The sequence below is a fragment of the Pyrus communis genome, chromosome 4 (genome assembly GCF_041283825.1).
Source record: "Pyrus communis isolate YQ-2024b chromosome 4, ASM4128382v1, whole genome shotgun sequence".
Classification (NCBI taxonomy): domain Eukaryota; kingdom Viridiplantae; phylum Streptophyta; class Magnoliopsida; order Rosales; family Rosaceae; genus Pyrus; species Pyrus communis.
Window position 1 is genome coordinate 22,337,022 of NC_142568.1, and position 60,948 is coordinate 22,397,969.

At 37.3% G+C, this 60,948-nt stretch overlaps 6 protein-coding genes, 1 non-coding gene and 3 pseudogenes across 8 annotated transcripts; 7 read left to right on the top strand and 3 right to left on the bottom strand.

Moving 5' to 3' along the window:
- Positions 1-1,778: 1,778 nt before the first annotated feature.
- On the top strand, positions 1,779-5,123 carry LOC137723469 (protein transport protein SEC23 G). Its single transcript, XM_068462664.2, has 2 exons — positions 1,779-2,550; positions 3,308-5,123. Exons 1-2 carry the CDS (start codon positions 1,861-1,863, stop codon positions 4,964-4,966), a joined length of 2,349 nt encoding a protein of 782 aa, XP_068318765.1. The 5' UTR covers positions 1,779-1,860; the 3' UTR covers positions 4,967-5,123.
- Positions 5,124-13,153: 8,030 nt separating this feature from the next.
- On the bottom strand, positions 13,154-14,959 carry LOC137722173 (putative LRR receptor-like serine/threonine-protein kinase RKF3 pseudogene; annotated as a pseudogene).
- A 6,315-nt stretch (positions 14,960-21,274) lies between these two features.
- On the top strand, positions 21,275-21,578 carry LOC148697645 (signal recognition particle RNA). The gene has a single exon (XR_015961971.1).
- A 224-nt stretch (positions 21,579-21,802) lies between these two features.
- On the top strand, positions 21,803-26,143 carry LOC137723029 (receptor-like cytosolic serine/threonine-protein kinase RBK2). The gene is made up of 9 exons (XM_068462183.2): positions 21,803-22,333; positions 23,005-23,111; positions 23,190-23,558; positions 23,690-23,941; positions 24,031-24,188; positions 25,000-25,079; positions 25,162-25,297; positions 25,393-25,542; positions 25,715-26,143. The coding sequence occupies exons 1-9, from the start codon at positions 22,296-22,298 to the stop codon at positions 25,883-25,885; spliced, it is 1,461 nt and encodes a 486-aa protein (XP_068318284.1). The 5' UTR covers positions 21,803-22,295; the 3' UTR covers positions 25,886-26,143.
- An 821-nt stretch (positions 26,144-26,964) lies between these two features.
- Positions 26,965-27,723, bottom strand: LOC137722174 (secreted RxLR effector protein 161 pseudogene; annotated as a pseudogene).
- Positions 27,724-30,088: 2,365 nt separating this feature from the next.
- On the top strand, positions 30,089-30,601 carry LOC137722175 (peroxidase 9). The gene is made up of 2 exons (XM_068461141.1): positions 30,089-30,102; positions 30,292-30,601. The coding sequence occupies exons 1-2, from the start codon at positions 30,089-30,091 to the stop codon at positions 30,599-30,601; spliced, it is 324 nt and encodes a 107-aa protein (XP_068317242.1).
- Positions 30,602-33,420: 2,819 nt separating this feature from the next.
- LOC137723376 (autophagy-related protein 18h) lies at positions 33,421-40,049 on the top strand. Its single transcript, XM_068462566.2, has 9 exons — positions 33,421-33,957; positions 35,011-35,463; positions 35,786-36,226; positions 36,500-36,745; positions 36,839-37,627; positions 37,712-37,887; positions 38,195-38,331; positions 38,424-38,939; positions 39,669-40,049. The coding sequence occupies exons 1-9, from the start codon at positions 33,763-33,765 to the stop codon at positions 39,671-39,673; spliced, it is 2,958 nt and encodes a 985-aa protein (XP_068318667.1). The 5' UTR covers positions 33,421-33,762; the 3' UTR covers positions 39,674-40,049.
- A 5,434-nt stretch (positions 40,050-45,483) lies between these two features.
- LOC137722305 (histidine-containing phosphotransfer protein 1) lies at positions 45,484-47,460 on the top strand. Of its 2 annotated transcripts, XM_068461271.2 has the most exons (6): positions 45,487-45,725; positions 45,881-46,011; positions 46,154-46,222; positions 46,765-46,836; positions 46,948-47,020; positions 47,121-47,460. In XM_068461271.2, the coding sequence occupies exons 1-6, from the start codon at positions 45,633-45,635 to the stop codon at positions 47,163-47,165; spliced, it is 483 nt and encodes a 160-aa protein (XP_068317372.1). In that variant the 5' UTR covers positions 45,487-45,632; the 3' UTR covers positions 47,166-47,460. The 2 variants fall into 2 exon arrangements, with proteins under 2 accessions (XP_068317373.1, XP_068317372.1); XM_068461272.2 differs by lacking the exon at positions 46,154-46,222 and having other exon boundaries at positions 45,484-45,725.
- A 1,805-nt stretch (positions 47,461-49,265) lies between these two features.
- On the bottom strand, positions 49,266-55,800 carry LOC137722176 (nucleoside hydrolase 3-like; annotated as a pseudogene).
- Positions 55,801-58,429, top strand: LOC137722178 (uncharacterized). The gene has a single exon (XM_068461142.2). The coding sequence runs from the start codon at positions 56,394-56,396 to the stop codon at positions 58,239-58,241; it is 1,848 nt and encodes a 615-aa protein (XP_068317243.1). The 5' UTR covers positions 55,801-56,393; the 3' UTR covers positions 58,242-58,429.
- Positions 58,430-60,948: the final 2,519 nt, after the last annotated feature.

The following is a 60,948-nucleotide window of genomic DNA, read 5'->3' on the forward strand; positions in this document are numbered from 1 at the left end:
GTTACCTAATTTGACCAGAAAATTAACTCACTAGCTAGCTGTTTGAAAGAATGCAATCCTAGCTACATCAAAAGCTTGGTAGAATTACAACTTATATTGAACTGTTTCACTTTTAAAAAGTCAATAACTATCGGGCTATGCATGTGGTTAGGTTAAAATAATATCAATGTGATTAGTAGTGACTGCTGGCCTGACTTTGAAATCTTGACACTAGCTAGAACTTACTTATCTTCCAAGAGTTTCGCACCATCAACATTCATCATTGAAGATTTTATAGGTCATTTATCTCTAGCTTGAGGTAACAAAAGTGATTTCCGTTCTGATTCTATACAGTTTAATAAAACAACTTTAAAGAGAAATCAGATTTGGCCTCCTCCTCAACCCAACTCTTCCTCAAGTCAATTACTCCAATCTCGGTTACAGATTAGTAAACATGCCATTAACGTATTATATATTGCTAATCTTTAGGATTTAGAACTATCATTTTGAACATTTGGGAGATGCTTCTCTCCTTCGTTTGCTAATCACCAACAGGGTTTAATACAAAGAAAATTGTGATAAGTAGTCTCATGGATAGGAGGAGCTACAGTACAACCTTGAATTGCAAAGTTTGCTGACATTCAGAATATGCTTCAGTCTGCAATGCTGCAATGTGCAATCAATTCACATATGAAAATGGATTAACAATGTCGCAATGCAGGTGCACCGTTCATCTTTTTTCTAAAATCCGATTCATTGATGTTTGTATTTTTTCTAGTGTTTGCCTCCGTCTCTGGTACCAACTTTGCAACAAACAGAATGGTTACAATCCATTAGGAAATTAAAAGCGTATGAGACGATCCAAGAACCTAACCAGCTAACCAGTGTTATTAGGCTACCGGCTGACCCCTTCATGTTTATGAGAAATATCTGAAAAAATTAGGCTAAATTAGTTAGAAATGCGGTATATCAAAATGTACGTGACTGAACTGAATTTCGAACATTTCTATCAATTGTCGAGGTCATGCATGTTAAGTATAACCTACCTCTGACATTATAACCCAAGCAATGCCTCCCATGCTCAACGAGAACGATCCAGTAAATACCTGATCGTAGGTTTCACATAGGTTGAGAGATACTGTTAGTCGCTATTGTCTATTGGCATATATCAGAAAGAAAAACAAGTCTTGAGATTCAAGTTATGTCGGATTTACCAAAACGCCGACAAGTGCCACAATGGGAGTAATCTGCTTTCACTGTTGAAGGTTCCACACATGGTAGACTTCATTCTTTCAAGACAATTTACAAAAGATAATAAGAAACTGAAAGTGGATTAGATTTTGTTCAAAGGGAAACCTGCAACGAGAATGACAACCCGACGAGGAGGCAACCTAAGCATGTTCCTGCTGAAGGTACCTGTAAGAGATAAGAAGTACAAGACATCAGCATTGGATTTTCATCATTCCCGGAAGAAGAAAGCACTTTAAGTGTTTTTCCAAAATTCACTTGCGTTTTATAAATAATTGGTTTTAAAAAACATTTAATCAAATGCGTTTTCAGTCATTTTAAAAACACTTTCAAATAAACTTTTAGAAATTAAAAACGGTGCGTGGAAATCGCTTCCCAAGTGATACGCTGTTATTTTCAAAATCACTATAAAGTTTATAAACCCTCAAAATGCAGTTATCCTTCTGTTCCACTCCCCACTCTGTACTCCATGTAATGTCTGTATGTAGTCCTTTTATCGTCACGTGACAAGCACGTGATACTTTGAACGAAACACTCTCTATCTCTGCGCCTCGTCTCTTCACACCCACGGCTAATTCAAGCCGATGAAACAGAAAGACTCAAACTTTACCGAACACTGATCGAACCTCCGCCATGGATTTCGTGGAACTGGAGGCGATCGAGGGCCTCCGATGGTCCTGGAATTCATGGCCGCCGTCAAAATCCGAGAGCGCCGCCCTCGTCATCCCTCTCAGCATCATGTGCACTCCGCTGATGCAGCAGGCCGAGCTCCCGATACTCCCCTACGACCCCGTCACATGCCTCCGATGTGGCGCCGTTTTGAACCCCTACGCCCGCGTCGAATACCCTTCTCGCATCTGGTTCTGCTCCTTCTGCCACCACAAGAACTCCTTCCCTCACTCTTACTCCAACATCGGCGACACCAACCTCCCAGCCGAGCTTTTCCCGACTTACAGCGCCGTTGAGTACGCCAAAACCGCCCACGGAATTCCCAGTTCCGGCTCGAATTCCCTGAATTGGGCAAATGGTTTGTCGTCATCGTCGTCCTTGTCGTCTATGGATTCGTCGTCGGCGGCCTCGGTGTCGGATGGGGATTCGAGAGGGGTGAGGCCGGCGTTCGTGTTCGTTGTAGACGCTTGCACGCCTGTGGACGAGCTTGGGGTTCTGAAAAATGAGCTCTTGCTTGTTGTGGAAAAGCTTCCGGAGACTGCTTTGGTGGGTCTGGTCACGTTTGATTCGATGGTTCGGGTTCATGATCTCGGGTTTTCCGAGTGCTCGAGGGCCGTGGTGTTTCACGGCGAAAGGGAGCTGTCATTGCTTCAGGTAGCTGGTTTTCTTCATTGTTTGCCATAATTTTTGGTGTGTTGAAGTGAAAGATGTTGCCTTTTTCGTGTTTTTTACTTATTAGCAACTATTTTTTATATCAATGAGTTTCTTTGGGTAGTTTAGGAGAAGTTTAACCATTTGAAGTTTAAATTTTTGCGTGTCGAAGTATGTGTTACATTTTTCGTGTTTATAAATTGGCTTTCTTGGTTATGAAGTAGAATTGTGTTATATTTTTTTTGTAAATTTACAATCTTTGAGTTTAAATTTGCTGTATTTTGGTGTGTTGAAGTAGGAAAGTGTAACATTTTTCATGTTTTTACTTATTAGTAAATTCTTGGTTATGAACGAGTTGCTTTAGGAAGTTTAGAAGACAATCAATTTGGAGTTTATATTTTGAAGCAGTCCATTTGAATTTGATAGTCTGAACTCTGAAGTAGTAGTTTTATGACTTCATCCATTTTGATATTTGAAGAAATCTCAGTGCTTTTCGGGTCTTCTAGACACTAGAAATGCTCTCCCCCTTTAAGTATTAGCCTCTTAGTTTGCTCAGAGGTTGAAAGCAAGCAAGTATACTAACTCAGGTCCAGATTTTTCGTTGCCGATTGATCTGTATAACTTTTGCGCTTCTCATTCCTTAGAGAATGTTCCGTACGTTGATTCGAATTTCTGAGTTTTCTCAGTGAATGCATTTAAATTTTAACTCATCCTGTACCGGAATTTAATGCTTTACATTTTTTTTTTTTTTAACTTATAGATCCAACGATTTCTGGGCATTAAGCGAACAAAGCATCAGCAACTCGGAAAGATGTCAGTTAATCAAAAGCAGGGCTTTTTGCTACCTGTTTCTGAATGTGAGTTCAACATCACAACTGCAATTGAAGAGATCCATTGTTCACTTCAAGTCAAGTCCGGTCATCGCCCGCGAAGGTGTACAGGAGCAGCAATAGTAGCTGCACTTGGACTTCTGGAAGGATGTTCAGGGAGCACGGGTTCCAGGATCATGGTATTCACATCTGGACCTGCAACTTTGGGCCCAGGAATAATCGTCGATTCAGATCTTAGCAAGTCCATCAGAACTCACCGAGACCTCATCAGTGGTCATACCCCTTACTATAGTAGATCTTCCAGCTTTTATAGGCAAGTGTCGCAGAGGTTAAGTGATGCATCTATTGTTCTCGATATGTTTGCTTGTTCTCTTGATCAAACTGGAACTGCAGAGCTGAAGGTCCCTGTTGAGAAGTCAGGTGGTTTCATGTTGCTAGGTGAGTCATTTGCTTCAAATCAATTCAGAAAATGTCTGAGCCACATTTTTACTCGTGATGAAGGGGGATATTTGAAGATGTATTTTGATGCAACTATTGAGATAGTGACCACTAAAGATATTAAAATCTGTGGAGCCCTAGGTCCTTGTGTATCTCTTCGTGAAGTCAACGATTTAGTGAGTAGCAGTGAGATTGGGGAGGGTGGTACCTATATGTGGAAGTTGGGTACAATCACCAATAAAACATGCATTGCTTTTTTATTCCAACTGAATGATGAGCAGAAAGTTCAACCTGGGTCGGCATTTTTGATACAGTTCATAACACGATACCGTCATGGGAACATGAGAATCCGGAAAAGGGTAACAACTGCAGCAAGAAGATGGGTTGGAGGCCGTTCACCAGAAATTGCTGCTGGGTTTGATCAAGAGGCAGCAGCTTCAGTGATGGCCAGGCTTGCTATTCACCGAGCTGAGAATTGTTTCGCTCGAGATGTTATCAGATGGCTGGATGACACATTGATCCGCTTTGCTTCCAAGTTTGGAGACTATGCAGAGGAAGATCCAACTTCCTTCCGCTTGTCATCCAACTTCTCCCTCTTTCCTCAGTTCATGTATTACTTGAGGAGGTCGCAGTTTATTGATGTCTTCAACAGTAGTCCTGATGAGACTGCTTTCTTCCGGCTGATGCTGAATCGCGAGGGGGTGGTGGGTTCTCTTATCATGATCCAACCCACGCTTTTCCAATACTCCTTTGATGGTCCACCCGTTCCAGTCCTCCTAGATGTCCGCTCCATCTCTCCAGATGTTATCTTGCTCTTTGACTCATATTTTCACGTGGTTATTCATTACGGGTCCAAAGTTTCTCAGTGGAGGAAGCTTGGGTATGACAAGGACCCAAACCATGAGAATTTGAGGAAACTGTTGGAAGCCCCGGAAATTGATGCAGAGCAGTTGATGGCTGACCGAGTTCCTGCACCAAAGTTTATTAAATGTGACCAGCATGGTAGCCAGGCAAGGTTTCTTCTTGCAAAGTTGAATCCATCTGTTACTCAGAATTCAACATACACCGACGGCTCAGATATTATTTTCACTGATGATCTGAGCTTGCAAGTATTTTTAGATCACTTGCAGGTCCTTGCAGTGCAAGGCTGATGAAGAGGGGCACAGTATATAGATTTTCGATTTTCTGTCGTCATACAAAAGGAAGTTTTGTGTATAGTTTTGAAGAGAAAAAGGCGTACTTTTGATAACGAGTCATATTTTTTTTCGAGTATCTGTTATCAATACATGATCGACATTATCGACAAAATGGCACGTTCAAATGACTAGAAATTCTACTGATATTTAAACGAAATGGGCAATTGATGCTTGTATTTCTTCTAGGGTTCTCTCCTTGGTCTCCGGCACCAGCTTTGAGTAGAATAAAAACGTTCCTGAAATCGTTTGAACGTTTAAGAATACCGAAAGGGCAGGGAAGAGAGGAAGGATGCCGAGCTCGGATCCGTCATAAAATTGGAGGTGTATGTTATTACCCAAGGGCAAGACCGGTACACCAAACTTAACAGACTTCTGGCCGAACCTCTAGTGTTTACTGAGAATATCTGAAAAGAAACTCATCGAATCTTCGTTATAAAAATCGATTTTCTGTCGAGTTTCGGATAATAAATCGGTAGAGACATACCTCTGACATAATAACCCATGATAGTCCTGACATTGCGATCAAGTATGTTGAATCATAACCCTGAATGCAGCACCAATCAGTTCAAATACTACTCAAATAACTTCTTACAAGCATAACGAAAGGGGATGGAAGATGTGATCCGCCATATTGTACCAGCATGACGATGAGCAACTGGAGTAAGTTTCTTCCACAGGCCAAGGTCCGGCCATAACGAAAAAATGTACTTCAAAGCACGACCGTCTATTTTCACAGCAAACAGCAAATCAAACAAGAGAAGTATCAAAGTTTTGCTGGGGAGAAACCCGAATACAAAAATGCCAAGCCCACAAGAAACAAACTGTAGCACATTCCGGCAGCAGAAACCTGCAAACATTTCACAACTTTGTTGCGGACTTGTTGATATTCAACATCGAAAAGTTGGATTGTTTGCCGTTCTCACCATTCCAAGTGGTCGTCGTCCACATTTGTCTGTCAAGAAAACACACAATGCAACAGTATTATGTTTATTATGTTTATCACGTCCAGATTTATTATGTTTATTATGTTTATATTTATGTTTATTATCTAATCCAACACAATAATCCAAGAAGATGCATATTCAGCATTTTTGTGTTACTTCCAAAAGAGAAAAGATCCATGTTTCTATGTACGTATTAAATTTCTTAATTATTATCTCATTTTTCTTTTAATTTGAGAAGGATTACAATCCGTAGACTTAAATTTCTTAACTTGTTTGGCTATTTGCTTTACCTATATAATGTAATATTACAAGGATTCTTGTAAGTACTTGAGTGCAGCAGTAAAACATAACCATCTTATGCATTAGTCCCCTAAATTTCTAACTCAAAAGACATGGACAAGTCCTCGTCAAAACTGGATTTTTTGGTTGTACTCATGGTTATTGCATCTGGTAAAATATTATAACTCATGATCCTCTCATTATTTATTTGGGAATGCATACATTTGTTAAAAAAATAAATTACAAATAAATAAACTGTTTGGCATGCAGGTCTGGAGCTATGTGCTGAAGCAAGGAACGTACAGGATCCTTACCGCAAATCAAATCAAGTCTGCTTAAATTGGTGACAAATGTGCAGAACTACTTGCCGGTGCTTGAATAGGCAGTGTTTTTGCTTCGAATCCGAGTCCGAGCCGCTGATCCCAATTTCTTTAATTCTGGCGAGGAACTGAAAGTTCGGACGACATGTGTTGTCTTCTAATTCTTTCGCCGGATTCAAGACTTGATTTTTAATCCACTTTGTGAAGACAACAATGATTGTCTTCGAGGATTTCATAGACCATAAGAGACGCCTAGCCGTATGTCATGGTTGAAGAAAGTTAAGGTTACAGTATAAAATCAATTGACAATATAGATAATAGTTCATCCTCTTATAAGCCTTGCATTGTTTGGTCTCTCATCGATGTGAGACTTTTGTCTTCACATTCTCACACGCTCCCTCACATTTGCTTTTAGCGTTTACTCTATACTAGATGACTTTCTCCTTTCCAATAATAGAATATCGATTTTTGCTTCGAAGACCTAGTTAGACCATCTTCAATCACACTCTCTATTTTATAACAAAGTGTTAGCTAAAACTATCAAAAAGTGAGCTCTTTAAAAAGTTGTTACTTCAACCCTACTCCCGACTTTGAGAGAGTTATAATGACTACGAGTCAATAATTAGTCAATGTGTTAAATAATTACTTATTTAAAATAAAATTAAAATGTTAGCATTAATTATAGATAGTCACTACAGAATCTCCCTTCTCCCTTTCCATCCATTACATTGAGGAACTTCTCGATAAATTCCTGTCATATAGATGAGATAAATACAGAGCATGACTGGAGTTGCCTTTTTTTTTTTTTTAGAAATATGCCCATTGGGGATACTCTTACTTGTTGTAGGTACGAAGAAATATAACTATATACACAAAATATAACATGATAGGAGTGATAAATTATAAGCATCTTTTGTTATAAAAAATAGATTTTTTAGTCAAAATGGTTTCTAAGATTAATATAAATTATCTGACATACCCATTCGGGGTGTGTCATTATCACTTTGGTCATTCGTGAAAAATTTTATGAAATAAGGACCGAAAAGAAAAAAAAAATACCCTCAATTTAACAAACAATGAGCCAAAATGATTCAATAAAAATGGAGACTATTTTGTCATTTTATCCGTATTTAATTTTCAAGGATGGATCAAAATGATTAATGATGGACAAACTCAAAGACCACTTTTATCAATTTCAAATCTTATTGACCAAAGTAAGAAATTATAAAGCATCTTTTTATTACAAAAAATAAAAATTACGTCAAAAATATATATGGAAATCAATTGAATGCATAAATCAAATGAGGGATATTGTGAGTAATGAGCATGACAAGTGTGTACTATATAAGTCAATTTGTCCGGAACCAGATTCTCTCTGGATCCTAATAATTTGAGTTCAACGATCATTTGATCCAAACTATTGAAATTTGATCCAATAGCTACAATTATTATAACTTTTAGAGGGGCTCCCTGTTTGTAGCTGTTGGATTAAATTTCAACCGTCCGAATCATTTGACCCTGTTTGGGCCCAAAATACTATTGTTGGGCCGAGCAGCAGGATGTGCTCGGCCCAAGGTGATGACAAATACTATGGGCCGAATAATAAATCCCGGGCCAGCTGGCAGGATCGGCCAAATCCTATTCTAAGTAGTCCGGATAAATAGAAAAGGTCGAGGAAGTCCTGGTGCGACCAGGATTCTCGACCGGCAAGGAATGGAGTCCCGAAAAGAAGGAAAATTCAGAATCCCAGTAGGAGTAGGTTTGTTCGAGTTAGAGGCGAAATGGGACAAGGACTCCCAATCCAAATCAGAATTGGTTTCAAGGAATGGGGCACTATAAATACAAGAAATCATGCGACAGAAAAGGCCCTTCAAAAAAATCAGCATACAATTACCCTGCGCAAAACCTCTCAAACACCTTGAGATTTTTCCTTTTCTTTTCCTGCCGACACACCTTCAGTTTGGATAAACAGCACTGTGGAAGCACCCGGCGAGCATCTTCAGTTTGGATAAACAGCACTGCTGCCGCAGAATCAGCTGACCGAGAAGCACCTTCAGTTTGGATAAACAGCACTGCGTCGAGGTCGACCGGTTATCTATCTAAGTCTCGGCCGAGAAGGGTTTTCGAACCTTTGTTGGCAGAGGTCACCTTGCTAGCCTTTTCGGCATAGTCAGGTGTTACGAATTGCATTGCTCGGCGTACTGGACGCCGAATTATTTTATGATTGGATACTCGCAAGTAGGTTTCAGGGTTCGGCATTCCGACGGCCGAACTACGTTTACCATCAAGACATACATCACGTTTGAGTACCTGTGCCCATATAGTTTGGTCTCGATTCGACGTGCTTATACTCTTACGAACATAATCACAGTGACCGAATCGGGCTCCGACGATTTGTGAACTCCGCAGAATTAGTAGCCTTGTCTTCAGGCTGTAGAACCCAGAGACCGAGAGTGTTCCTTCCTCGGTCGCAATCGCAAGATAGAGAAGTCAACGACGCGCTCAAAGCGACATCAACAAATTTTACTCCTCGGCCAAGCTCGGCCGACGAGTTGGCACGCCCCGCATTCGACCGAAGGACGTAGTTAGCTTACTAGTTACTCAGCCAGCGCGCCACGTAGGTTTTGTAATTTTTAGAGTCAACAGACCCTTAGGCTCAGATTATTAGAATCCAGAAGGAATCCGGTTCCGATTTGTCCCCCTACGTTGCATCCTAATTAGCATTTCCCCAAAAAAATAGAGAATAACAAGTGTTTACTATAAAAGCTGAGACGGACAAGACATTGTTCATGCACCTTTATCTGTATTGATGCATGCTTCACCGTATAAATATACGCTACAGGGTTTAGGGTTCCAAGTGCTTCAGTGCAGCAGCTGCAAACACCACAGCTATCTTTAGACATTCCTGCTACCTAATTGCAAAGTCAAAAAGATATGCACAGGTCTTCACCCAAAATACCTTTTTTGGTGATTGTGCTCATGGTTATGGCATCTGGTAAATTATTATTTTTCTTGAAAATTTTATTATGCTTTAGAGTATAATTTTATACTATGAAGTTATTGGCCGTTAGATTTTGATCATTGCATCTTTGACTAAGCATTTAACAGTCGAAAACCCTATAGCATATATAAGATACCATGCACGAATGACAAAGCCTACTAGATAATGCCTACTATTTAATTTGTAACAGCACCGTAAATATTCTATTTGTTAGCAGTAAATAAATTGTTGGCAGGTCTGCAGCAATATGCTGAAGCAAAGAAGTTCTTACCCTATTGCAATAATGATCATGACTGCATGCTTATTTGCCCTAAATGCAAATCATGCCAGTGCACACCGGAGAAGCAGTGTCGCTGCGTCCATCCCAGCTCTAATAAGCCAATTCTTTTTGGGGTTTAGGCTAGAACTGAAATTTCAGACACTTGTTGCTTTAGTTCAATAAAATTGTTAACCCTTGTCAATAAAACTGTTGTTATTTGTTGCCCTAACCATGGTCAAGATTTGACCCTTTCTCTTATTAATTCGCTTAGAATCTATACTTCTAAAACAACAATTAAAACTGAAGGCTTTTGAAGCATTTCTCTAAGTCGTTTTGTTTATAAATATATTTATATTAAGACGATGTGGGCTTGGGCTGAATTATACAATGGGAAGTATGTCCCTAATCATTTGAGAAACACACATAAAAGGGGTCTCTTAAACACTACCTTATAGATTACCTATTGAATATGTATATAAACATTATCCATGGACTCACCAATAAGATCTCATTGGTAATCTAATCTTGCTCCATGATTATATTATGGGCTGATCCATGTATTACCTTAACCAATACACTAATCTTGATTGCTTTTAAGGCATACATCCAACACTAACTTCATACAATTAACTATCAAAATACAAAAAAAATTATTATATAGTCAATATTGGAATCGGGATAACTATTTTTAGCTAAAATGTGAAAAGGATATGAAAGGAAAGAAAATTCCTTTAGTATTAACAAAAAGGGGTAGTATATCCATTATATGAGAAATAAACTAATAAAGTACATACTCTAAATTCTAGAGTATGGTTCTTCATACTCCATATATATATATATATATATATGTAGTAAAAGATTTGAAACTCTAGAAAAAACATTTTGAGAATTGTGTTTTATAGTAGGGTTAGAGGAAGTTTGTACATCAAATTGATGTTTTGAAGTAAGGTTGTAGATGCCCTTATGGCCAATAAATGAAAAATTAAAATGCTCATTTCAAGACGCTTTGCATCCCCCATTGGATGGAGATGCTCTTAGGATTGGTACTTTCTACTTACTTGACAACCAAATTTTAGCGATATTTGTTCTTTCTTACCACTACGTGTGAGAAGATAGTTAAGTTACAAAATTATCACTTTCTTAATATAAATAATATCGTTTATTTAAAATTAAAAAAAAAAGCTACAAAAATAGTCTGAGAATCAAACCTTTATGTTTAGTTTGATTCAATTAATCCTTCATCACCTTTCCATTTTATTTTGCTTCTAGTTTTTATTGTATACTAGATAACTTTCTCCTTTCCAATAATAAAATATCGATTTTTGCTTCAAAAAAGAAGTGTTTTTTTAGTATCATACTTAGTTAGAGCATTTACGTGCATGACACATAACTCATTTTGAAGGAAGTTTTAACGGAGTTGACCAAAGAACCGTAGCTACACGTTTTGATGAGTTAAGGGACCAATGGTCATGGATTTTTAGTTGAGGGACCATTACTCCAATTGAGTTAAAGTTGAGGGACCATTGCTACATTTTCCTCTAATTTTTTTTTAAACAAACGATATTATATGCACTAAATGAGAGGGGATTAGCTTAGCCTCACAATCGGTTAGCAATAATGTGGTTCAAATTTGCCGTTGGCGAGAATCGAACCTAAAATTTCTCACTTACAAGTGAAGAAAAATATCATTAGACCGTAATCCTAATTATTTATTTAAAATAAAATTAAAATGTTAGCATTAATTATGGTTATAGGAGCTCCTTTCTCCCTCCATCCATATATTTAGAAACTTCTAGGTACATTCCTATCTTAGGATGTAAAAGAGAGCATGATTAGAGTTTTTATTTATTCATATAAATCTACCCACCGGAGAGGCCTTACTTGTTGTATGTATGAGGTAATAATACTATATACACAATACATAACATGATAGTATAGTGAGAAATTATAAGCATTTTTAATTATAAAAAATAAAAATTACATGAAAAATATATATGGAAATCAATTGAATGCATAAATCAAATGAGGGATATTGTGATAAATGAGCATGACAAGTGTTTACTATATAAGTCGATTTGTCCCCCTACGTTGCATCCTAATTAGCATTTCCCTAAAAAAACGTAATTAAAGAGAATGACAAGTGTTTACTATAAAAGTTGAGTCGGAAAAGACATTGTTCATGCATCTTTGTCTGTATTGATGCATGCTTCACCGTATAAATATACGCTACAGGGTTTAGGGTTCCAAGTACTTCAGTGCAGCAGCAAACACCACAGCTATCTTTAGACACTCCGACTACCTAATTGCAAAGTCAAAAAGATATGGACAAGTCTTCATCCAAAATGGCTTTTTTGGTGATTGTGCTCATGGTTATGGCTTCTGGTAAAATATTACTTTTTAAAAATTTTATTCTGCTTCGGAATATATTTTTTATACTATAAAATTATTCCTCGTTATTGGTCATTGCATGTTTGGCTGAGCACCTTACAGTCGAAAACCTCATAGGGTATGTAAGATACCGTGCACAAATGACAAAACCTACTAGATAATCCCTAGTATTTAATTTGGAACAGTACTGTAAATATTCTATTTGTTAACAGTAAATAAATTGTTTTTTTGTTGGCAGGTCTGCAGCAATATGCTGAGGCAAAGACGTTCTTACCCTATTGCAATAATGATCATGACTGCATGCTTATGTGCCCCAAATGCAAATCATGCCAGTGCACACCGGAGAAGCAGTGTCGCTGCGTCCACCCCAGCTCTAATAAGCCAATTCTTTTTGGGGTTTAGGCTATTTCAGACACATGTTGCTCTTGTTCAATAAAATTGTTAACCCTTATCAGTAAAACTGTTGTTGTTTGTTGCCCTAACCATGGTCAAGATTTGACCCCTTCTCATATTAATTTGTTTAGAATCTATTATTCTAAAACAAAAATTAAAACTGAAGGCTTTTGTAACATTTCTCTAAGTTGTTTTTGTTTATAAATAATTTGATTTGAACTTGTATTTAACAAGAATCCATAATAATTTGATTTGAACTTGTCTTTGACAAGAATCGGATCTAAAACATGTCACTTACAAGAAAGAAGTCATTAAACTGTTGTACTAAGTAGCGAAATATTTCTCTAAGTAAAAAGCATCTAATTCATGAATAAATTAAACAATTTCTTACTCACCGTCATAATGGTAAACCAGTATCTCAAGCCAATCACGTACTACTACAATACCATTCTGGTTGAGGAAGTCCTATTACAAAAGGATGTATAAAATAAAATGTACATTCTTGGTCAGCCGGGTTTGACTTGTAAACACACACTATTGAAGCTCATTCATATTATGCTACAAGAGCAATGGACGATCAGGGATGGTTGGAATTGGGATATCATTTTCCAGAATTTTTACAATGTGGTCCATTGATGGCCTAGCATATGCAACTGGATGAGAAGCAAGCACAGCAACCAAAGCATACTTCTCCATTAGTTCCGGCGGGCCTAATTCGGGCATGCATTCATCAATGACATCCAAAACTCTGCCTTCCCTGACTTGTGACCACGCCCAATCTGACAACAACAAAGGCCTATTCTCGTCGTTGAATTCTATAACTGCTTTCTTCCCACTCAAAAGCTCAAGCAGTACAACCCCGAAACTATACACATCGATCTTTTGAGATATTTGGCCATACAAAGCATACTCAGGAGCAACATAACCTAGTGTGCCGGAGACCCTAGTGCTCACATGTGTCTGCCCCTCTGGTGTGAACTTTGCAAGGCCAAAATCTGCCAGTTTCGCTTCAAATGCTTCATCTAAAAGCACGTTGCTCGCTTTGATGTCACGATGAATGATAGCAGGCTGTACGCCGTGGTGTAAATAAGCCAACCCACGAGCCACTCCAAGCGCAATCTTTTGGCGAATTGACCAGCTAAGCTTCTTGAATTTCGGTTGGAACAGATGGTCATAGAGACTTCCATTTCGCACCAATTCACAAGCTAGAATTCTCTGGTGGCCTCCTTTATACACGGTCGCAATACAATAGCCTCTCAAGGACACAAGATTCACATGCCTTACGCTTGCGATCACCTCCACTTCGTGTGCGAAAACTTGGTCTCCGGCTGCAGAGCAGTTCTTGAACCTTTTCAATGCAACTTCAGAGCCATCTTGCAACATCCCCTTGTAAACATTCCCATATCCTCCCATACCAATTATGTTCTCCCTTGCGAAATTCCTCGTAGCCTTTTGTATTTCCTCGAAGCTGAACTTTATTGAAGTACTAATTCGACCACTAATTTCCATCTCCCCAGTCGAAACTTCTTCAATTTGAGCCAAATTTTCCTTCTTCTTCCTCTTCCATTTCTTGTTCCATATCCAAAGAAACCAAACCACAACCAATGCCCCGATAAATCCATAAAAAGAACCCACCATGATCCCCCACATCACCGGCTTGGGATCTCCGGACTTTTTATTAGATGGTGAGAAATCAAGCAGAAACAAACACTTGGCAGTCCCCATATCTGTTGGTCCAAACCTGTTGGAAAATGCCGCAGCATATATAAACGGGTAGCCATTGCAATCAGAAACATTGCCATCATTTGTGACTCTGAAATAAGATGTGCGAACTCTTGACAAGCGATCCACGCAGGAATTACAACCAGAATTCTTCTTCAAAGACTGATCACAAGAGCCCTTCATTTGTTGCAACTCCTCCCCTGAAACCAAGGTTTCGAAATCAGACTTCGTTGTGATGTTCTTACAAGTTTGTGACATGAAATTGGTCTTCATGCCACATTTGGACTTAATATCAAACCTGGGAATGAATTGATCGACTAGATTCACATACGAATCCCAGCAGGCATCCAGGACATCTGGAGACAATGAAAACAATCCGGTGGTTCGAAGATAGTCTGATCGAAGGAGACGGATTCCTTGTAGCACGTACTGGCACTTGGTCGCAATATCTAGCAAGGGCAATGGAAGATCGTTTTGGGTGATGAGTTTTTGCATAAGGCCGATGTTCAATGGGCATGGAGCATTAGCTGCACTACCCAATTTTCTATGGAAATTTTCATGGGAAATTGCTTTAGAAGTGGTCAGGGGTAAGGCCAATCCAAGAAGGAGGAGAAGAAATTGAGCGATCAATAGGGTTTTCATTGAGATTTGCAGACTGCAGCATAAATTTTGATTTTTTTTGGAATGGAATGGGAAGTCTGACTTCGTTCTTTGGGAGCTCACAAATGCTTTGAAGCCTTGAAGGTGGAATGGAAGTTTGGCAGTTATTGTTGGAGGGAAGCAATTTAAATTGATTTGGGGATGTGTAAGTTAGGAACTGAAAGAGTGGAGTTGAAAGATCTCGATATTAGTAAGAGTGAAGTTGAAACTTTTCTTTTTCTCTGTCTTAGCCGATGTGGAATATTTTAACAAATACCACTCATTTAAGAGCTAACCGGGAATATTTAGAACTTCATTGTTCTAGAAAGTAAGACTTAGTCTAACAGGCAAGGCAAACAAATAAATGAATATTTGGGAGAAGAGACCTGGTACTGCTAGGCCTTAGGTTTATCCTAATGTTTCTTGGTTGGATTAGTGATGTTCTATTCTAATTAGCATATTCAGTTGTCCTAATACAAAGGAATCAATACTTTTGCTATCAAACCTAACAAAATATGCTGTGTATTTTTGAAATCTCTTCCATCTGTTGAAAAATATGTTTATGGATATAATTAAGGAGCTTAAATCCAAAGCTAACGACACACATATATTAATCCGGAAGAAATAAGAAATTATGAAAGACCATGTCAGCGTTTGAAAGTATTATTTTAGCATAATTACATTCTTTGTTCAATTAAGTTTCTATTTGACATCTCTCCTCGCGGCTAGAGAAAAACAAGAGAATAAAAAATAAAAATAAAAAACTAGCTACCGACCTTTACTTTTTGTGTTCTAGTCAGCGACAATCTTTCTTTATCTTTTTTTTTCTTCTCTTTGTTTATAGTTGTAGTCACTCTCTCACTCTGCTAAGGAGAGCCTTCAGTTTGTGGTTGTGGTCGTTCTCTCACTTTGTCGATGAGAGATTTTGTGATTGTAGCCATGGTCGTGGTTGTTCAATCTCGTTCAAATCTGAGGTGGTGGTGTTTGTGGCTTGTGCACTCGACAAAGGACAATGAGAAGGAAACTTGACGTTTGTCGGAAGGAACTCATAGCAAGATTTCTCTGCTAACAATTGCAAAATCATTGATTGGTGTGGTCTTTTCTTCATGTAGCCTCTACGTTAGTTCTCGGGCTTGCAATGTTTTGGTCCTTGTGACTACTGGGGTTTAGGACTAAGGTCCTCCATGATGGAAGAATCATTTTGTATGTTGAGTGTTTGTAATTGTAGGTTGTGATAATTTTTTTTTATTTGTTCAAACTTTTTGAGTTGTTCGAAGAGGCATATGCCTGTCATATGTATATTTTCTACTATTTTAATGAAATTTTTTTTTCAAAACAAAGTTTTCATTTGACATGACCAAGTCAATACACATGTATTACACCACCAAAATGTGAGTGTAACCAACAAAATGTGGGGTATAAAAATTGGCCACCATTGCTCCATATTGTGACCCAAAACGCACGATTTAATTTGTACTTTTGTTACCAAGTATTGACAATAAGGTTAGGGACATACTGATCAAAAAAAGAATTTTAAGGAACAAATAAGAAATGGGAGTTCTAATGGAATTACTCAAAAAATTATTTTTCTACATTGTAACAAGTTTAAGAACTGATACTCACAAATTTTTAGTTAAAAAATCAATCAATACTCGATTTTTCTCTAAAGTGGTGAAGAACTCAAAATCCACATGCCCATTTAGAAAAAAAGACAAAGGTTTGATTTGATCCCCATTTGGAGCCATGGATAATGGAACGCGTCAGTCTCTTAATTACTTTGGTCCTGTCCAAAATCTTGTTTTAAATCCTAAACCGTAAAGATCTCACCCCATATACTCCACAGTTTTCCTCATATCTTGGCCCAACTTTTATCAATCATATTCGTTTTAATTTGTGGTCTAAAATAGTTAAGAGTGGAAAAATAGGAAAATAGGAAACTAGGAAAATTTGTACTCATTTCTTTCTTTTTTCATAAAAGGGAGACAACCGATGGCATTTGCACCCACCTCTTGGAGTGCACCACCTTATCCACTCCACCTCTTGTGATTACTGTATTTTACCGTACAAACAATTCAAATTATTAATTTACATAATGAAAATACATTAATCGTAAATTTATGGACAAATTGGTTATGGAATGAATGTAAGTATTGTCCACAAAAAAAAAAAAAAAATGTGTACGCATACAAATGGTATTGTGATAGTATCATGTGTAAATAAATCACATATTATTATGAAATTCTTGGATAAACCCTAAATCAATATAAGATTCTGTCACCAAATCCAATATAAATCACTTCTTACATCTACCAAACTTTGATTCGTAGAACTAATCTCAGAGAAGGGAGTTCCAAAACTCCAACTAGAAAGGACTCTATCAACGCGTTTAATTAATTCATTTACTGCGACATTATTTTATCGTACAAACGCTATTATTTGACCTACTAATTCATTTTGCTCATTCAGATGCCAAAACGAATCAAGAAGACTACAAAGTTTACTCATTCAGTGTGAGAATCCGCACTAATGTTTTCACTATCACCTTCCTGCACTCGGCTTCCACCTCTTTCTTTTTTTTAAGCAATGAAATTAAATTCATAAAAAGCCAAACAGCCAAGCAGACAACAGAAACATATAGAAAGTGACGCTACGATACACAACAAGCTCACGGGCGAGACTTGCAGTCTTGAAAATAGCTTGACTACCATTTACGACATGTAGAGAACAACCATTCAAAACTGCTGACAGATGTCCGCATTCTAATGGCTTATAACTGCATATGGTTAAGGAGCTGTAGCTTTAGAGCTAAGCAAGCTCTGTATTTTGTATAAATTGATCTCTCTCTCTCTCTCTCATTTTCTTGTAAGTTTGGTCACTTTCTCAGAAGATTATACGAGTTTCATTTTTCTTTAAAACTTCAGTTCTTATATTTTCTGCAAACTCCTTCGCATCTCATTTTCTTTTCTATCTAAGACAACAGAAATAAAAGGTGAAGTAAAGTTCACAAGGAGAGAAAAAGAAAAGGCAATGAAGATCAGCCGAGACGATGGCTGGTACCATTGCTTCTGCTGGTGAATCACCAAATCCAAATCGAAGAAGGGTGAAGAAGAAAAAGAAGCTTCACAAAAAAGCAGCAGTATCGGATGAAGGAGCAAAGCAGGAAAGGTGGTGCATGTGGTTCTTATCGATGTCGCTGTACTCATCCTCGTATTCGCGTACCAACCGCAATGGTGCTCTTAGTCATCCCTAATGGCAATATTTTCGAATCATCTAAAGATACATACAATTACAAAGTAGTCCAAAAATTTGGATTTCGTTATAGTTGGTGTAGTACACATTATTCGCTTTTTGATATACTGTGGTGAAGAATTTGAAGCAATGGACCTCAGGTCAAAACTAGGTCTCAAAAACATGATTAATTCTCTTCAAAACATATATATAGCTTGTTACTTGAAAAGAAGCTGATAATCATGTTCTTGAGACATGAAGTACGTAGGCCTCAATTATTCACCACACTAAATCAAAAGGCATTAAATCATTACGTAAAAGTCGAAAAGTATTGTTGCGTGATGGCTCTTTCTAAACTTTGGAAAAAAAAAAAGTCACTTAATATTGGTATTAAAAAGCTTATGTACTAACCTCTTATTTTACACACACAAACACGCGCGCACTAAAAAAATATATATATACAGAAGAAGAAAGAAAACTTATGTACTAAAGGACGGTGTGGGCTCATCAGCAATCCCCAACCCAAACATACCACTTCCATAAGATTGGAGTCCATTGTTAGGATGCCAATATCTTGGGGAAGTACTACGCCAATCTATCAAAATGTAAAAAGCCCACCTCTTTTATATATAAGCCCACCTTCTTTATATTGCTTCTACATTTCAAATTTGTGATTCAAACTTGAGGACATATGTGACACATTGTCTTTATTATCAAACTTGGCTAGCCTCAAAGCCTATCCCTAAGAAGAAAATACTTGGCTCCTTATGTAAAGAGTGATTTCTTTTTATAGACAAATCATAAGTTGACATGCGTACATAAACTTTTACTTTTGAAGTTTTGGCGAGTTACTATTGTGCGGTTAAAAATGAATAGCTCATGACATTTAAGAAGTTAAGTAGTGCCACTCTAAAATTCATTTGTCATGTTTTCAAATTTACCTTTTTCTTTTCCATATTGTCAATGAGGTTTTCATCACTTCAACTTTTCAACTTTACTCTATAGTACAACATAATTTGCTAGGATTCAATCATGTGTTGCGTTCTCACTTGCAACTGATGCAAGCATAGCTAGTGGTCTTTCACCAAGCGGAAGTACTAGAATCCTCCATATGGATGCGTGTGTAAGAGAGGCTCACGATACCATCTTTACAAAAAAAATAGAGAGATATCGAGAATGAAGGAAAGTATTTTAGATAGAGAAACAAAGAAAGAATATACTCTGTTATTTCATTAACTGAGAAATAAATAGTACAAATACAGTATTTATAGTTTGTAAGTGACTTACAGATTAAGCTATACTTCACTAATTAAACATTCAGCTGACAAATCAAAATTTTTGTCGGAAAAGGACTCATCTGCCGACAAAAAATTTGTTATGTGTATAGTTTGAAAGTCTACATCTCCATGGCCAAAACCATAAATCCATCGTTCATAAAGAACCACGACTCAAGACAATGCACATCAGCCAACCGGCAATATCGGGGTCCATTTCTTAATCTGATTTCACTACTCAAACACCATACCTAACAGATACACACCGACAATTCAAGGCCATGCAATTTTAGCTTCATTTCATTGTCATTAATAAATAATTGAGGTAATAGGAGTGTACACTTTACGTCAACAATGAGAGCAACTTATATTACGTTCATAAAATTGATCACATTACTCTAACGTTTCGAACACAAATTTTTGGTCAACCTGTTAACAATTCAGTTCATTATCGGGTCATTAGTTAATTAAGAATTTGTAAACGAGTCGGGTTGTTATCAAATTATTTTTTAAAAATCCGATAAGATATCGTTTTCCGGATCTAGACATTAGATATCATAATTTTTAGCATGTTCATTAACCCGACATGACTCTTTAACAAATAGAATCATTATTAAGTTACCTGTTAAAAACCTGTCAAAATAACAAATTTTACATGACACGATCTATTAAGATAACGAATATGATACAAACACAAAAGAAACACGACAACACAATTTGCCAGACTTAACCTCAGCGGTAAAGAAAATATTATAAGCTGCATATTGCAAGAGAAGGAACAACATCATATTATATTTCGTGCCGGTCGCGAAGTATTATTTTATTTTATACTATATTATATATAGCATTTTTTTAAAGCACTTTATTGTTTGGCCAATATTATTGACCGTATTGGAGGTTGTATTCGATGGGACAACACAACATTCCTCCACAAATATTATATTATGCCGTTTTGGGGCCTCTCCCTCCCTTACATTGGGGATTCATCTTTTTTTGGTTTCTCAAAAGCCCTTGTGTTGTTCTCTATTAACAATACCATTTATTTATATTATATTATTTACTCCCATTCCCCTTGTGTAATCAAAACTTACATAATTTACAATAGTTTTTGTTCCAAAAAAAAAAAATTTGAATACTTTTTTTGGTGTACTTTTAACAATACCATTTATTTATATTAATTTCTCTAAAAAAATCTAGTTTCTAGGTGTTAAAAAAAAACAAAAAAAGAAATTTCCATTAAACTCATAACTACTTGTTGTTTTTATTTCAAACATGGAAGTAATTTATGTTGAACTCATAACTACTACAGATCATTCTGATTTTATTCAGGATGTCTTTATTTCATATTGTATTGTTTGTTAGTCGTTGACAAAATATCGCTTTCTTGTAAAAAGAAGTGAATACCATTAGAGATATTGCTTGCACTTTCTAATATAAATGCAGCGTATCCAACAATATGTGATTAGGTTTCTCGAAAATAATTACACAAGTTCAATTTAGTTGGTGTAACTTTTGCATTTGTAGCAATGTTATCAATGCATAAAAGTTTATAACTTTGTATTTGTATGGATGGAATACCAAAAAATGTGAATTCATGTATGCACTTAACCATTTCTAATAGGTTTAGCATTTGTTTGTAGATTCTTCCATAAATATGAACCCTCAGAATCAACAAAGTTAATGAATCATTGCCAAAACTATAGACATGATCTCACATATTTAACAACTCCCAAATGTTCAAGGGAAGATCCAAAAAAAGGTTTCCATCCTTTTTGGTCGATTTAATTGATTTATGACCACATATATTTACTCTAAAGTTGAGCTAAGTCACGGTAGCTTGTGACTCAAGTGAGGGCACCAAGGTGGTAGGACAATGGTTTGACTCATCGAGCAGGGTCTGCTGTTGCAACTAACTGAATCGTCCACTCCAAGTTGTGAGTTGGGTCATGTGGCTCGGGCTTAAGCTTAGACCATGTGACACCTAGAGTGGAGGGTAATGCGTCATGCTGGGTTCACATAGCAGCGAAAGCCTCCCGCTCTCAACAGTGGAAGGATTATGGGTCAGTGCACAGTTGGCCTATATTGCCTCATTGGTTGATATCGGTTGAACAACCATATTTTTTAGAAGCCATTTAGTACTACGGTCTAATATTATTCCTCTTCACTTGTAAATGAGAGGTCTTAGATTCAATTCTAGTCAAAGACAAATTTGAATCACATTATTGCTAACCAATTGTGAGGCTAAGCTCATATACTCTTCTTTAGTGTAATAATGTCAATTGTTCACAAAAAAAAAAAAAAAAAACAAAAAAAAAAAAAAAAAAGGCCCCCAAAGTTTTCAACTTTGGCATCTTAATTGTGCAATAGTGGAGATATCTCAAAAACCATAGCCTCCATACTAAAAAACTTTGCGCAAAAATCCAAAAAATGTTTTATTTACACCCACGACCAACGGCCACCCTCTCTCTCTCTCTCTCTCTCTCTCTCTCTCACTTTCATTCAAGGTTGTGAGCAGAAGTCGCTGTCCAAATCTGAACACTTGTCAGTAACCCAGTTCGACCCAGCAGCGACTCTTTCGGACTGATGCAAAAAACACATTGAAACCGAAAACCATAGTGTGTCAAACAGGAGAGAGAGAGAGAGAGAGAGAGAGAGAGAAGGGGACGAGACTCTGTTCAAATGTTTAGCTTCTAGATTCCTTTCTCTATCAATAAAGATAATAACAATCAGATCCTTGTGGCTTAAAATATCAGAAATTTTGGTTTATAAATTTGCAGGGCCTCCTTTGTTGAAGAAAGCAGCACAGCAGTCTCTGTGCATCTGGTGGGAGAGTGTTGATGGCGAATGGTGAAGTGAAAGGACCTTATTCTTCATGGTATGCCTCCTTTCTCCTTCCTGTTCTCTCATTTCGGTTTTTTTCTTTATTTTTATTTTTATGTATTTAAAGCATACGTTTTTTAATGCTTTATATTGAGGTGAACTTCTGGGTTTTGTGGATTTCGTATGCCAATCTGAAAAAAGTTTGGTCTTTTCAGCATCTGAGTTTTTTTTAGAACTTTTTTCTGAGCTTTTCTGTTGATTGTTGTGGTGGGGTTTTTGGGTTTTCAATGCTATATTTGCATATTTGTATGTATATGTGTGTGTATACATCTGGAAATTTTCTGCTTTTTTCTGTGTTTGTTTAGCTAACGGAAGACTTACCGCAAAACTGAGTGGAATGACGTTCTAGAATTCATCCAGCGACCCCACTTAAGGCCTGGTTATTGTTGTCTGTGTTTGTTTGAGTTTGAGAAAATTGGGTGTGGGTTTTTAATGTCTGTGCAAGCAATGACAGTAAATGGTCTAAAGTTTTTACCTTTTTGGCATTTGAGGAAGTTGGTAAATTTTTATTACCTTAGCAGAAAAGTTAAAAGATATATATGGATTTTGTACCTTGTTTCTGAAATTGTGAAATATAATCCGTAAGGGGATTTCTTCGCCCTTTTAGTCCTTCATTTGTTGTGATTTTTATATTTTGCGCCAACATTTTTATTAATTTCTATCCAGGGGAGCTGGAAATGAACCCAAAAAATTATCACTGAAGGTCCCAGATGAGATTTCTGAGGTGAAACAGAGAAAACAGAAAGCACTACTTACTTCTGCTTCTGCCCAAGGTAACTTCCTTTTTGGTTTGCTTATCTGTTTTCGTGTTCCGATTCCTATGTCGTAATGCTCGGGTTTCTTCTTTGTAGATTTGAGGTATATCGACATGGAAAAAGAGAAGGACGATGTCCAAACTCCTAGAGGAGTTTTAGAAGCTTGCATGAGAGGCTTTGAACCCGAGACTAGTTCTTCTGAAAACAGCACGACTGAGTCATCAGTGCAAGGTTCAAGTTCAAGTTCACTTTCTCACTGGCGTAAATTCTTTAAACAATGGGGTAAGAGATCGCTTAAGCGCTTAGTCTCCTTCCCTCCGCTTGGTGTGCCAAAGATATCATCACGAAGAAGGATCGGGTGTGCAAGAGAGAATCCAGCATTGACTAATATATCCAACTTCAAGTCTTCGTTGGTGAACTTTACCATTGCCGAGCTCCAAAAGGCGACTGATGATTTTAACGGTGGTCAGTAACTTCCGCCAGATACTAAGACCTACTATCCAATTCCGATATGTGGACTCATAATCGCAGAATTCACAAACCTTTTTAATATCATTTTGATTATGACATTTTCTCTGTGGGGATGTTTCTTGCAGAAAACACAATTGGAAAGGGTGGTTATTCAGAAGTTTACAAGGGTCGCTTGAAAAGTGGGCAGCTAGTAGCAGTCAAGCGGCTGACGAAAGGAACAGCAGATGAGAAAACAGCAGGCTTTCTATCTGAACTTGGCACTATAGCTCATGTTGATCATCCTAATACTGCAAAGTTGATTGGATGTTGCGTTGAAGGAGGAATGCACCTCGTTTTCGAATTATTTTCACTTGGAAGTTTAGGATCGCTCCTGCACGGTATGTTCATGATTTCTGGATTCCAGTTCTTAGTTTCAAACTGCTTATTCGTTTATGCGCTTTCTTTTTAAGTCATCTGCATATTCCAGGTCCAAAGGCTAATGAAATTGATTGGAGTAAAAGATACAAAATTGCTTTGGGGACAGCAGATGGTCTGCTGTATCTTCATGAGAGTTGCCAGAGGCGAATCATTCATAGAGACATTAAAGCTGATAATATTCTGCTCACAGAAGATTTTGTGCCACAGGTATTTTCCAAGTTTCACACCAAAAATTGCTCGAACATTGAAACTTGAAAGAGTTCCGTATTTCCTGGTTTATTTTGTAGAGTTAAGTTACAATATGCTAACAAGTTTGGCTACACGTTACAATTAGATGGTCTTTGTGGTATCTTGAAACATAAGGCCACCAACAGTCTTTGGTTACTGACTACATTGTCTAGCTTTGTTGATTGTATGCAACCTTTTTATGCACATAAACGTTACAATTATCTATTTGCAGTCTGTTTTTATCCTGGGGAGATAGCGTCCTGGAACAATTTTATCATATTGTGTTCAATACCCGTGCAACATAAATGGCAGGCATGTGCCGACAGCTACAATTCTTAGTACATAAGATCTCTCCGAATATAGAAAACTACGCATTTTAGCCGCTGCATTTAAGAATGAAGTTCGCATTGTTTAAATGCATATTTGATAAGCCTGGCCAGGGGTGAACTTTAGGGTCATGAGATAAATAAGCGCATAAGCTTAAGGATATGCTTTCAAATGTTTAATCATAAAGAATTTTAATGAATCTCGATACTTATTTGCTCTGTTTGCCATTTAGCATACTTACTCAGGCTCAATCCGGTGTTTCTATTGTGCTAAAACGGACTGTGTTTTACATCTTTTCCTCTTGCCTTCTTCATATTGACAAAGAGAAATTGACAACATTGTATATGAATCGTATTGGCCTTCTCATGTGCTAACCGCTGACCTCACTGGACCTAAACTATGTGTCCTTTTCATCTCTCTCTTTATAATCAACTTACTGATCGGTATAGCCAATTTATGCTAGATATGTGATTTCGGGCTTGCAAAGTGGCTACCCAAACAATGGACTCATCACAATGTCCCTAAATCTGAGGGTACATTTGGGTATGTACGGTAAACTGTTTTGTTACAGTTAAATAAGATTCTTTATATTTCGATGTCTTCATTTCTTACCCTTGAATGTCAGGTATTTTGCTCCTGAGTATTTCATGCATGGAATAGTAGATGAAAAAACTGATGTTTATTCTTTCGGAGTCTTACTCTTGGAGCTTATAACCGGGCGTCCAGCTTTGGATGATCTTCAGAAAAGCCTTGTACTTTGGGTAGGTTTGCTTCTGCATAATTAGAACATTACCATCTATTGTTGTCGATATATGCAAGTCCGTAGCTGCAGATGTAATTTTTTCACTCTTTGTAGGCAAAGCCTTTGCTTGATAACAATGAGATCAAGGAGCTTGTCGATCCTAATATTGGTGACAACTATGACCGCAAAGAGATGGATCACATGGTTTTGACAGCAGCTTTATGCATCGAGCAGTCTTCTATTCTACGTCCTCGCATGAGTCAGGTAAGTACAAATTCCAGACAGATATCCCATTATTTTTCTGAGTTAACTATTCATGATGACTTGATCGAGCGAGGTCATCATACCTTGTTTCATGAAGTTTCAGCCTCCTAGTTTCACTTAAATGTTTGAGGTGTTGGATAGCGGGATGATGACACATTTTGGTTTGGCGCAGGTTGTGGTGCTGCTAAGAGGCGATGATTATGTATCCAAATGTGCAAAAGAATCGAAAAGGAGGTTCCTGCAAAGAACATACTCTGAAGAACTATCGGATGCACAAGAGTATAATTCAACAAAGTATCTGGGCGATCTCAACCGACACAAGCAGGTCGCTTTCAGTTCTTGAAATAGGTGGATAGATAGAACATTTAAACAATGTTAAATCTAGTAGTTCTTGTAGACTTATCAGTTTCTGGGGTGCTTGCAATTCCCATGGAAATCGAGTCGTTGTAGATGGATTTCCAATTTTCCATGGTATTTGAAAGCACAACCAGCTGAAATTGTGGCTCTGAGAGAGTGAGGGGAAAGACTACCAATATGTAGTGTTTTCTTTTCTACAAACATCATCTTACATCATCACATATATTAATGGTTTTATAATCTACACGATATTGGTTTTTCTATTGGGTAGGAGGGATTCAGGTTGTCCCGACCCTAGTTGCACCCAGGTGCAATTAAGTTTCTTCGCCTCAACCAAACCACCAGGTATGAAATTTACAATGAGGCCCGCTGTTTATGTTTTCGGCCGCAGGTAGAGTTGTGCAAAATATCCGTGGGTATGAATAACTGTAGTAGTTATCTGTCCATTTAAAATTGATAGTTACAACTATGAGTAACTGTTTAAAAAAATGCACAGTTATATATATAACCGTTTAGATTGAGCTAACAAGGCTTACAAACCAATTCAATGCCTGCAGACTCCGTAACCACAAATGTCAACCTCCACAATCACACGAGACACCACTATAACACGAGTTAATCAAATAAAGGTGTCACTTTAAGCGTCTGTTCCAGTAACACTGCTTTGTGCTTCACATGAAGCTTAGCTTATGTTGATATTTGAGTAGTCTTTCATTGATGAACTCCTGGATTACGAAGGGAGCAAGAGAATACAGAGAGAAAATGAAAAACTAGAGTGAGAAATGGAATAATCCCTACATCAACCACGCTGTTGCAGAACAATGCTTTTCATTCATATAGATCATTTCTTACATCAGTTATCATAGCCATTCAAATGCATTAGCCATTGTGATTATGACACATGGCACTTACAAGGCATGTGAGCCATTGAACATGAAAACTGATCTAAGACCCTACACTTGGCATATGAGCCCAAGTTATCACAATAGAACAAAACAATTATACAATAGGACAAAGGTAAATTGAATAAGTAAATCATTTACTAACAAGAAATTAGTAAGCAATTTACTTTTCAACACTCCATTCTAAATTGCTAACTGATTTCACACCAAGTAAGATTCTCAAGTAGTTGAATCTGCCCTTGGGAAGAGCCTTGGTAAAGATGTCTGCAATCTGTTCTTCACCTTTGTAGTAAATCAAATTAACCACACCTTCTTGAATTGCATCTCGAATGAAATGAAACTTCATGCCAATGTGCTTGGTTTTTTGATGAAACACCGGATTCTTAGACATGGCTATAGCTGAGGTGTTGTCACAGAATAGGGAAGTTGCAGCAGCTTGCTCTTCTTCAAAGTCCTCGAGCACAAACCTAAGCCAAATAGCCTGAGAGGTTGCTTCAGCTGCACTAACATACTCTGCTTCTGCAATTGAAAGTGCTACACTGTGTTGCTTAACTGAAGCCCATGAGAATGCTCCGCTCCCAAATGAAAAAGCATACCCTGAGGTGCTTTTCAAATCCTCATCAGATCCACTCCAATCACTATCACAGTAACCAATCAACAAGGCATATTTTCCAATCACATATTCAATCCCAAAGTCAATTGTTCCTTGAATGTACCTTAGAACTTTTTTAGCAGCTCTATAATGTTTCTTGGTAGGTTTGTGCATAAATCGTGCAAGTAAACAAGCAGAGAACATAATATCTGGCCTAATTACTGTTAAATACAGAAGGCTCCCAACAATTTTCCTGTACTCACACTCATCTACAGGTTCACTTCCATATTCTCTTTTCAGTTTATCAGTTGCAACCAATGGAGTGCTCATTGGCTTGCAGTCTTTGAGCCCAAATTTATCTAAGAAGGTTAGAGCATATATTTTTTTGATGTATGAATATACTCCCTTCAATTTGAGTAACTCCTATCTCAAGAAAATGATGGAGTAAACCCAAATCTGACATCTCATACTTGTTCATCATTTCAGTCTTGAATTCTTACATCATTTCATCACTGCTATCTGTATACACTATGTCATCTACATAGATTGACACAATTAGAGTCCCAACACCTTCTTTGGTTCTCACATAAAAGGGTTGTTTCACTTGAGCTTCTGTTAAAACCACAGTGAATCAAATATGTGTCAATTTCACCCTACCAAGCCCTTAGTGCCTGTTTTAGACCACAGAGTGCTTTTCTTAACCTATACACTTTGTCTTCATCCCCTTTAATCACAAAACCATCAGGTTGATCTACATATACCTCCTCCTCGAGAACACCATTCAAAAAGGCTAATTTAACATCCAATTGCCACAATTTCCAACCTTTCTGTGCAGCTAGAGCAATGAGTGTCCTAATTGTGACATCCCACATCGCCCAGGGGAGTGATCCTTAAATGTATATCCTCATCCCTACCTAACACGAGGCCTTTTGGGAGCTCACTGGCTTTGGGTTTCATGGGAACTCCGAAGTTAAGCGAGTAGCGCACGATAGCACTCCTAGGATGGGTGACCCATCGAGAAGTTCTCGTGTGAGTTCCCAGAAACAAAACCGTGAGGGCGTGGTCGGGGCTCAAAGCGGACAATATCGTGCTACGGTGGTGAAACGGGCCCGGGAAGTGGTCCGTCCCGGGCCAGGATGTGACACTAATAGTATCTAACCTTGCCACTGGAGCAAAGGTTTCATTGAAATCAATCCCTGGTTTTTGTGTGTAGCCTTTGGCTACAAGCCTTGTCTTGTGCTTTTGAATGGAGCCATCAAGGTTTAGCTTAGTTTTATATATCCACTTCACTCCCACAACTGGTTTCCTATTTGGTCTGTCAACTAATTCCCAAGTGGAATTCTTTTCAATAATCAACATCTTTTCTATCATAGCCTTTTTCCAAGCTTTATCTTTGACTACCTCACTGAAATCTTCAAGTTCAATGATACTCATGTTGCCTTGAGCATATACATCACTCAAACTCTTCCATTTCTGTGGAGTATGATCATAAGTTTCAGATATTGAAACTGGAGAACCAAGTGAATCAGGTTCTTGAGAAGCTCAGCTTTGTTTGGTTGATCAAAGTCCTTGATGAAGTGACCAAATCGATTGCAACCATGACATTTTGGCTTCCCTTTAAACCAACATTCACCATAGTGTAACTTATCACAATGTTTGCATTTTCCCTTAGCCTAATCTGGTTTTCCTCCTTGGTCATATTTGCCACCTTGATTGACAGTGTTCTGAGATTTAGGATCCCATTTCTTACCCTTCGATTTCTAGTTCTTCTTTGGCTTAGAGTTACCAAATGAGGGATTTGACTGAGTTCCCTTTGGATTTACACTCATACTACTGAAAGCTCTCTCAGTGGTACTCTCAGCATGCCTATCAAGGCGCTGTGCAAATCCTCTCAATGCAGCAATTACCTCTTGCACCTCAATAGTTTCAATGTCCTTAGTTTGCTTAATCACATAGCAAACAGGGTCAAATTCTTTGGTCAAGCTTATGAGCAATTTCTGAACCAAACGCTTTCTGGATAACTCTTCCCCATAACTCTTCATCTGATTCACCAACTCGAGAAGACGAGTGAGATACACAGACAAGGTTTCATCATCCCTCATCCTTGTGTACTCGAAATCACGGCGTAGACCCTGCAACTTGATGGATCTCACTTGCTTATCGCCATGAAATTCCTGATGCAGGATATCCCAAGCACCCTTTGAGGTCTCCTCGTTTAAGATTCTGGGGAAAATGTCATCTGAGACAGCTCCATGGATAATACCCAGTGCCTTAGCATCCTTCATTAGCTTTTCGTTCAGAGATCCTTTCTCTAATTCCGATGACCCTTCTGCATCGACCTTCTTCCCTTTCGATTATGAGATTTCAAGACCTTTTCAACTAGATCCTAGATTCCATGTGATTTGAAAATAGTTCTCATTTGGATCTTCCAAAATTCATAGTTGTCACCATTGAATATTGGAGCCCGAAGATCACTACCACTTGACCCAGCCATTTGAGACCTGAATCGACGAACTGAGTCAGAAATTTCACGTTGGATTTCTCAGCACAACACTCAGAAATTTCACGTTGGTTATTTTTGTCCATTCAAATGGGCAAAAAGAATAGAAAATTTAATGAATTTGACGATTATTAGGCACAAATTCAAGACTAAAGAGACTCAAAGCGAACTGAAAGTTTAGGGGCAAATTGAAAGATGGTTATGAGAAAGTGAAACACTTTGGCTTTTAGTTAGGATGTGACACTATTGTTAGTAGGGTAAAACTAACTTGTTTCACAAATCACGACCGTCTAAACGCGACACAAATTCAAGTTGAATATTTTATGGATTTTTTTTTATATATACAATATCAATGCAGGAGGGCATACAATTGGGTTCACAAAATGTTTGTTCGTCAGGCAGACCCGGAAATCAGTTTGCCCTAGAAGAGATGGCGACAACACACCTGCTCCCTTGGACTTTGTTTCCCCTACAAGGTTCGACAACAGCTACTTCAAGCTTGTACTTGGGGGACATGGACTTCTCCCTTCAGACCAAGTGCTTCTGACTGGGAATGGAAGGCAGGCAGCTGAGCTGGTGAAAACCTATGCAGCTAATGAGAGCTTATTCTTTCAGCAGTTCGCCAAGTCCATGGTTAAGATGGGGAACATTAATCCTCTCACTGGATTAAAGGGACAAGTCCGGAAGAATTGCCGCCACGTTAATTAAGTTATTTACTAGCTAATTCAGTTTATGTGTATGCTTAAACTTTAAACTAAATAAGATACCTTTTGGTTTTGGCTTTTTAACTGTTTCTGGAAATAAAACATGAACTAGTTAAGAACCTTCTTAATTGCCCTTTTAAATTTCTTAGGATTAACTTTTGGCTTTAATGCTGCAAAGGTGTTCCAGATAAACGCCAAGTAAAACACATATCTTAATCATTTGTACTTTTCTTTCTTCGTGTTCATGCTTTAGATTTTGATACTTACAACTCAATATTTCTAGATAAAACTCATCTATCTTTAAAGATCCACTATAAGCTCAAATTTAAAATCTGCAACCAAAACACTATTGACCTATTAATACAATTTATTTACACCCATGCCGCTTATACTTTATGGTCCGTTTCCCAAATTCTTGAATTTTTGCCAAATTAAAAGTACTAGAAAAAGTGAAATAAAATATATTTTGTAGTAATTGTATCCATATTAATTGGTAGGTAAATTAGTTTGTTCCAATTATTAAAAAAAAATTAAAACAAAATACAACACCTATATTATATATTTTGAATCAAATAACATTCCTCTAACTCATACGTAAATTATTTTGTTCCAATTATTAAAAAAATTTCAAAAAAAATACTACACCTATATTATATATTTATGAAATGAATGCGTAAGGCTCAATGTTATATATATAAATTGATCTGTAATGTGGTTTTGTATCTGGAGTTGATAGAGAAAGGTTAAGGTTACATGATATATAGCTCGTTTGTGGATCGATGAAAGATGGCAGTTGAAATGAACAAAGTTTTGGTGATTGGAAATCAGCCTTTTTGTCAGCTGTTTGCTGCTCCAATGCGAACAAGTTGATGGAAAAGAATATATAGTGGGGGTTATGCTGCAAATCGTTTATGTCGAAAAACAGCATCATCAGTGTGTTTTTTGATGTCCCCGAAATGATCAAATCTGCATAACTACCATGCAAATTCGTGTCAGATGGCGCAAAAATATGAAAACCAGGATCTACTTGTATGAACTGCATGTAAAAAGAATTTCCTCTCCTTCTGGACACGGAAACGACACCTTTTGTTCTTCAGTTTTTACATTGTGTAAAACTAAATGGGCTTACCATAAGTGGGCCTGACCCAATATAATCTAGAAACAATTTCTTATTTGTTATAGCCTTTTTATTTTCAAATTTAGGTAGATCAAGTATAAAAAGTCAATCAAACGTTAGATTTTCTCTTCGAGAGTTCTAGGGTGCTCTGGAATATTCCATACTTATACTTTAAAAGTTTTAATCGTTTTTTGTATTTTTAAATAAAAATTTAGCAGATAAAAAATACAAAATATTTATATTTAGAAATGCCGTAGAAAATTACGTCACTGTAACGGTATATCGGTGCTTATGGATGTCATCATTTGAGACTCATCTTGTTTAAACAAGATGTGGTCATCTTGGACTCGCCTTGTTCAAAAATAAAGAAACAAACAAACGTGTTTGTTCGGCATCTTTGCTTAAGATATTATCGTCCCTTGTTGTCGTAAAGTAGCCAATGTCCTCCAATTTTTCAAACTATTTAATGCCGTACGTTAAGCCTACAATTCATAGGTCTCCCCCACATTTCCCGCTATTCTCGCTTGGCGTCCTCAACTTCCATCAAATACTGTTTGGACCCCCAGTGGGCCTTTCAAATAGGATGCAAAAAGACTATTTTGACCCCATAATATGCAAGCTATCCAACCATATGAAGTAGTACTGTTCTAAAACATTTGTCTAGGCGTTAGAAGGATGGTCATCATCACGACTAGTTTCTAAGTGTTTAAAAAATAAGAAAATGATGCCTAGGCAGTTGCCTCCACGATTATTTTCTAGTCGGCCGCTTAAATTGGCCCATACACTCATCTAGGTCGTGACTATCACTGTGACAAAAAATAGATTGCTTCCACTTTGCATTTATTCTTTCAATAAATTGTAAGAGACTTGTTAAATACATGAACACTCATAATATGTTTATAGTCATCTACCCCCCACCCCTCGGGTGCAACAAGCGCCTAACTTCGTTTAGAACATTGTAAATTAGTTTGCTAGGTAAATTTGTAAATTTACTGAAATTTTATGTTAAAGCATAAAAATGTATAGGTTAGAGGGACATTGGTTACTTTTCGATATATGACAAAAATCATACTATATCTAATTCACCAATCAAAGTAATGTTTGAATTTTTTTGGTTTATAATGAGCAAAAAAAGATACCCTCATCTTCCTTAAAACATTGCTTCGTTTGTGCAAAGTTTCTCTCAATTGCAAAAGCATATTCTAACTAATATACAAAAGCAACTTGTTCAAATCACAAAAGTATTTTACATAAGTCGATATAATACCAAAGTAAAAGATATGAGATGCTAATAATTCATATTTACTCAACCTTTGTAGAGTACTGGCTCGGCTCAGTAGTTGAGACGAATTTCAGACTCATATTCTTCATGACATGTTCTGAATTCAATTCTTAGTGCTGATGAATCATACAATAATGATCAGAAAAAGACTAAATACAATATCAAAACCCTTTAATTTGACCACTACACCATTACATAATATTACTGCTCCACGTACTATCACGTAAGCAAGCAGTACATAATTGTAACAACACATGATATTGTAACAAAAATAGTTCGATACTCGAGAATCTCTCAATTTATACCTTATCATCGTCCTTTTGCGTTTTGAATGAGAAAGCGGGCGAGGGCAAAATCGTAAAGTTTGGTAAATCATTTTTCGAATATACTTTGCAGGGGGTGCCGACAAGATTATCCAAACCCCACCGCGATACATTTGACATTGCCCAAATTAGCCTCCACTGCAATTGACTCCGAAAGCAAATAAAAAAAAATAAAAAAAATATAAAGACAGAGAGAGACAGAAAATCAAAACGAAAATCGTCTCCGTTTCTAGGTCAAAATCCAAACCACCGCACCCACCGGCACCGGCACCACCGAAAACGACGCCGTTCACCACCCTTGCTTCTGCACCGGTCTAATTTTTTATTTTTTATTTCCTATTGCTGATCGACTGAAGGCGGCGACTTCCGTCGGCGGTGGGGACCACTCCTTCCGGTGACTCTCCGGTGGCCGGTTGCATTCGCTGGGGACTTTTTGCCTGACTATGAAGAAGAACCAAAACGGCGGCACCAAGGTCGTTCAGAGTAATCATCACCATCACGCCAATAACAATGGCTTCCTTCCGAATTCTCTCAAATTCATTTCTTCTTGCATTAAAACTGCATCTTCCGGCGTAAGGTCGGGCGCCGCCTCCGTCGCCGCCTCCATCACCGCCGACCCTCACGATTGCCGAGACCAGGTTTAATTTAATTTTTTTTTACTTGAAAATTTATTTATTTTCGTATGTTTGATTATGAAGCTTTTGGAATTGGATTATCGGATTAGCGATTGATTTTTGAATAATTGTGTTTGGATGGAAAATTGGAGAAGAGAGGGATCGAAAGCGAAATTTTACTAAATTTGGGGGAAAAAAGAGAGGAAATAGAAAGTTGGAGTTTTGAATTTTTGTTTTGTTGTGGTTGTGAGTTAATGTGATTAGATTTTTGGTCCGTAGCGAGGAAAATGAGTGACAGAGAGTGAAATGTAAAGTTCGAGCTTTGTGTTTGGCTGATGAGAAAATTTCAGGACAAAGAAGAGAAATGTGAGGAGAAGTTTGAATTTTTCGGCTAGTGTGGATGTTTGGCTTAAAAAATAGAACTTTCTTCAGTTTATGTATGTTTTGTTGAGTAGGGCTGTGTTTGTAAGAAGTAATGCTTTGGACTGGTTTAGTAGTTTGAGGCGGAGTAAAATAAATGAAGTCCCGGTTAATTAATTAATGTAGAAGTGGAAATATAACCAATTTTACGATGCGTATTAATATGAAATTTAAGAATGTGGACTGATACTGTCAACTTTGGATGATTGCAATCATCGAAATTTAATGAGGTTATAAGATTGATAATTGTATACTTAGTGTGAAGGATATGGGATTGGGATATGGTGTAACGTTATCAAGTACCCTGTCCATGAGGTTTTGATGTTCTTCAAAGAAGAATCCAATTGATGTCCAGTGGACCATTACCATTTCAGAAGTAGCATATGCATGTAAGAAATTTGTGGGGTTTTTTCATTTCCAAATTCCGCAATCAACTGAGAATTTAATTCTAGTATAACAAAAAAAAAAAAAAAATGTTTTCGAAACCTGGAAATTTCTGTATATTGATGGTATGTGTTTCATGCCCTGAGATGTTTAAATAAATGTGAGCTCTGAGTGGTTAAAAATTTGTGAGACACGGAATTAGTTAGAAGAGTCATTAGTGTCTCAGTGTATTATTACATGTATCACTGTGATTTAACTTATTGTGGCAAACAGGTGTTGTGGGCTTGCTTTGACAAACTAGAGCTTGGTCCATCTTCCTTCAAACATGTTCTGCTACTCGGTTATTCCAATGGCTTTCAAGTCCTTGATATTGAAGATGCCTCTAATTTCAGTGAACTTGTATCAAGGCGTGATGATCCAGTTACATTTTTACAGATGCAGCCCCTGCCTGCAAAGTGTGAGGGTCAAGAAGGATTCAGATCCTCACATCCTATTCTCATGGTTGTTGCATGTGATGAAAAGAGCTCAGGTATGATGCAAACAGGGAGAGATGGGTTGGTCAATGGTCATTCTGAGCCTCAAACAGGAAACTCTGCTTTGTCTCCAACCGCTGTTCGGTTTTATTCGCTGAGGTCTTGCAGTTATGTTCATGTTCTAAGATTCCGTTCAACTGTGTATATGGTTAGATGCAGTCCTCAAGTAGTAGCTGTGGGTCTTGCATCACAAGTAAGCATTAACTTATCCCATGTATTCAATGTTATTATACGCATTTAGGAATGAATTGCTTTTCCAGCCAAACTGTAGAGGCTGAATTACTTTATCATCCTATAGATGTTTTCTGGGTGTGTGCTTGTTTGTGGAAGTCACCATGTTCCTGTAACAAATTAGAAGAGTTAGGCTGGATGGTTGTAGGCTACGGGTTTCAAACATTCACTGGGGAAGTTTCATCATTTAAAATATGAATGTTATACAATGCTTATCACTAAATAGGTAATGAAGTATTTAAACCTGTCTTTGAGTCCCTTTTGTTTTCTAATTTTGCTGGCAGATATACTGCTTTGATGCTGTCACTCTTGAGAACAAATTCAGTGTCCTCACTTATCCTGTCCCCCAATTGGGAGTTCAAGGACTGGTTGGGGTCAATATTGGGTATGGTCCAATGGCTGTTGGTCCCAGGTGGTTGGCTTATGCTTCCAACAACCCTCTGATGTCAAACACAGGCCGCCTCAGTCCTCAAAGTCTTACTCCTCCTGGTGTAAGTCCATCAACTTCGCCAAGTAGTGGGAATCTGATGGCTCGATATGCAATGGAATCTAGTAAACAGTTAGCTTCTGGGTTACTTAATCTTGGAGACATGGGTTACAAAACTTTGTCCAAGTACTATCAAGATCTTGTACCGGATGGTTCTAACTCTCCTGTGTCATCAAATTCTAGCTGGAAAGTTGGGAAGGTTGCATCACTGTCAACCGAAACAGATATTGCTGGAATGGTAAGTATTATTTTTAGCGAAAGTTATATTTTAATTTCACTCTGGAATCATTATTGTTTCATTATACTTACAAGAAGAGAAAAGATTTGGTAATGTTTCATTTTGAGACATTCTGTTTGAGCGATTGCATGAGAATAAGGATCTTCTGTCGCGCTCAATATTGTCAATAGTTTAGAAAACCTGATTCTAAATAGCAGAGGGGATGTGGTTGTTTTTAATTACCTTGAGCAGTTTTGATTGAACTGTATTTACTAAGTGAAATGGCCTTTGCAGGTTGTTATAAAAGACTTTGTTTCCAGAGCCATTGTATCACAGTTCAGGGCACATACTAGTCCCATTTCTGCCCTGTGTTTTGACCCAAGCGGGACTCTTCTAGTTACTGCTTCAATACATGGAAACAATATAAACATTTTTCGAATAATGCCATCCTGCTCACGTAATGGATCAGGCACTCAAAGCTATGACTGGACTTCTTCTCATGTGCACCTTTACAAACTACATCGTGGCATAACATCTGCTGTAAGTTTTGGTCTTTTGTTGTTTCATCTTAGGCTATTACTATTATGTTCCTTATGTTAATGTGGCTTCTTTTTCCTTGTGCTTATTATACAGGTGATCCAAGACATTTGTTTTAGTCAATACAGTCAATGGATCACAATTGTTTCATCCAGGGGGACTAGCCATATTTTTGCTTTGTCTCCATTCGGTGGTGAAACTGTTCTTCAAATACAGAATTCTCATGTTGACGGACCTACTCTTTCACCGGTTCCATCTGCACCATGGTGGTTTACTCCATATTTTACAAGAAGTCAGCAACTCTTTTCTCCACCTCCAGCAGCTACCCTTTCTGTAGTTAGCAGAATAAAAAATAACTGTGGGTGGCTCAACACTGTTAGTAATGCTGCATCTTCTGCAGCAGGAAAGGCTTCCTTTTGGTCTGGGGCTGTTGCCGCTGTATTCCATAGTTCTGTACCTCATGACATGCAATCTTCCCATGCGAAGGTCACTGCGTTGGAGCACCTATTGGCTTATACTGCTTCTGGTCATGTAATTCAGTATAAACTACTGCCTTCGTTGGGAGGAGAGCCAGGCAACGCTGCTTCGAGAGCAGGGCCAGGTTCTTCAGTACAGATACAGGATGAAGAATTGCGAGTGAAAGTTGAATCTCTTCATTTCTTGGATGTTTGCCGCAGAAATGATTGGCCTGAAAGAGAGGAATGCATTTCTGGGGTTATACTTGGGAAACAAGAAGATATTGATACAATTGATAGTTCTGACTGTGATGACAATGATGTTGGGGATAAGGAGTTGGCAAAACCCCTTGAACGATCTCATGTGTATCTCTCCAATGCTGAGGTTCAGATCAATTCCGGAAGGATTCCAATCTGGCAAAAGTCTAAGGTACCTTTTATATTTTGGCAGTGAGATTTCTTTTGCTGATCACCATTGTCAAACATGTTTGTGATCCTTTTATTTATGTCTTAGATATATTTCTATACAATGAGTCCATGTGCTGCTGGTGAGCTGAATTTTGGTAGAGATCTTAGCCCCGGAGAGATGGAAATAGAGAAGGTTCCTGGTCAAGAGGTTGAAATGAGGCGGAAGGATTTGCTACCTGTTGTTCATCCTTTTCATAGGTTTCAGTCTGACTGGAATGGCAGGTAATGTTGCTGCTGTATTCATGTTAAAATGAAAATGAATTCGCGCCTTTATTGTTTTGTAGCATTTTGTATGAATCCATCTTGTATCTATTTTCTTGCTCCTGGAGGTTGTTAAGATTCCTTGAAAATCTGCATCTTTGCATTTCTTATGTGCTTTGTGTTTGTGGTTCTATATGGTTTGATGACCTTTTCTGAGAGGCTAGAGGTTTCTTGAGCATGCTTTTTTAAAATAATAACTAAAAAGTATCACAAAAATCACTTTTGAATGTTTTCACCATTAATTGAATTTGTTGGGCGCCTTATGCAGGCATCTAATTGGACGAGGATCCTCGAGTTCATCTTCTGATTCTCATGAAGATAAAGAAAAGATTCAGGAAAATTCTGGTATTTCTGGTGAGAATTTGACATCTATTGGCTCAGCTGAAAATGGTAACCCAGATGCTGGTAAGAATCCTGGTAGTTCTGATGTAATATTGTTATTGTTTTATGGGTAGAAGAGGATTTTCTAATGCAACCTTTTTTCTTTAACGAATTAGGTAATTCCCATCCATATATTCTCCAACCTGGAAATGGACAGAATGGCGAAAAAAGAGGGAGATCATTTTCGGTATCACCTCACTTGAACTATATCTCCACAAAGAAAAATATTACTTCAGTATCCCTGAAACAACCTACCTCAGGTGTTTCTGTTGGTGAGGATGGTAATTTTTCAAAGTGTCTATCCACTTTAACAAGCGGCTCCCCTTCAGCTGATAGAACAATTGCAACAAGGGTTCAGTCGGTGAATAGTGGTGGGGCCAGTGAAGGTTCCAATGTAAGTTCTAACCGTTATGATCGTAGTATGAACATGCTGGATGAGGGACCAGTACATGAATCACCGGATTTTGAGCCTTTTTTCCAAGAGGGGTATTGTAAAGCATCACCTCTGAGCAATTTTCGTGAGTCGACTGAAGTTGTAACTGATGTAGACAGCCCCTGTGATAGGGAGAAATGCGAGGAAGATGGTGATAGTGATGACATGCTTGGTGGTGTTTTTGCCTTCTCCGAGGAAGGTGAGATTGTGACACATTAATCACTTTGATCACTTTTAATTAGAAATTGTCTCATTTATGGAATGTTTACAACCGAATGAATGCTTCCAAGTGCTGGTAGCATTTTCATATGTGGAGCAATCACATAGTATTGTACTGGATTTCACTAGTACTTTGTTGACTTCTCATGCATGTTCTAACACCTTTTGCACTCATCTAGATTCCCCTCTTGTGGGATATTAGGTACACTAAGTTGGGCATAGTAAAATTTAGACAGTACGGTTTCTTAGACTATAGAAGCTGGCAGATTGTACGGAAATGTTGTAAAGACGTTGAGCAATCATGTAATATTACATGACTATTCTAATGGGTCCACATATCAGTCGAGTAAAGTTTGCCAAACACGTTGCCTTGAGGTATACAAACTTTTTTCTCCTCTTGTTTTGTTAGAAGTGCATTTTAAGGGCTTTTTTGGGAAGTCGTCGCAAACTTGTGTTGTAAGGTTTGGGTATTTTGTATGCAAGAAGATTTTCGGATGCTTTTCTAATGACAGTTCTATATCCATTCACATTAGGATGTGATGATGATTCTGCATATTAACATTAGCATGACAATTTATCGCCTTTCATGTTCGTGTGTTATATTTGTACACATTTGATTGTGAGTAGCTTTACAATCAACGGAAGGCGATGGAACCTGTTGGAAAATTGGATCTGTAAGCCACTGACGTTTCCACACTTTCTGTTGCAGGATGATGTACCTCCCGGTGCCCGAATCGCACTGAAGGAATCCGAACTTTCCTTATTTTCCACGAGTATTGTAAAAACGATTGGTCAAAGCTCGGCCAAATGCCAGTATTGAAATTTAATTGATGAAGTTTCAGGTTGTTTATTTTCGACATTGGAAACGCTACTGACCAATTGATGCACGCGATGTAATCTTTGGATCGTCGCCGTCGTAGTGCCGCTGGGGCAAATGCCTGGTACTTCCCTTCTAATTCTCATTGTATATGTTGTCAATTGACATTCATAAATAGAAATGATGTGTGGACAGGTTCTTTTATGTGTTGTATAACATTGTTCATTCTTCAAGGAAAAGAAAAATAAAAGAATAAAGAGAATTTAAAGAGAACATATATTTTTTACAAATTGCATTAGTTATATGATTAGTTTCTATACAAATTGCATTTTATTTGGTCAAGGAGTTGGAAGGCTCGTTTAGAAGTGTTTTTAAAGTCACTGAAAGTGTTTTTGGTGAAATTAATTTTGCATTCCAAACGCAATGTTTTTTGGAAGAAGCACCAGATATGTTTTTTCAGGATTCACTGAGATTTTTATTAAGAATTGGTTTCATGATTATTTTCACAAAAAACGCTTTTGATATTAGGATTTGGTAATCTTAAAAATCCATTAGATTAAATGAAAGTACCTAATTGGCAATGGCCTCCTGGGTTGCATTCTTTAGTGCTTATAATTTATCAGGAGATAAAACTTATCCACACTGGGAACAAGGCCGTTGCGACGACAATTACGCATTGTAATGTGTTTTAACTTTCAACAATGACTTTGCAAAAAATATCATCACATTGACATCCCGTTTCAAGTAAGTTATTTAAATTCATAGGTTTAGAGCTCATTTAGTGCCTAAGATTGTATTGGAAGAAGTCATTCATAAGATTTAAGGTATGTAGAAGATCAAGGCAAATTATTTTCATTTTGAGAGGATTAGAAGCAGATCAGACACGAATGGAAACCTATTTCTTTTAATCCTTGTTATTTCTTCTTTCAACGTATCTCGAAAACAATGAGTTAACTAATCAGATCCAGTCTCCTCCACACCAAACGAGGCTGAAAAGTAAAGAAATAATTGATCGAGTAGCTTCTTACGAACTAACATTTAAGAAACACAGAAAAAGTTCAAACTCGAAATAGAAAGGATGTACTCACGTGCACAATAGCTATATACGATTGTGTATGGATTTGTGTGTGTGTGTGTGTGTGTGTGTGTGTGTGTATGGCGTGCATTTTCTTTTGTTTTCGAGGCAGACAAACAAAAGGAAAAAGATTGTTGAAAAACCTGTGGCTATTTTTCTGTCTTTCCCAAGCAGTGAGAATAATGCACCACCATAATTGAGAAACGTTAACAGGATTCTTTCAAAAGCAGAACTTTCTGTCACATTAAAGCGAGACTCTTTATCACATTATGTTTTTTACATAATATTTTATAAAATTAATACGAAAATTGACGTTAAACTATGAAATGAGAGACAGTCTAGAAAGGATTCCACTTTTGTAAGACTTCCTGTAGCATTTATCAAACTTTTGTGGATGTACAATTGTTTGGTACAAGAACTACTTATTACTTACCGAGAAAACATTGAGGCAAAGCTTTGACAGATTCATGGCTTTGGATACCCCAAAAACATGCTACATTTTTGTACTTTTGTGGCCTACCATTCAATTAAATTTTAAATAATGGGGGCAGTAGGAACCTAGATCCTTTTAAAAATTGTGGGTCCCCCTTTGATGCCCTTCATATCAAGATGGAGATTTGGGGAAGGAAATGGAGAATGGAGTGGTCCCTCCCTTTTGTAATTTCAAATCTCCTACCAAAAATGGTGATCCAATTTGATTGCAGAATTTACCGCAATTGTAGCATTTTGGATCAGTAATACAATGTATCGAGAGTTTTTGGAGGAGGCACGGGTGAGAGTTTTTGGGTGTAATGGTCTTCTTCCTTTAAGATGAGGATAAGTTCTTCGTATGCGACCGTTACTGAACGATTAAAATCGTCTAAACTTTTTCTATTTGGAAAAAAAAAAAAAAAAAAAAAGAATTTTTCTTTCTTTAACATTTCATTGTTGAAGCGAGATGATATGTGACAATAAATCCTTCCGATGCAAGATCCTCTGATAGATTTGAAGAGCGTGATTGTGTACAGAAGCCACAAGGGAGTTAGGGGCTTGGGCCCTATGGCATTGGAACCCCATGGCATGCTCGGTCGGGTTGAAAACGGTCTAGAGTTTTGTCCTTTGTGGAATTGGATTTGTCCTCACCAATAAGGTTGGAAATGAGTCACTTCCTTCATGTGGTCTCTCTATTGTTCTTGTGTTTAGTGATGCGATAAAATTCCAAGCCACGCCCTAGCTATCTAGTTTGGGGGGTAGAGTATGAACCCGTGTCATGTAAGTATTTTTAAACGGGGTGAAGAAGACAATATTCTTAGTGGTGGAGGGGCTAGGGGTAGATAGAAGGGTATCTAAATGCGGCATTGAAATTTCTCTCAGTTGGGCGTCGAGGGTAATAAAGAGGGAATTGACCGTTATATGACAATTACAAATCTTTTTAGCTGAAAATGAAAAATGAACACGACTAATATGACTAAAATAGAACGTAACACGTGAAATGTCTAATCGATAACTTTTAATTCAATTTGATCATTCGTGTACGACTCTAGTAGTATCAATTGTACTGCTTTACGTGGTATATATACATGAGCATTTGAGATATTTCACGTGTTTTCCATTTTAGTCATATTAATCGTGTTGATTCTCATATCTCATCAAGAGGAATTTGTAATTGTCGGCCAAGTACCAATATTCTAAGCGTGTGGCTGGTTCTGAGATCACTACATACTATTTAAAGCAAACCTAATCCTAATAATGTTATATGAGGGGGTCAAGGTGCCTTTGGATCACCAATTCCTTGAAGTCCTTAGGTATGGGAATCGGAAAACTTACCAATGCCATGTCCATTGGCCAACCCACTAAAGCACTTTTATGAATAACAATGGTTGTACAGAATGATTTTTTTGTTGAAATAAGGTTGTAGGAAGTGCTTGTTGGTAAAGCAAAAGCTAAACGAAATTTGGGTCAAGGTAAGAGGAGACTTGTAAATCACGCGAGGCCCCACGGTAATTCTTCCACCAATCCATTTGGGTTTGATCTTTGATTGATGGGTATAAAATATTAAAGATTGAATGAAAAAATCACAAAGGAGATCGAAGCTTATCCAAATTCCAAAGTCATACGTTTCCAACCAAGCTGATCATCACCAAAGGGACTGTGAGTGACAACTCACATTGAGGTTAATCCAAATTGAGCCACAAAAATGGAATATGATCATCTTCGGATCCCTTTCATCCGGATTCTTCAATCATGTATGTTCAACCGAAAATTGAATGGCTATCATCAATTAACTTTCTCTTTTGCTTTTTCATGTTTGTCTTCTTCCCTCTTCTCATTCTCTCTCTAACTCACTTCTCTCCCTATCTGGGAGGACTTGGTCAGTTTTTGATAACTGGAGGCCGGAAGACGACAGGGTGAGCGTGGTGGGTCGGCAATCGGAGCGTGCTTAACAAAATGTCATTTCCAATTTGAATGAAATCGTGCCAAAGCACCCATTGCAATAAGAGTGTTTTACGCGAACACAAACGTCAAGAGGATGATGTTCTAAACCTATCACGCATCACCTTGTGTTCTAACCATTAATTGTCCCCACGTATAATAGTTTAGAACACAACCATCTCGACATCCCGATTCCATAAGTAGCAAACATTATTGTCACGAAACAATTCTCATTTCTCACAAAACCCTAACAAAAAATCGTTTCTCATTTGAATGAAATCATTCCAATACACCCCTTGCAAGAGAGGGATAAAAAAGACTCAACAGGATAGAGTTACGTACCACTCATAACCGCATTCTCTTACATAACATCGGGATAGACTCAACGGGATAGAGTACGTTATGAGTTACGTACCACTCATAACGGGATAGAGTTAGCGTCCTGGTTTATGAAGTTCTCACTTCCAACATGTTACGTGTAGATAACAAAATCATCCTCAACCCAAAAACGATGCCTCAAAATTTCTGACACCTAACAAAATCATCCTCAACCCAAGAACGATGCCTCAAAATTTCTGACACCTGCAACCACATGCACCAAAATCCCATACATACATGCACTGTCCAGTGTCCACCCTTACACAATGCTTTGAACTACCCACACGTGTCCTATGCCAGAAAAATTGAAAGATCGACGACTGAAACCACATGGTTTGTTGAAGGAGTAGGGCCAGTTTAAGACTAAAACCAGAGAGAGAGGCCTTTGTGCTGAATGAATTGTCCCTGTTTGTTTTCAGTTACCTGGTATTAGCCAATTATCCACACCAAAGGCAGCAGCCAATCAAAATGCAACAACTCAAACAACCAACAAAGACAAGACCAACATCCAATTAATTATAAAGAATCTTCAAAAGATTGAGGGATCAACGTTTAATATTGTGAAAGCAGGCAAGTGAAAAAGAAAGGTGGAGAGGTTAACTTGAAGTACGCATTTTCTTTGAGAATCCAGACAACAAAAGTTCAATACTTTATTGGAATCTAGGGTCTCGTCTCCTGCTCATTTGGCGACTAACAATACATATATAAACACTAAAAATACGTATACTTATTGTTCATTTTTCATATCAAAATCAATATATAATTAAGGATCATACATTTTTTTTAATCACCGAATGACCAATAAAGCATTTCGTAAAATTCAAAGCTGAAAAGTTTATTACTTTATTATACCAACTTCTATAAATTATAATTTTGGCGCTTAGAAATGTTAAAAATTCGCTTTTATTGTTAATGTGATGAGCGATGCCCTCTTATTTGACAAATTTCATTATTATTTTTAATTTAAGAAGAAGACAAAATCTATCAAAAATAATAAAAATCCAGAAGATATGGATGCAACATTGTCTGGGGTCACTTTCTCATCATATCACTTGAAGTTGGCTCAAATGTGGGTAAAGCTCTCTTCAGTTAAAAGAGTAGAAGTTGGCCCAAATGTGGGTAAAGCTCTCTTAATATAATCTCAAATGTTATCATTGCACTAATAAGGTAATAATCAATGTAGAAATAATCATGCCCCCACATATAAGAGGATGTGTGAGAAGTAAAAAGGAATGTGTAGGTAGCACACCTCAGAAAAAATTATGTATTACACTAAATAATATGACTTCCTGTGGATTTACTTTCTAAATAATATGACTTCCTGTATTTTGATTTTACTTAACACTCACAGCGGTTTATCCAATATTGAAAATGACCTAATCAGTCAGTTATACTGAAATCTTTTACGGAGAGGGAGAGAGAGAGAAATAATTACTCAAAAGAAAAAGAAGGGGAAGGTGAACGGTACATGGCAGGAGGTTTTGGATCTTGTGGTGCTAAAGAGGCATATTGTCTGCCCTCCTGTTTGGATGTTATTCTCATCTCCTCATATTTATGCGATCACGGTTAAATTAGATAAACATTTTATATTCCTATTGTTTTTGTCTTATTATCTTTATAAAAAAATCAATATAAAATGTTACGTAGCTTAACCGTGATCGTACAAAATAGAAAGGGATGAGAAAGGCATTCAAACAGGAGGGCAGATAATCTGTCTCTCTTTTTAGAGAAAAAGGAAAGAGAAAGTGAAAATAGGCTAGCAAGTAGCAAGTAATCAAGTAAGGAATACTAGAAAAGGTGAGTTCATGTACTGCGCATTTATATAATTTAGAGCCCACAAAGGTAGGAATCTTAATTTAGAGCTTCCCTCCTCGCACTCCAAAATAAAAATTAGAGCAACCCCTGCATTGAGTTTTCCTCTATTTAAAGGGGAGGAAAGGGTGCAATGAATTCATAAATCCTCCGAAAATTCAAATAAAAGAAAGAAAAAAATGAATGTTGAAAAGCTTGGGAGTGATGCCATGGATGGCGTTTCTCAGTTGCAGAAGCAGTTGGTTGACTACACAGCTTCACTCTTTGATGAGGTCAGTATACATACATACATATATACCTATGACATATAGATATATAGGGTGATATATATATATAGGTGGATTTTGTGTGTTTGTATTTGCAGATTATTGGGTTGGATTTTATTTTTCTTTTTTGGTGATAAGTATGTTTCTTCTTTTGTGTGAAGGCATTTCTGGATGAACAGTTCAACCAACTTCAGCAACTGCAAGATGAGAACAACCCAGATTTTGTAGTTGAAGTGGTGTCTCTTTTCTTTCAAGATACTGAGAGGCTTGTTAATGAACTCGCAAAAGCTCTGTAAGAATTCATAAAATTTTCCCATCATTGATATTCTAAGTTTTTAATCTTTTTTAAAGTAGCTTTCTTTCCTTGGTAGGGTTTCTACAGTCAGGATCTCTTCATTCTGTTTTATTTTTTATTTTTTAATTTATGGGTGCAGAGATCAGCAGCGTGTTGACTATAAGTTTGTGGATAAAAGTGTTCACCAATTGAAGGGTAGCAGCTCCAGGTCTATATATATACATTTATATATGCTGTTTCAATTGAAAATATATTTGAAATATATATAGAATAGGCCAGTAAATTTCCCAACAGTTTTACTTTTGATGAAATGAAGATTAAAGTAAGACTCAAAAGTTCCAATAATTTGAGTGAAAAATCTTTTTAATTTGGAGGGTTTGTCAAGTATCATAGAGCAGATATGTTATATCAAAAAATAATACTACTTCGAGTTGTGGAAGTAATCCCTTTGCAAAATAAAGGTTAATTAAGACTGCTACGATAGATCACCCCCCTCTGCCCCCTCAACCCTCGCAAAAGTGGGGAGCCTTGTTGGCTCCTGGTTGCTCTTTAGTCATCCCAACTTTGTTCCACATGAAGGAATGTACATTGTTAAACATAACATTCCCAAAGTATTTCTGAGCTGAAAGTATAAATTTTTCTAAGAAGAAATTTTATTTTATTATATTTTTTTAGTAGTTTTGTGTATGTTGTATTTATGTTTCTTCCGTTGGTGTTTGATGAAGAAAACTGGTTCTCTTGAATTAACAGCATTGGTGCTCAGAGAGTTCAGAGGGCCTGCATTTCATTCCGGAACTTCTGCGATGAGCAGAACGTCGAATGGTAATCTTTCATGATTGTGAAAATATTCAAATTCTGAACCCTGCTTGAGTAACATTGGGAAAAATTTGCATGTATATATGAAATTTTGAATGAAATATAATATTGGTGTAGGTGCATAAAATGTCTGCAGCAGGTGAAGCATGAGTATTTACTTGTGAAAAATAAACTGGAAAATCTTTTTGAGGTGAGTAGTTGAAATATTTGTTTCATATTAAAGCAAGCCTTTTTGCTAGGTCTTAATTAGTATCAAAGCTTTGATCATGTTCTACTTCGTTCACCTGTAGCTGCAGAGACAGGTTGTGGCGGCTGGCGGTTCGCTTCCAAGGTAATGCAAAATGGTGAGAGATCGATCCAGTGAAGGGAAGTTTATGATATCAGCAGATTAAATAACTGAGGGAAGCACATTGTGGGGCTGTGGATATGCAGCGAAGCTTGCTATTTTTACTTTCTTCTTTTTGTTCATCTCCTATTTGGTTGAGCCTCCAAATTGCTTGGGGCTCAAAAGAAGTTGAGTTGAACTGATTTATATGGCAAAAAATGTGAATTAATGAATCCTTTCTACCTCAATGTTCATCAATTTAAAAGAGGAAATTGGTAGCTTCTCTGCCAAAAAATATTGCATCACTCATTATTCTCTAAATTTTCACTCTAGTTTACAACTGATTCCTAAACTAAAAATTCGTTAATTGATGTCTACGAATTTAGTAAAAGCATGTATCATTAGTTACTTGCTGTTAACTTATATAAAAACTAATGATAATATGCTAATATGACACATATACGGGTCCTACTAATTAATATGTGTTCAAGGATTAAATTTAAACTAAGGTGAGAATTTAGGAACCAAATCTAAACTAAGGTACAAATTTAGGGACCAATTGCGGGTCCTTGCTCATGACACGTAATCAAATTGACAAAAATGTCTAACAAATGGAGAAATTGTGCACGTTTTGTTATACTCTTGGACCTCAAACTAACTTTTAGGTCAAATATCAAATCTAAACTAGTGTGAAAAAGATCAAGAACCGATTCTAAATTTACTCTAAATTAAAATCCACCAGCCATTTTATTGGGTTGTTGGTTAATTACTAATTAGCATATTTTTTTTTTTTTTAAATTTTGCTTACATTTAATTAGAAAATTATGAGGGAATATATACCTAGTGGTAAGGACATTATATTATGGTATCAAAAAAGGAGGGCAAATCCAGTTTGTTAGGATGATTAGTTGAATGAGAAGTACTAATTAATTTTAATTAACTCGTGGGATAATCGACAGGACACTCTGGAGGAGGAGGGTAGTGTGGAAACAACGGCCATTAATAATATATACATGCATGCTGAAATGCCAAAGTATCTTCTATGTATGATTTTATTCTTCTTCGTCCAACCGTATCTTATATTTTTGTATTCCTTTTCTTGCCTGACGATTCACTAGACCACACTGCTTATTGAACTAGAGAAATTTTGGTAGCGCTGATTGATTAGGGAAGTTTTCAAATCAGAATGGATCAAAATATAGTTAGGTATGATCGACAGAATATATACATGGAACGTCATACTTTTAAAAGTAGTTTCGATTATTACATTTGTTACATCCATGATACAAATCACAGGTTCGAGTCATGAAAACAATCTATTTGTAAAGCAAAGGGTAAGGTTGCGTACAATAGACGTTCCCTCCCCCCCTCTCCTTCTGACCCTTGCAAAGTGAAAAGCCTTGTTGGCCAATGATCGTCCAAAGATAAACCCACTTTTAAAAAAAAATAATTTAAACATTGAAAAACAGAGTTCTGTTCTAATTATTTTTGGATGAAGTGAGGTGCTGGTTTGGCTCTTCCAATTAATAATTGTGATAACCAAATTATTGTGGAAGTAGCAGGATTATTGGAAAGAGAATGATCAAAACAAACCATGCTTCTGAAGTAGGGATAGCCACCCTATACGTTGACAAATATGCACCTACATTTGAATGGAAAATAGTAGGAATATATTATGAAATCAACCTAATATTCCACATAATTCCATGATTCACTTCCAATCCTTATTCATGATTTGGTTGAGTAGGATGATGGAGATATCTTCCAACTACTGAAACTGGGTTTAACCAAGTTGACTAAAACGGTTTGCTTTATTTTATGCACTAGAGTTCGATTCCTTTTTTTGTAGTTTAAATTAGATTAATTTAAATATCGTCATAATCAGATAAGAGAAAACAAAGTGGGCAGGAATGAAAATAAGAGTTACAAAGGAGGGTAAATTATTGTAAGCTGGCTTAGAGGATGGACCCCTGTCAAGAATTACTTACATGAAATAGTAAAATCAAGGTTGAAAAAATGGAGAAAGAGTATTCTCAGATTTCTAACTTTCCTTGTAGTTTTTCTTTACTGTCAAACAAAAATGGCTTAGAAAGATCAAGAATGTAACAAATCAAGTAGGAATTATCAAGGAAAAAACCCATACTCCTTTTTCCCACATAAAAGTCTGCTGTTGCTCACTAAATATTTTAGCAAATTGTTCATAATATGCATCTGGATTTACACTGCTCAATATCTTAACCATGTTTAATTATTTTCATAGATAAGCAGCTGCCGGATTTCTGACACATCTCCCTCTGCGACCGACAAGACATTTTTTAGTACGTTGAAAACATGATTCTATACACTTAAGTGTAACATACAATTGATTGTAAACTTGAAAAATAAATTTCAACCAATTATATTATGACACTCGGTATATTGCGCCCCATTCCAGGCACACTAAAAAATTTCTCCTTCGTGACGACCTTGAGGGGTTTAAACTCATAGATTTGGTTTAACTGAGATTTCTTGCCGCCCAAGATTACAGCTCCAAGGATTTCCCCCAGAAATGTGTCCTGTGAAATGACAGAACGGAAAGAAAGTGAGTTCTTCGAAGTCAAGTAGTGTAGTTGACAAATGTAATGAAACTTCTTATTTGGTGACATGGGAGCATGTATGACCGTTAAATTTGATACATGGATAATCTGCTCTATGGTACATTACAATGTGAACATCCATCATTCGATATAGAATTAATACGTATCTACTCAGTGCGGAACTATAGAAACTTGAATTTAATCAGATGGAAAGATTAACAGAATAAGAAAAAACTGACTTTATGGAACTTTACCATGTGAGGGTATCTATGATGATTCAGTTTCAGTTTTCATAGCCTCGGAAGTAGACGCTGGGCGAATACAGCTTCAGGAGTCCTATCTGTTAGCTGCAATTTATCAAGCATATCCTGGAAGGAACTGACTTGCTTCTGGGTTCTCAAGGAATCAGTGTTATGTTCAGTTTCGAATCGAACACTGCCTTTGCAGCCAAAGGGTTAAGAAACATGTTAAATTCTTCGTATTCATTTGAAGGAACAGTGAACAGATTTCCTTTTCGTTAATTATCATGGCGAATGTGTCCCTCAACGATATATACATCCTACAAGGAGAACAGTGAAAATGGCTTCGAATTAAAAATGTCAAATAAAAAATTGAGACTTAAATTTCTCAATCAACAAAAACCAAAGTTCCTTTTGACAAAATAAGCGTATCCAGTTGCATGTTCATAGTGACAATAATTACCTGGATCATTGAATATGTTTTCTCAAAAAGAATGATTTCGGCTAAATTTGTCAAATGTCCATTGAGTGAGAATGTCAGGAACAAAGTCCCACATCAGTGAGGGATCAAATTATGCAAGGGCTTACAAAAGGTTAGACTATTCTTCATATTGACAAATTGGTTTTACCGTGATAAACAGTTAATGATTCGCGGAACAACTTTTGTATGCCATCTTTTGTTTGAAGGAATAGTGAACAGATTACCTTGTTCGTTACCGTGGCGTATGTGTCCCCCGACAATATATACATCCTGCAAGGAAATCATAACAATGAAAATGTCAATCCAGTATCAAAGCATGACATAAAAATTGAGGCATAATCTTTCATAGCGACAACATTTACTTGGACCACTGAGTCTGCATTCTCCGAAAGAATGATTTCAGCTAAATTTGTCAAAGGTCCATTGGTCAACAAGGTAATCCTGGATCGAGTGATTTTACAATGGTCTTCCACACCTCTATTGCAATTGGCTGTCCGAGGGAAGCGAAAGATGAATAATATTGACCAACTTCAAACACATTTCCGAGACCAACCAGAATATCATCACGGCCCATCATATATATGTAGTATGTCATAAACAACATCTATGGTTGCAGCGGTTGCCCAGCCATTAGCACTAACTTGTATTCTGTGGAGACATCATTTTGTATATTAAGAGCTACATCTTCAAAGGCATGTATGTTGCCCTGCAAAAATGTGTAATTGCTAGCATGCCGTCCTACAAAACTACTCAGTTAAGCTATTCATTTGTATTAGTGCATGTGTAGCACTAGCACCAAACCTCAGAAAGCTTATGAAGGCAGTATCATACCTTTAGGTTGATCCGCTCCACAGGTAATTTTAGAAGAGCTAGAAAGTCTCCAGCACTCATATTATATCAAATACTAGGGATTTACCCAATAACTTCTTTCCAAAATCTTGTTTTCAAAGTCTGTACACTCTCGTGGAGTGGATGCTGTGTTATAATATTCGGCCATCCAGTTTCTTAGGTCGAGTTTTAACCTGCATTTGACTCAATTATTGAAGTTACCATTATCTATCAAGTACAAAAGGAAATAAGTTATCCAAGAAATTTTTGTATGTCTTAATTGAATGGAGAACACATATTGACCTAAAAATTGGTGCGTTGTAGTCCAGAACTAGCTTACATCCAAGAAACTATCGTAAATCTTTGGCACGAGTATTATTACTGTCATGATCACGCTTAGCTTCTGTTGCAATATATACGCTAACTACTTCCGCGCCAGTTGTCTCCTTCGTGTAGCATTGTCCAAAGTTCAGTTGGTTGTTACATCTTAAAAGGCGTAGAATTATCAAGAAATCGGTAAATGTATAACAAAGAAACTGGTGTAACAACCAACTGAACTTTGGACAATGCTACACGAAGAGGCAAAACGGGTATTCCATTCCCATTACCCCATTCTTCTGTAAACCGAACTTTGGGATCAAACGCCCACCAATGATCAGAGGGTTTGAGCCGTCTGACATTCCATAAGGTCTGTTTGAAGTTATCACTGCGAGGTTCATGTATTCCAATTTGGAAAATTCATTTTCTCTGTGATCTTTCTCTAAATTACGCATTTGAGATAGCGCTACACCAACCATAAAAGGATCCCATATGGAAAATTCCTGCGAAATAGTCAGTATCTCATGAATATATATCAGAGGTAGACAATCATCTTAACGTTTCAGAATTTTAGCTCATACATAGAAGAAAAGCCTTATAACATTCATCATTCCACCATGTATCACGAACCATTTTCGAGGACTGGAAGCTACTTTGTGCTTCGTATTTCTCCTGTTTCTGTTCAAATGCTTTGAAAGAAGTCTCATATTGAGGAATCGTTCTTGTTGCATCCAGAGGAACTAGCGTGACCGGGACACCACAATGTAATACCTGATTTGTTCATGATCACTACCAATATTGTACGTTAAGCACAGAATGACCATCAAACAACTATATACCATGTTTGCAGCAAAAGGATCTCCAAAGATATTGTACTCTCCATACGGATTGCTGTCTTGTTGAAACAGATTACTAATGTCACCACACAGCACTGAAGTGCCCTTATCTGAGCAGGTTGATATGAAAATATGAATATACCCTTAAATTATGAAGGGTGGTTTTGGCTGGCGAGAGCGGTCAGTGAAGGGTGGGGCTGTATAATTGCTAATGGTTTTGAGAAATCTGGAAAAATAACCAAAAGTTGATATGAAAATATGAATATACCCTTAAATTATGAGTTCAAAATGAATAGATCAAAAATTGATATGAATTTACCACCTATAATTATCATCCACACATCAACTTTTGTATCGTAAGAGTCAATTTAAAATTAGCGTGTCACCACAAAGACCACAAAAAAAATTTGGCTTTGAACTTTTGTTTGATTTAAAAATTCAAAATCAAGGCAACTATATCAAAACGCCTCTATTTTTGTTTTAGTGATATCAACAAATATCATATTCACAAAGGAAAATGTCAAGAAATCACATTTTTTACTAATATGGTGTACCATTCTTTTTTTTTTATTTTTTTTTATTCCTATTTTTCGCCATTTGTTTTTAAATTATAGAAAGTTCATATACTTTTGCATTTTGTATGAAATATATTTTTTGGGTGATACGGGTGATACCATACAAGAAAATTTAGAAATAACTCTCAAAATTCAGAATTCTGTTCTTTTATAAATCTAACTTAGTTTTTGTAATTTTCTACCATAAACATGAAACATCCATAATATAAATATAGTGCAAAGGGCTCACTTGCTAAAGTGCAAAACAATCACTAATTGATCATCTTATCAATTCAAAATGTGACACAGTCCAGAAAACATGAAGACTAAGGCAACTATTGTCTTCTTCTTTTTTTATCATTGCATTTTGTGAGTTTTTCTTCCTATTACTTAATTTCACTTCCTACTTATATATGAAAGTTGTAGTGATAAGTAATGCATTTGTAAATTCGGTGGATGAGTGAAGTGTGGGGGGTTTTTGGGTGTAGTAGTCTTTTTTCGCAAGTAACCTTTTGCCGAAGAGCTAATATCACATAATTTTTCTCTATTTGAAAAAAAAAATGTATATAAGAAATGATTTTTGCATTTTTTTAATTAAAGATTATTTACAGCCTTTTCAATATGATAACATATATATATATATATATTATGTTTACACTGAGGGATGGAGGATTTGTACTAAACCGCATAATAAGTCATTCATAATAATTTGGTTCGGACTCACCATAAACGAGAATCGAAATTAAAATCTCTTACTTACAAGCGAAGACAAACCACTAGACAGCAGAGATAAGTGACAAACTAATTGCGACAAGATTAGCAGTTTATTTTCATCAGGAATACCCTGTTGTGTTTCTAAGCCATGCAAATGCGTTAATTCAACTAACAGGTAGTTCAAGGGACAAAATTAAGTTTAGGCGGGCATGACAAAAGGGAAACAAAAGTGTGCAGAGATCATTTTTCCTTTCTATATCTTGCAAAAGAGAAATTATTAATTTCCCTTCTATATCTTGCATCTATAGTATTTTTTCCTTAAAAAGAATAATGTTACGGTGATAAAACGGTCTTGTCGATCAATATTTGATTTCTTAATTCTTATGAATGGCTTACATTAGCCAAGGTATATGTGTTTAATAACCATTTCGTTTTGAGTTTTGAGGTATTGGTTTTTACTTTTCACTTTTTTTTTTAATTAAAATCTTATTTGGCAACCACTTTTAATTAAATTGAGCCACTCAATACTATGGTCTGGTGGTATTTTTCTTCACTTGGAAGTGTGAGGTATTAGGTTCGAATCTCGTGGATGGCGAATTTGATACCAAATTAGACTGCCCATTATGTGGCTTAGCCGAACACCCCATCTCCTTAGTGTAAAAATATCAATGTACTAAAATAAAATTGAAAACTAAAAACCAGAAACTAAAAATTCTGCCCATTATGTGGCTTAGCTGAACACCACATCTCCTTAGTGTAAAAATATCGATGTACTAAAATAAAATAATAAAAAATAAAATAAAATTGAAAACTAAAAACCAAAAACTAAAAATTTAAGGCCAAATTTTAAGAACTCAAAGAAATTATTTTTCATTTTTGATTTTTTGAAACCTCATCCCGAAACTGGAGGAGTTATCAAACAAAATTTCAATTTAATTAAAAAAAACTAAAAATAAAATAATTATCATACAGCTTCTCAATTTATACAAATTTTTTCAATCCGAAGCGAGCAGCACTCACTACTCATCGATCAGTGTCACTAGTCATCACCAAACACTATTTCTCCGTAGGTGAGCAGCCCTCACCACTCATCAGTTACCACCAAACATATGTCGATCGACACAACAAAATAAATATTTTGTGCTCATTCTACTCTATGTGGAAAATAATGACAATTTAATTATTGACATATGGTCCCCCAAGAAAGCATCGCCGTAAGAGGATTCACAATGCCACGTGCATAATTGAGTAGTGAGTGCTTCTCAATTTATACAAATTTTTTCAATCCGAACAATCCAATCATTTAGAGCAATAATTTCTCCATAGGTGAGCAGTACTCACTACTCATCGGTCACCAGTCATCACCAAACACTATTTCTCCATAGGTGAGCAGCACTCACTACTCATCAGTCATCACCAAACATATTTCGATCGACACAACAAAATAAATATTTTGTGCTAATTATACTCTCTATGGAAAATAATGACAATTTAATTGTTGACATATGGCCCCCTAAGAAAGCACCGCTGTAAGAGGATCCACAATGCCAAGTGCAGAATTGAGTAGTGAGTGCTCCTCAATTTATACAAAATTTTTCAATCCGAACAATCCAGTCATTTAGAGCAATAATTTCTCCATAAATGAGCAGTACTCACTATTCATCAGTCACCAATCATCACCAAACAATATTTCACCATAAGTGAGCAGCACTCACTACTCATTAATCATCACCAAACATATTTCGATCGACGCAACAAAATAAATATTTTGTGCTCATTCTCCTCTCTATGGAAAATAATGACAATCTAATTATTGATGGTCCCCCAAGAAAGAACCGCCATAAGAGGATCCACAATGCCACATGCAGAACTGAGACACGTGGCCGCACGACAGAGTTCCAAACAACAAAAATAAATTCGATAATAAAATAAAAAAATACACCCCACCCAACAGTCAGCTACCAAAGTCCTCAATCCCTGGGCCTGAGAGGGCCCAATGGGCCCAAAGTTTGAAGAATTTTCCGGGGGAAACACTCACGCACTGACAGGTAGAGTACCGACCAATAAAAAGTTGACAGCTGGATCTTACCTTTGAACATTTTCACGTTTAAACAGTATTGAAAACCGAAAAGTCAACCGAAACGCCGTCTCGATGTCGTCTCTTACATCCGGAACTGCGACGAGCTTTCGCCGGAATCACAGTGCTTCCGGTGGGGGGAGAGAGAGAAAGAGTGCTGGGAAAAGTGATGGAATTCGAAGGTGAAGAGGAAAGAAGATGGAGTTCGAAAGCAAATTGCTCTGCTCTGGTTTAGTCCAAGAACCAGAGCATAGCAAGTGGCGGGAAAATGGTCGTAGTCGAAGCAGGGACAGCCTTGGCAGTCGCAGAACGACGGTGCCGGCGGCGTCTTGGGGGTTTGGAGTACAAACGCCGTTAAGTTTTTAGGTTTTGGTTTGACGGTTTAGCACTTCATGTGAATGCTAACCCATCCCCCCAAATTCAAAACGTTTAAACATCTCTCTTTGTCTCTCTCTCTCTCCTCACAATTTCTCTCTCCTCTCACAAATCCCTATCCCTTATAAATGTTCCCCCACCCCACAGGCCACATCTCAGCCATTGGAACCCTAGAAAAAAACCCTAATCCTCTCAAAACCCCAATCTCACATTTCCCACCACCAACATCAACCGCAAAAAATGGGCAAAAAGAAAGTGACCCATCAACCCATTGACACCAAAGAAGAAACCCACCACACTGCCCACAAAGCCGCCACAATGGACGAGCCCTCCGAGAAGCTCGAGAACCTCAAGTCCCTCAACTCTCTGCTGCTCAAGGAGACCAAGGACCGCCGGCAGCAGGTGGAGGCTCTGGTGCAGGCCAAGGCGGGTTTGGAGTCCCAGCTGAGTCGGTTCCGGGTGGAAAGCGAGTCGCTTGTGAGCGAGTTGAGTTGGAAGAGCGAGGAAAATGTTGGGTTGGAGTTGGAAATGAGTGTTTATGGTGTTTTTGTTCTGGCCCAGTTGGGGCAAATGATGAGAGAGAAAGCTGAGGTTGAGAAGGCGATGAGTGAGAGAGAGGGTGAGATTGTGGGGCTGAAGAGGGATGTGGAGGAGCTTGCCGGTGGGCTCGAAATCGAGATGGGGAAGCTGAGCAGAGTGTGCCGGGAGAGGGATTGTGTGAAGAGAGATTTTGGTGGGGTGGCCGAGGAGGCGAATGAGTTGAAGTTGAAAGTGGTGGAAATGGAGAAGAAAGAGAGGGTTTTCGGCGAGGAATTTGAGAAGTTGAAAGTGCAATGTGATGGGTTGGTGCAGGAGAAGTTTGGGAAGGAAAGGGAGGTTGAAATTGCAATGAGAGAGAAGGAGTTGGCCGAGATGAAGCATGCTGAGTCGGAGAGAGCGATCGAGGACTTGAAGAGGGAGATTGAGAGGGTTGTGAGAGAAAAGAATGAGATTGAGAAGGAAAAGACCGGGCAGGAAGCAAGGATTTTTCAATTGGAGAATGAAGCGGGACAGTTGAGTAATATAGAATTGGGTTTGAGGAAGGAGAATGAAGCGTTGCAGATGAAGGTTTTGGAGTTGGAGAAGAGTGTTGAGCAGGCTATGGGGACGGGAGAGGTGCTGGAGAGGGAGATTAAGGTTTTGGGGGAAGAGAAGAGGGAGAAGGAGCAGAGTTTCGAGAAGTTAAATGAAGAAGTAAAATCACAGAAGCAACTTTTGGATATGGTTACTGAGGAATTGAAGAAAAAGGAGGAAAGAATCAAGGAAATCGAGCTAAAGAAGAGTGAGATTGAGGAGGCAAAAGTGAAGCAAGAGAAAGAAATTGCTGAATTGATAAGTCAAGTAGTAAAAGAAAGGGATTTTGTGTGTACGTTGCAAAATTCATCCGACGAGCAGAAGGACAAGAATGCGCGGTTGGTTTCTGAAGTTAGTCAATATAAAGATGCCCTTGATCGTGTTACGCAGGAGAAGGCAGAGGCTCTGAAGAAGTTGGATGGGGAGAAGAAGAAAGTGGAAGACTTAATGCTGACTATTTCGGGGAGGGAGAAGACAATTAAAGAAATCAAGAAAGAGTTGGAGAAACTGAGGAGTGTTAGTGAGAACATTGCCGAGGAAAACAAGGCCATGGAGAGCCGGTCGGAATCATTGGTTAAGGAAAAAGATTTGATGCAGAAGAACCTTGTCGAGGCTCAGAGGAAAATTCGTGATTGGGAGGCTAAATTTGAATCAGAAGGAACCAAGTTGACGCGAGCTTTGACTATGCTGAAGAACACCACAGCACACATATCTTCAACATCCAAAGGCAAGGAAGAAGTGGCTACCAGTGATCACAATGTTGGGGAAGAAATTCAGCCATATGTGGCGGAGTTGGATGCCATACAGAATGCTTTCAGAAACAAGGAGAAGATGGTTGGAGACTTGCAGAAACAACTCGAGTCTCTGCAGAAGTCATCAGAGGCGCAGACGAAGAAGAGTTTCTGGACTCTGATCTCCTCGGTGACAACCCTTATTGCTGCAGCTTCAATTGCATATGTTTCCAAATCACGCTGAGTGGCTCGGTTTGGTAGACAATTTTGTTCTTGGATCAAGCAGCATGGCAATGTCATGTCATGTTTGTCCCTTAACAACTTCTAATCTAGATAATAATGTTTTTGTTGCAGAAATCGGTCTCATGGGATACTTTGATATGCTGTCTTTTTTCTGTAAGAAGGAATATGAATACCAAATCTTGTTCTCCATATCCGTTTGTGCAATTTCGTTACAACGTTAGCTTCCTTCCTATTGATGTTCATATGATCTGTGTCATTCCACATGGAACTGGTAAACATATGCTTGTTAGATCAGTCGCTTCCACTCGGATGCTCCTACGCTACTCGCACTACAAAATCGATGTTGTATGGAAGGAAACTATCTTTCTCAACCTGTAATCAAGGGGGTTCTCTGTCCTTTTGGCTTGGTACAACTGTGGTATCACCGGTATATATACCCATGTTATCTCCCGTATATATCATCGTGTGACACACGTTACGTGATGAAATATATACTAATGCGGAGATAAAACTGGTCAAATGTTAGTGTTTGTTGTGCAATAAAATAATTGCGTCAACATTGCACGAAGGCTCAAGCTAACCGTTCAGTGGTCAATTGTTTTGCGTTTTAGTTGATGGCAAATGGAACTTTTGAAAGATCAAGCGTTTCCCAGAATTTCACGTGACGGGAGAGGTAGAGAGGGCGATAGCCGCCCGCTAGTAGACTATTTCCAATGAATGGTTAATTTACTATGTTTTTATTCAGATTGTACTCGTCCATTGCTCAATGAATGTATATAAGAGAAGCCTGCTATTTTGGAGAAGTATGTATTGGCTCCTAAGCCTTTTCCTTCCGTGGGCTTTGGGTTCCTATGCCTTTGCCCATAACAAAGCTCTGTATTCAGAACTTGTAGTCTTTTCCACTAAAAATTTCATGTGTACTGCAGACACAGTTGTAGACAAGTTGGCTCAAGCAGCGTGTCTCTCATTCATAACTTAAGTTCGAATCGTCATCTGTTGTTTTGATTAGATTAGTTAAGTTTAGAGTCTTTTATACGATCACTTGGAAATTTAAAAACCATTTAGTTTCATTATCGACTTTAAGACTATCGCTGGAAAACTTAAAGATATTTTAATTTCATTATTATCAACATGTTTTAAGGAGAGCTTTTTAGAATAGTTGTAACTTGTAAGATCATGCAGTTGCGTCATACCATCACACAATCACATAATATTAATGATCCATGTACTCTATGTTCATAAATTAAGATCAACAATGTATAATATTAGTAAATAAGTATGTTGACGACAGTATATAATCCGTGCGTGGCCGTCACACTGAAATTTTCGTGTTTTAAAAACACTTTCGTCTTCATCTTTCAATTTCTGTCATTCAACAACTTAGTAAATAAATATGCTGACCACGGTGTATAACTAGGTGTGCCAGTCACACCGACATATATGTGTAAAAACAGTTTCTTTTATCTATCAACTTCTATCATTCAACAACTTAATAGATAAGTATGATGACGAGAGTGTAAATGAGTGTGTGGCAGTCACAATGAGAATCTATGTTTTAAAAACACTTTCATCTTCATCTATCAACTTTTATCATTCAACAACTCAATAGAAAGTATATTGACAACAATGCATAATTAGTGTTTAACAGTCACACCGAAATATATGTGTGTTTAAACACTTTCATCTTCATCTATCAACCTCTGTCATTCAACAACTCAATAGATAAGCATACTTTGACAAAAAAGCAGCCACGGTATGCGAAACAATCACACCAAAATATGTTTTGAAAACACTTTCATTTCATTTATCAACTGCTATTGTTCAACAACTCAATAGATAAGTATGTTGGACAACAATGCATAATTAGTGCGTATCAGTCACAATAAAATATCTGTATTTATTGAAAACACTTTCATCTTCATCTATCAACTTTTATCATTCGACGACTCAATAGATAAGCATATGCTGACGACGAAGCGGCCACATATCGCATCGAGTGATTCAACCAACGAATCATACGTCTCCAAATCCATGAATTCTTTGACATTATTACCAAAATTAAGATTTTGCAAATGTCACTTGATCCGATAACATTGTTGGTTGATATGAAACTTGCATAGTGGCTGACGACTGCACTGTGTGTTAGGCAATCCTCAACTTATCTATAAATAAACCACTTGTCTTTCTCTCTTGTCAATTAACTAATAGCATGCGTTTTGATTAACTTAATCTAAAACATAATTAATTGTTAATTAATTCAAGTTAAAACTAGGGTTCATCATGTCTTTTTCAGAAGCTTAGCTGTGTCTTACTGTGCTGGGTTTTTTAAATCATTGTGTAGAAAGCAACTCCCACAGATGATGAGATTCATTGTTTGATTCCAAACGTGGTCCCTTTAGAAAAAGCAACCCAAAAGCCAACCACCACTAATTTGGGACTTCTGTTTTCCTTTAGAAACAAGTCTATCTTTTGCATTCTCCTCCCTCAACTTCCGAGCTAACAAGTTTGTTGACGACATCCAGTCATGTTATCTGTTGTACATTTCTTATAAAAGTTTAAAATTCTTAATTTTACGCTATCTCACACGATATGATAGTTATTTGACTAGCTGAACAATGAGATATTCTTCCAAAAAACATGTCTTACTGTATTTCGCTACTTTTTCGACTCCACGTAAGCACAACTTTCGTTATAGACAATCTGAGTTT

Excerpts from the sequence above, each read along its gene's own strand:
- LOC137723469 (XM_068462664.2), top strand. The coding sequence starts at position 1,861 with ATGGATTTCGTGGAACTGGAGGCGATCGAGGGCCTCCGATGGTCCTGG. Across the intron at positions 2,551-3,307 it reads GGGAGCTGTCATTGCTTCAG|ATCCAACGATTTCTGGGCAT; the intron begins GTAGCTGGTTTT and ends TTTAACTTATAG.
- LOC137723029 (XM_068462183.2), top strand. The coding sequence starts at position 22,296 with ATGGCGAATGGTGAAGTGAAAGGACCTTATTCTTCATG. Across the intron at positions 23,112-23,189 it reads TACTTCTGCTTCTGCCCAAG|ATTTGAGGTATATCGACATG; the intron begins GTAACTTCCTTT and ends TCTTCTTTGTAG. Across the intron at positions 23,942-24,030 it reads TTTAGGATCGCTCCTGCACG|GTCCAAAGGCTAATGAAATT; the intron begins GTATGTTCATGA and ends TGCATATTCCAG.
- LOC137723376 (XM_068462566.2), top strand. The coding sequence starts at position 33,763 with ATGAAGAAGAACCAAAACGGCGGCACCAAGGTCGTTCAGAGTAATCAT. Across the intron at positions 35,464-35,785 it reads CTGTGGGTCTTGCATCACAA|ATATACTGCTTTGATGCTGT; the intron begins GTAAGCATTAAC and ends TTTTGCTGGCAG. Across the intron at positions 38,332-38,423 it reads AAATGGTAACCCAGATGCTG|GTAATTCCCATCCATATATT; the intron begins GTAAGAATCCTG and ends TTAACGAATTAG.
- LOC137722305 (XM_068461271.2), top strand. The coding sequence starts at position 45,633 with ATGAATGTTGAAAAGCTTGGGAGTGATGCCATGGATGGCGTTTCTCAG. Across the intron at positions 45,726-45,880 it reads CAGCTTCACTCTTTGATGAG|GCATTTCTGGATGAACAGTT; the intron begins GTCAGTATACAT and ends TTTTGTGTGAAG. Across the intron at positions 46,837-46,947 it reads GATGAGCAGAACGTCGAATG|GTGCATAAAATGTCTGCAGC; the intron begins GTAATCTTTCAT and ends ATATTGGTGTAG.
- LOC137722178 (XM_068461142.2), top strand. The coding sequence starts at position 56,394 with ATGGGCAAAAAGAAAGTGACCCATCAACCCATTGACACCAAAGAAGAA.